This window comes from Camelina sativa, chromosome 15 (assembly GCF_030686135.1).
Source record: "Camelina sativa cultivar CO46 ecotype springtype chromosome 15, ASM3068613v1".
Taxonomy (NCBI): Eukaryota; Viridiplantae; Streptophyta; class Magnoliopsida; order Brassicales; family Brassicaceae; genus Camelina; species Camelina sativa.
Window position 1 is genome coordinate 17599676 of NC_141894.1, and position 68948 is coordinate 17668623.

A 68948-nucleotide genomic window follows, 5' to 3' on the forward strand; every position below is an offset into this window, starting at 1 on the left:
TCGAATTGTGACCGTGTCAACTTCAACTTTTTTTTAAAAATAAAAAAAGAAACTTTTGGATTGATTTATTAAGAAATAAAAATGCAATTTTTAATAACAATTTTTTGTAACAATTGATAATGAGGACAATATTTCACTCTTACATATAAGTTTAAGACATTTAAACTAATTATTTTTCATCAAAACAAATTTTCCTAAAATTTTATACATTTACCACCATTTAATATATTTGATATGCCTTTAAATAGCTAAGATCAAATTTTAAGTTATTTTTATTAATTGATTAGTATTCAAAAAATATCTCTCATGCAGTATTGACAACTTTTCTAAAAAGAAAAATATTTTCTTAATAAACGATAGCTAAGCAATGATAAACTTCTAGAATTCATCAGAAATAATCAAACAAATAAATAAATAAATAAATAAATAAATAAAATAATAATTTGGTTTGAATGCTTCATAAGAGAACATAAAAAGACACACATCCACTAATCTATAAAAAGAGAGTTCTCCCAAATTTGTTTCTCATTCACCATTCTTTTTCTCAATTCAAAGGGGAGAGACAGAGCGCAAGAGAGATACAGAAAGAGAGAGAGAGGAGATGGAATCTCAAAAACAAGAAAGAAGCGTGAAGGAGATGAAAATAGTCACTAAGATCATAGCATTGGCATCCATTTTCTCTTTTATACTATCTTACTCTTCCTTAGTCTCTTCTCTTCAACAAAGACTTCAGTTGCTGTCCATGTATAGCAACCTTGTGGACAAGAAGTACATGTTTTTGCTATGCAATGGGATTGTGGGCTTTATCGTGGGGAATTTCCGAGGGAATTCTGAAACTCTTTTGCACGATAAAACCATTAACATCGTTGACAGAACAAAAGAAGTAAGGATCAATGACTTAAAAGAAACAGAAGTCAAGAAAGTAGTGGCACTACTTGAAGAAAAGAGTGTTTCTAAAGAAGAAGACAGAGTTGTTTTGTTTAGAGGAGGCGAAGAAGAACAAGAATTAGCATTGGTTGTTGAGGACGATGAGGATGTATTAGTACAAGACCTCGCTATCACTAAAGTAGATGATCATAATGATGACAATGAGATAAATGATAGTTTGTTAAGTTCGGAAGAATTGAACAAGAAATGTGAGGAGTTCATCAGGAAGATGAAGGCAGAGATTCGATTCGGCAAGAGAAGCAAATAATTATCTAGTCCCGGATAGATGACTTTTCTAGAGTATAGATAGTTTAGCTATCTTTAGTTTTCATGTTCAGCATGAGAAGTTTATAATTTTCTCTCTTTCGAGTTTTGACGAATAGTTTTGTACTTTTTTCCTCCCTTTTCTTAATTCCCAAATATCAATTAGACGTCCTGCATATTGGCTACCACTGATAAGATTCAAACCTCCACAATACACCAACTGCGCAATAACTCATCTTAATCTTTAAATTTTTGTCATGTCTCATAGTCTCATGTATAAATGTGAATGCGATTCATATAGCCAATCCTCGCATATTCTGTATTGGCTACCACTATCTAATCTTGGGGACACAACACAATATGGATGTACAAAATATTTAATGAGGATGTACAAGTCATTTGAAGCTCACGGTAGGTCAACACATTAGATCTCTACATGTAACAGAGAAGGATCACAGTATAAAATAAGAAAGAAATCAATTCTGTTCTTGCTGTTGATGATTCAAGATGCATAAAGGCTTCTCTTACTCTGTTTTACTATGGCTGAGAAACTGAATTCACTTTCAGCTGTAGCATAGGCATAACCATATAAAATCAGCTTCCTTCAAGAGCTCAGAAGCAACAGGGACACACATATAACTTTTTGAATGGAATGTGAAGAAAAATGAAATTATGCAACAACACCCAGCGAACCAGCAATAGAGAAATTGGAAAACAAAATACAAAATAGTATTAAGTATCTTGCAACAACAACAGTAATGTTTTATCACCATACACTTCTGTAAACTCAGAAGTCCATACGTCTCAAATTGAAAATACAAGCCGGAAAGAAAGAAAACACAAACAAAGCCTTAGATCCTATCGATATCCTCATCCTCAAACTCAACATAGTCATCGACCACATTTAGATCATCATCCTCAAAATCACCAACAATTCCTTCGTTGAGACGGGTATTATCCGGAAGCTCACCATAAGCCTTGAGAAGCCTAGCCTCATCAGACATGTACTTGAGGATAACATCGGCTTTGTCATCTTGGTAATCCCTCAAACCAACAAGTACAATGTCACCTGCTGCAATCCAAACCTTCTTATGCATCTTACCACGGATATGGCAGAGACGTTTGGTACCATCGATACACATAGCTTCACATCTCCCATTACCAAGCATACGTTGGACTTGCGCGTACTCCTGTCCATCTTCCTTGAATATAAGCTCTCTCTTCTCGTCATCAGCTTCGTTCTTTCCTCTCTTCCTGTTCTTTCCTCCCTTTCCCTTGTTCTTCGGCATGGTATCTGCAACAACAATACATTATCCTCAGTTCAATGTTCAGTCTTTAAACATGCAGAACAAAACACTCCTCTCTCGTTCACAACACAAGACTCTAAAAACTATAACCAAAGCAAGAAAGGACCCTGAAACAAATCTTCAAGACTAACGAAGATACCAATCTAGGGTTTTCAAAACTTTGGATTCAGATTGAGCAATAACCCACAAGAAAAAAAAAAAAAAAAAATCAAAACTTTTCAAGAATCAAACAATTTCTGATAACGGAGAGGATCGATAGGCGATAAAGAACTTCGCCGCCGACTCAAAATTACTGAAAACCCTAAAATCTAAAGCTCACGAATCGAAGAACTAGGATTAAGAGACGAACTGAATTGAAATAGATCGCGAAGGCTCACCACTAAGGAACGATTCAAATCTGAGATTAAGCTAGAGAAGCTTCTTTCTTGGAAGCGAGATAGATTGACAAATTTGGGGATTAAAGTTTGTAGCTTGCGGCTGCGAAAACTATTCTCTCGATATTTCCAGAAAAGTGTTTATAATATAGTACACGTGTTTTGATTGCCCTTAGTTTTTAGGTTTTATTACGGAACCATACCACTCTCAATACAATCTGACATTCGGTTTGGTTTAAATTTTGAATTTTCTAACTATTTGGTATTGGAAAATAATTTTTTTTCCAACTTCTCTATAATCTATCAAAATTCCAAATTTCCTAAATATCATAAAATCCTCCAGAATCATGATTTCAGTATATTCCCCTAAGTTTTATTTGTGATAGTATAAAAAAAATGTACTAATGATATGTCATAAGAAGATACTAATAATATGAACTTTTTGGTAAATGATTTTGTGTCGCCGTGTTTCTGTTTTCTTGAGGAAAAGGAAACTGTTGATTTTTGCTTTTTTTTTTTCCTTCGAAGGTTTTTGTTTTCCTGTTTATTTTTTGAGTTTTATTTAAATAAACCTCTTTAGTCTTTGATAATCACTTTTATCATCAAGGTCGATCGGTTTGCTCTCAACAATGACAAAAATGTCAAAAAAACAACGCTGCTCGAGTATATTGGAACAGCTGCCCCCAAGATGTCGTAGAGCGTATCCTAGAGAGATTTGATGTGGATTCTCTGATGAGATTCAAAGGGTGTACCGGAACAATAGAAATCAAGGATCGACTCTCCATTCTTCCAACGAAGATAGCTGAGTAGCTGACATATCATCACCATTCAGGTAATCAAGACGTTCTCATGGTCTCTTTATATCCGGATGATGTATTCATTACCCAGTTGTAGAATCTCTAAGTACACTGGTGTTGGGTTCATCATCATCGGTCAATATCCCTACTTCTTGGGAGACGGATAACACTCGATTCTTTGTTCCCTATAATAGTTGTGACGGTCTCGCTTTTCTCTACCGTCACAGCAAACCCGGTTTTGTGGTCAACCCAATGATAAGACTGAAAACAGAAATCTCTTAGTATCTAGCTCAATCGATATACAAGTATGTGATTAGATCATCATCTTATCTAAATCACTTACCCTTAAATCCCGTGCAGGAGAAATTGTACATCAATCTTGCGTAAGAAGCCATATACAAATATACAATGTATTCTTCCTTAAATAAGCATGTGCAGGCTGCAGATATTTTAACATCATTTTTTGGGTCTGCGCCACCCCTTCATTGCCACGGATGTTGCTCACAAGTTCATTTAAGAGGTGGTGCGTCTACATGGATTCCCAGCTGCGATTGTTTCTGACAAAGACCGCATCTTTTTGAGCAACTTCTGGTGCGATTGTTTCAAACAGGCCGATACCTCTATCAAGTATAGTCAGTACCTCTCTATGTTGGCTCATATCGACTGAAAACAGAAATCTCTTAGTATTTAGCTCAATCGATATACAAGTATATGATTAGATCATCATCTTATCTTAATCACTTACCCTCAAATACTAGGCAGGAGAAGTTGTACATAAATCTTGCATAAGAAGCCAGATACAATGTATTCTTCCTTAAATAAGCATATGCAGGCTGTAGATATTTGGATAAAGCTTACACGTGTTCCCATCATCCTTCTCTTCACAAAATATCTGCATCTGACGGCTGACTCCAAATATTCTTCTCACGCGCCTTTAACCAATTCTGCATGTGCAGCCTTCCTCCTCACGTAAACCTAGTATGGTTTATCACCCAACCACTAGATGCTATTGGCCTCTCCCTCTCTGTAGCTTACAACAACTCATTCTCGACTTAGGAGTAGTTTCGACGAGCTTGATTACATGGTCTCTAATCCTGGATTTGGTAAAGACAAAATCATGGGAACATACAAGCCCGTTTGGTTATACAAATCTTCAAAGATTGGCCTAGACAACGCTACTACCTGCGAGGTTTTCTATTTTAGCACCAACGCTTGAAGGTATGTTTCTCCCACTGCTCCTCATCGGATTGTTGCTTGCCCCAAGCATGTCTATGTAGATTGGTCGCTTCATTGGTTCACCGATGCGAGGAAACCAAAATTTTATCTTTTTATCTTCCAATGTTGATGATTTCGATATCGTTATGTGCGACCTTGACAACCGCTTGTGCATTTCTGAGATGAAGTGGCCCAATCAAGTGATATGGTCACTAAATTCAGCCAATAAGACATGGCACAAAATGTGTTCTATTGATCTGGCTACAACTTCTTCTCAATGGTTTGGTCATCACATATGTGCGCCCTTGCCACTAGCAGTTTTTGATGGGAAGAAGAAGAAGAAGAAGTTGTTGTTTTACTCTCGTGAGCAAAGGGAAGCACTGGTGGAACTAGATCTCGAAACCAAAACATATGATGTTGTTTTTAATGATATCTCCATCGGTTATCCTGTTTGTTATTTCTAGAGGTTAATCTCTATTGCATAAATCTTTGTTATTTTGTCACCGTTTAATCTCTATATCATAAGTCTTATGATTAATCTCTATATAACACTTTATTGTTCTAATACATCCAATAGTAATCCTATAACACAAATTATGTAAATATATCTGGATTCGATTACCTCACAACTAAAAGGTGATGCAACATGGCCAAACAAAACCTTTTAAATACCTTTTGAAATTTTTAAAAAAATTATAGATGATGGCCTTGTTCTTTTTTCTTGTCGTGCGACTCCACCCGGCGACGGTTTTCTAGACAACTATATATTGTAAATATGAGCATTTTCAAGGATAAAAATATAAATTTTGCAAATTTCTAATTAATTTTTTTTATGTTGATAATTATTCTTTAAACGTCTTCTTCGTAGATCTGAATCAATGGATTCAAAACCAGCGACGATCGCTACTTCTAATTTAAGGCATGGGTGGTGTCATAAATAAATTTGGCAACTCTAAAATCCTAAGATTTAAGTCGCAGCGACTAGAAAAAAGAAGAGATGGAGAATAATGATATCCCAAATTGCAGATATTATAACAGATGAATTAGACACAAGACAAACTCAAAAAAAAAAAAAAAACCTCTTTAAGCCTGAATTGAATTTGCAAGCATCCATTGAAATTGGACAAGGGAAACATAAAAAAATTGAAATTTCTTAATTTAGGACCGACAACAATACTTAGAACCAACAATACTTGCCAACGAAAAAAAAAGAATAAACTACAAATGAAGCAAAAATCTTGAAACCAATGACACACCATAGCCGCCTTCGTGGCCACAACAGTCAAGTCCACACAAGCACAGCAGGAACAAGACACTAAATCGCATATCTACATATCGGTTTGTCGATTTTAAAAGCTAACAACAATGATATTTTTTTCGATTATCCATGATATTAAATTTCTATTTGCTAAGGTGCTGATTCAAACAACATTCAAACGTGATTCAGAATCTAATTTGTAACTAAAGTCAACAATTAACTGGTGATGTTGAATTCTTGAGTTCCGCGTCTCCGGCGTCTCTATATGAATCATCTATACTATTAAAAGGGAAGTACTATTTGAAGACAAAAATGAAACATAAGAATATATGACATAAAATGACCCTGAATAAATTAAAAAGCACACAAGATAAAAAGGACATAGAAGTAAATTTATAAGTCAAAACACGCGGATCGTATTGTCACTCTGTTTTTGTTAGTTCGGATTGTGTTTTGTGTGTTCAGAGTAACAATACTTATTTCCGTCACCAAACAAGATATCATTCAATCGAAAAACATCTGGCCCATAAATAAGACATAAAAAATGGTAAACGAGCGGCCCATCAAAATCAATATCCAATATGCAAATATTAAGTGGCCTAATTACATTAAATACAATATTCCAAAAACAGCATTCTTTAAATAACAAATATTGACTACTATAATTCCTATAATTTCTACGAATAGCAACAATAATGAGAAACATACAATACTTATGCCCCTATAATCACGCGAATTACCAATTTGCATATCTCCAATTTATTACAAAATCAATAAAGAGAATCATCTACCGAAATCATTTAAAATTAAAGCTTTCCTAAATATATAAAATTAAATAAAACAATGACACAATGTAAGAAACTATACCAAACTTTAAAAATTACCAACAATATCGTTCAAATCATGTTACCTAAACTAACAAAAGAAAATTACGCGAAATCTTTGCTACTTACCATATTCTCATATAATCATTTACTCGCCAAATATATGCTAGGTATATTCTAAATACCTAGGTCTTCAACTATAAATATATGAGTCATCTAAAGCAATGTAGCTTACAATAATATACTCGATATCCAGTTAATATATTCTAGAAGAAAAAAAGGCTGCAAAACAATGGAATCACGAGCCTTGCTAATATTAAGCCATTCAAGCCGACTATGAAGATTCAAGTGCGGATCGTTCACTCATGTCGACAATAGACGAGTTTCACTGGATAAACCTTAGAAGTGATCTTAGCAGATGTCGAAGTGGGCTTATATTTGTAAATATAAATCTTTTATCTATGTACTTATATTTGTTTAAAACATAGATGATTACGATTAATTCTAATAATTTACTATGTGATTGTATGAAATTGCAATGTTTTCTACATGGACAGCTTTATGTTCTTATATCAAGAGTGACTTTCAAATAATGGCTAAGGTGCTAATCTTTGGTAAAGAAGTTTTTCAAAACATATAAGCAATTTATGGACTTCGAGTCTCTTACATTACTTAGGTATACATTTTTTTTAACTATTACAATATGTATAGAACACATGAGTTTACTTTCTATTGCTTTAGTTTATTCTCGCTTATCTTATTTATAGATAACTACTGTTCAAGGCGTCAATGATGATTAATGGTGGATTATGCCTCTTACATGAAACCAGTTTGTCTAAGTTTATATGATTTGCGAGAGGCAGTCATGTAACATTATACATTCTTTAAATCTTTATTTATTTCGACTAACATTATATTATCTTTCATAATCTATGTTGGGAGCTAAAATTTCTTGAGATTTTTCTAAAACAGGTTGGCCATAGATTTAATAAGGAAATTATCTAGAGTTAGAAATTGAATGTTGAAAGTGTAGAGTATTTATTTTCAAGATATATATTTAGGTGTTAAGTAAGTATGAAGAAAATTATATAATCGGATGACGAGGTTCCGATTTAGATTTCGGGGTTTTGATCATATTATCAATTTTTAAAAATAAATTACATCTCCTAGAAAAACCAGATAATATGAAAACTTACTTAACTTGATCAACGATGGTGACCCTTGCTTTTGGGTACATTGATTATTTCCAAGAAAAATGGATTTATAAAACAAGAATTAACACCCAATATAAAACCCAAAACCACATTAAATAAAAACAAAAAATTAAGATTGCTTACCTTGGAACATAGTGTTATATACTCACTGGATTCTGTAAATTATTGATGTCTCTGTTGGATTTGATAATGTGGAAGACGAAGGTTAAAGAAATTGCCTCTTCAATACACACTAATTTTTCCTTTTCTGTTTTTGGTCAGAGTCACAGAAGGTGATTTTTTTCAATTTTTTTCTTTCAATGAGTTTATAGAAAAAAAAATAAAAATGCCTTTTGTTAAATTTATCGGCATGGTAAAGTATGTTACTTTGAAGGTGGAATTAATAACCAATAAATTGAAACTATAAGATTGATCAGTGTTATTTCTCCATGGATGGCCATTGTTAACCGTACCCTATGTTTTATAATGTTCTACACTAACTTGGAGGAGGATCGAGAATACAACGTGCAAGTAGTTTTCGAGTTGCACCGACGCGAACATAGTATGGAACTATAGACTGATAAAAGTCAACTATTTTAAGTATATACATCAAGTAGAAAGTTATGATTTTATTGTTAAACACGAACATAAATTGATTACGTTGTAAAATTCTTTTTATGAACAAATTAGTTTAAATTATATAATACTATATATTTTACTATAAAAATTTATGGAAGTACTTCGACACCTTATTATGGACTGGAGATAAAACAGTTTAACAATACATTATACATGAAGACTCTTCCGAGTAATGGGTCATCTAAAATTAACGTAAGCTTTAGTGTATAGAATTGTCATTACAAATTATTATATATACTATTGTTTACTAATATTAATTAATACAATTACAACTATCATACCACACATTTTCTACTCGCCTTTATTATCCATAAACGAATTATAAAAAAAAATTACAGTTTTATTCTTTAAAATTACAGTTTCACTAAACAATAAACTTAATTTTTGAAAGCAATCTCGCACGTATGTGCAGGTCAGAATCTAGTCTCTGATATTTTAGCGACAATTCTTCTTCTTAAGATAATGGTAGTTAAGTCAATTACTTATTTATAGAGAGTATTTTAATAGATAGACACTATGAGAGAGTATTTTTTTTTAAATAAGCACACCATAAGTGAAATGACCCTTTATTAAATTAATAATAAAACAAATATATATTGTATTAAATATATGTATAGCTCTATCCATGTTAATTTAAAAACACCAAAAAAATATAAAACTAATATATTGTTTTCAAAATTGCAATAAAATTCAGAAAAACATAGTTTTAAGATAAAATTCATGATTTTATTAAAAATTTGTACATTATTTATTGTAGAACATCACAAACTTTCAATTTAAATGTTTAAAGAATAATTTACATGCCTCTAAAAATAATTGTGATAAGCAAAATCAGGTAGAGAGTAATTGGTTTAGACGGGAAGTAATCAGATTACACTGAGAGAGTAATCGCATGGCTAATTTTTTAAAGGGATTAGTCAATAGTCATTAAACAAGGCTGACATAATGGAACTAGCGATTTCACCCAGTAATCATAACTAAGAAGAGAACTTTAGAACTAAGGTTGCAGCATTCAAGATTATATAATATTGTTATTTTTTGCATCAATAAAAGCATCATTATACTTTCATTAAATATTACATGTGTCTACAATGTAATATCTAAATAGCGTTATTATGCATAGCAACCACATGCTTTTTCAGGGGCACCGGGTGCTTCTTGAAAACAACTTCCGTGATGGAAGCCCATTTCCATGCATTTTTTGTTGCAGTCTGGAATTTTTGAGCAAGAACCTATCACCATATGTCCATGATTTTGCGAATCGTCAGCTTCCACAGCATCTGTGATATTAAACAAATTATTTCCAAAACACAATATATATAATATAGAAATGAGCATATCATATAGGTTTAAATTGAAAATGTAGATTTTTTTTGTTGCGTACATGGAATCAAGCTAACAACCAAACATAAGAACACAAAACAGAAACATTTGCATGATGAAACCATTTTTCTTTTCGGGTGAATATAATCGAAACACTTACAGAGTTATATACATAGAAATAAGATTCCTTCATTCATGTAATATCCTATTATATTTGGTATTATTTTTATTTGTATAACAATTTGGTCAACCTTTAATTTATATTATTTATATAATACATGATGGTTGACTAAATAACTTCCAACATATTTGGCTACACATTTATGTTCTCTTTTGTATGGTACTAAAAGACTGGAAAAACATGACCATCATTTTTAAAATCAATTGAGTGGTCACATAGAAATGTTATATATACAAATAAATTAATTAATTCATGTATATTCAACATTTGTTCAACCTTTAATTTATTACATATAAAAATATATTAAGGTATATACGTAAATAGTTTGGATGAGTCTCAATTGATTGGATGAATTAAGGAGACTGTAAAACGGCCAAAACTTACATTAATCAACCAAAAAATATAGGAAAAACAATTACCAATTACCAAGTTTTGTTTGTCTTTTTTTTGCAATTACATATATTATATATATTTAAGATAGTGTAAATTTAAAATCATGGAATTTTCTATATAAAATTTTCTTAATTTTCTTAATCATGGTCATTTATGAAATTTGATTGATACATTTTGCACTTATCTGTTGAGTCTGATGTATAAATATTTTTGTGTTCCATTTTCTGTTCATATTTTTTTTAAATGTTTTTTTTTCTAAAATTGTGAAAGATCATACAGTATTAGGGTTACATTGTGGTATAATGTTCTTCTTGTCTTCATAATTTATTGCAAATGGTAGAAAACAATATGATTTAAAGGTAAAGTTCAGAGATCTTTATCTAGCCAAGTGTATAGTTAGAGGTGTCAAAATGGGTCAAGTTTCATGGATCAATTCAATTCAATCCAACCCATGAACCCTAATGAGTTATCGATTATCGATTCTACGTTGGTTTATGTCGGGATTGTGACATGTGTTTGAGATATAATTGAACCGATTCAAGAGAACTTTTTTTTCTTTTGTGTGTAAAACATCATTGATAATGTAATTTGTTGAGTTAACCATTTAACCATTTAACTCATTAGATTAATGAGTTCATAGGTTGACCCAACTCATTTAGATTAATAAGTTGGGTCAACCTATGAACTCATTTAATCTAAACTCATTAGGTAATAAAACTGAGTTGAGTTAATCATTTTGACACCTCTATGTATAGTGCATATCATTCATGAAAAATATCTTGAATGTAGCTCGATCTTTAAATGTGCCAATATCAGTTTCGATAAGAGTATTGAAGTGATGATGTTACAATGGCTGTTTTACTTGCGAAAACAAGTCCTTCATGAAAAATATTCTTATGAGACTCTTGCTAGTAAAGTGCCTATCAACATTTTTTCTTAGAGGTTTTGGTAGCTATTGTTACTATTCTTCTTCTCCTAAACAAAACATTAATCTCAACCTAGAGCAAAGGCTTGTGTGAAATCACGGTTATACAAGATACACGGTATATTTCTTTGTGCATCTTCTAAACACCACAGTAGATACAAAAGACTCGTCTTTAGTCTCCTGCACCCTTTGATGATCATATGCATTCTTATGACAGAGAAACAATTTCCCAAAATCTTATTAGTTTACTCTATTAATTATTGTTCTTAACTAATTTGCATCCTTTTTGTCCTCTCTTCTTCTTCTTTATTGTATTTTACATTAATGTTTTGAGCTTTTACAGGTTTCTTTTGTCACCAGGCATAAGAGATGTGTTGAACTTCTGCTGTAAATCACTCTTGTAAATCAATTTTCTTGTTCTTATAAATTTTTAATATTAGTATTCTTGTAATTGAATACGTTTCTTGAATGTTCAATTACAATAAAGTGTCTCAAGATTCTCAAGAGCATGATATGATGTCGCTCAATAAACGTGGATTTCCAAGGCAACAGCTAGTCCGCATCTTCACAGAGACGTTTCGACTTGATAGAGGAAACAATTTCATTTTTCTTCAATAAACAAAAAAACTCAAGAAAAAGAAACAGAAACATGTTATGACGAGAGTTTTCTCAGAGAGAGGTGGAAGTTGAGGCTTCGTCACACGTCTTGCTCATGAGGTTGGCGGAATGATCGGCACTGCAGTAAAGGCTCTCCTTCAATGATTTTGTAGTGTGGACATTGTGGAAACCCATGTACTCCTTCTTCGACCTCTTTAAGCAGATGTTAGCTATTAACTTAAACATCTCTTTCCCCTCCTCGGCGTGAAAGGGTTGGTTTACGTATTCCTCAACCGGCATCCACTGAGAAGCACACAAGAAGTAGAGCTGAGCCATCAAGAGATCTGCAGTAACTAAAATATACTGTAAATAACATATTTACCTTAGCAGCAGAGAGCTCAGATTCTTGTCTCTTGATTTCAAAAGTGCTTGCTTCCAACTCACACACGAAAAATATATCCGTTTTTCTTTGCCAGACTGCTTGGTGGCTTTCCCTGTGAGACACAATCAATAAGTATGATGTCAAAATGAACAGTGGGTACCTAATATATAAGGGAGGGTTGAAGAGATCTTTTGTTACTTGAAAGCCAAGACTTCTACAAATTTTGTATCAATCTGAAGCAAAAGACCAAAAGAAAACACAAAATTTGATTACATTTTAAATACATAACTCAAAAACTAGAACTACGTGTTGGGGTCTAGAGCCGGATACGTACATCAGTTTCTTCTTTTACTTCCCTAATTGCTCCAGCCCATATACTCTCACCCTGTGGATTTGAAATTTTCAGTTCGCCTAGATATCAGAGGAAAGTGCAAAAACATATGCAAAAACAAGGGATCTTGTAGTTGTGTAAGTGCTAATAACTTGCAGTTGATATCTTCATAGTCTATATACCAAGCTGACAAAGATGAGATATTAATTACTAATCTTGAACTCTTTTTAGCATTCTAAATATTAATGTAGGGAAACAAAGATAAGATTACACACACATACAAAGATGTGACAAGATCCCATAAACTCACCTCTTTAATAGTACCGGTAGGCACCTTCCACACATTTCTATCTTTGAGATATCCACTATTCTCTTGAACCACGAGCATCTGGAAATGGAAAATAGTAAATCAAGGTTGAATCAAAAAATGAAATTTTAAGCTCTTATTGTACCAGAGAAGAACGCAGGAGTCCGCTATAAAAGAAACATCATGTAATGTAGAGAAAAAATATAAACTCAAACAGACTATATCTAAAGCCAAAAAATGTTTTATGTTCTCTCCCTTTTGAGCAATTTGATGACTCTTTTTACAGTCCATTTAGATTCAAAGTGATGGGCCATTAGGAAAATTTAAATAAAATATCTTTGTTACCTCTCCGTTCTTGTTTAGGACAAAAGCACCGATCCCAATACGATGAGAAGCATTAGCAGGAAGAGTGCTAGGTTCCTCCCCGAGCCAAGAGGTAAGCATCACGTATTCATGCTCGGCATGATGGTATGTAAACCCTTTCTAACAAATCACCAAACAGAATTTAATCACCAAAGCCCAAAGCTGAACAAAATAATCAAATACAAAACAAAGTTCTCATCGAAATCATAACGTAACCATCTTCTAACCTTGATTGCCGTGTCAACAAGACTCGAACGCTCACGAGACAGCTTTATCCAAATCCCATTCTTCCCCTAACAAATCCATCTCCCAAAAAAGTCAGTCATTGGCATATATAATTATTCAAGTAAATGGAGCAAAACAAAAACCAATAATAGTTTTGACACCAAACATGGGATGTTTTGGTCTAAATCCAGAGGTCCATCATAACATTGGAAAGATTAAATCTTTTTATACCTGATCCTTCCATGCCTTAAGTGAAAGATCAAGCTTCGCATCAAAATCATCAACAGTCATGGATTCCACTTCCATCAAATTCACCACAACACCACCAAATTTGTCTTCTTTTCCATCAAGTAATGAGATTTGGTGAGCTTCATCACCGTCCATGCTGCAGTATCCAAGTAATATGATATATCTGTGACACAACAAAACACCAAAAAGGCAAGAAAAGCAATGTTTTTTTGTCAAACCCATGTCGACAATCCAATTTGAGATTCCAAAATAATTCAAAATACAAAATACCCCAAAATTGAATGCTACTAGTAAAAGAGAAGAACAACCTTGTTAGAAAACTGAGAGACAATTTAGCTTTTTTTTATACATATCCAAGAAGACGACTTTGATAGGTTTTGAATGTCAATGGTCTCAGAAGCAAGTTCATATTTGATTAAATGATTAATGTGAATGTTCTTTCGTGGAACGAAGAAATCGAAAAAAGAAAGGGTTTTTTTTTTCTAATTGAGAAAATGATTAGGTGGTTGGACAATCTTGCTCCGTCAACAGAACAGTCAAAAGGGGCGAGGATTGAAGAAGACATTGGTTCGGTTCGGTCCGTTTCGGTCTTTTCCTTCCAATCTGATTTGGTTTAATACCAAATGATGATGAAACGCGCAGACGCGCACGCGTAAATTCCTTCCAATCTGCCCTTTTAGTAAATTTATACTGACCAATGGTTATTCACCTAATTTTATTTATTAGTTGGTTATTTACTACATACCTTTTTTTGTTTTGGTTACCACACTAATTCACCCTTTTTTTTTCTTTTTTTTTTTCCAAACGCGACTCATGCTATGTGAAATTGTGAAGGATTTTCTATGACTTTTAATAATTGAACTATTAAAAATTTATTATACTAAATTTTCAAGAAAAAATTGATGATTTTATTTTCTAAATATGTTTAGTTAATTTTTCTTAATTATTTTAATAATAATTAAGATAAGAATTTTGATATAGTGCATTTTTTTTTATATAAATTTGTTTTGTTTTTCTCGATTAGGATTAAGTGCATAAAATTAAAATCTAATTTAGATGGTTCAACTGTATTGCAAAATGTGTGAAGTTAAAACCCAGATTTTTTAAAAAGTTAACAAATATTTCTTTTAAGTGTGGGTTATTATTATGTACAGGCACTAATCTAGTTTAAGTATAAAATTAAAAATATGCTATAAAGTTTCATGATTAATATGTTAATAATTTTAAGAATTTATTATTGAATCTTTTTGTAGATTTTCACTATATATGAAAGTGGGAAATTTTATCTAAATATTCAGTATGGACAAATTTGCACTTTTCAAGCGGAAGTGTTTGAATCGTTTCATTCTCTCGTTAGTTTCTGGGCTGAACGGAAGGTTTACGATATTAAAATTGTTGTATACTTTGTATGCATGGAGTGAATCATATTTGGATTTTTTTTTTTGTCAACAATTGGATTAACTCAATCGCTACATTCTTTTTATTTAAGGGGGAATTTGCGTGGTAGCCAAAATGGCAAATGATATTAAGAATATAGCCCACTAATCCACGAAATTAAGTGTATAACCAAAAGGCATAGTAAAATTACCATTATACTCTTCAATTGTCAATACATATAGTTTAGTAGCTGTAATTTTTTACTGTATTTAATGCCAAATTAACTCAAAACCCACACAATCATATGACTTTAGTGTTACATTACACATAAATGGAAATTAGTTTCGTTATCAATGCTAAAAAAATGGAATAGAATTTGCAAAATCCCAATACATAACATACTGAATCTATATATACATTTTCCAAGTACATTTAGCAAATAAATCCTGAAGTTGCCACCTATTTACAAAACTGCCATTGGCATTAATTATTAATTTATTTTTTATTTAATTAATTAATATTAAGTTTCTATTTTTTAAAACAAGATTTCCCATCCTAAATAACTTTCCAAAACAATTGGAACCACTCCCTTTAACATTAAGTATTAAGTTTATAATTGATTTAATTAATATTAAGTTTTCAATTTTACAAAACAATATTTTCTCCATACACAAATTTCCTAAACAATCGGCCTAACCAAGAAACGAATTGATTTTCGATCATGGAGGAGGATCTGTGGCCGTCGAGATTTTTGATCTCAACATATTTACCATTCAATTTGATATCTTATTCAAAGAATAATAATAAAATATAAAAGATATTGCTTGCTCACAGATTTATTTTTATTTTGTATTACGTATTTAAAAATAATTTTTATTTTCACAAGTTTCATATAATGAGTTTTTCCGGATTAAAAATCTTTGAATATGTTGTCTGACCCGCCTAGCATGGCGGGTTTGGAATATAGAACCAACACTAAAACTATTAGTTTATTTCATATATACTATAGATTTGTAATCATAGTTTTGAAAATTAAATTATAAAGTATTAAGTATATGAACTACAAAATATTACACATACTATAACACATTCTTAATATTCCAAAAAAAAATACACATAAAAATATACACTAACATACTTTTTTTTTTCAACAACAGATCAGCTCAAACGAGCCAATTGGTAGGAAAATCGTTTACAAACAATACTTGGTGCGGAGATGTACGCGCTTGGCGTGCCAAAGAATCCGCCCTTACATTAGCATTTCTAGGAATTAAAGATAAAGAAAAGGAAGAGAATTCCTCCCTATCAGTCTTGATGTCATCAAGGTACGCCGAGAACGCTGGCCGGTCGGAAGGAGAAGACACCATCTTCACCAAGTCTGAACAGTCAGTATAGAAAGCCACCTCTCTGAAGTCATGGTCGATCATGCAGCGCATCGCCCACAGGAACACTTCAACTTCAGTATGTAATGGAGATAGACTTCGCCGGAAATTCTTGGTTCCCAAAAACGGCAACGTTGTCTGGATCGAGGTACAGCACCAACCAGCACCTGCATACAAATCCCCTGCTTTCCAAGATCCATCTATGAAGCATCGATATCCCGAAAAGACTATACACTAACATACTATAGGTATATACCTCTGTTTAATTCTAGAGAACAAAAAAAATCTAGAATTTTATATGCTATCTAATAACAAATTTAATGTAATTAGGTTATAAACTTTATAAAACGTAAGAAGAAGAAAAAAATTCTAAACAAAATTCTAAATTAATTAGACAAAAAAGTTAATTAATTGAAAATTTGAAAACTAAATAAATTAAAAATTATTATTTAAAATACAATAATTTATAACTTAGTCCGGCGGTGTACCGCGGGTGAAATCCTAGGGGGGGTGTATTGAAACCATGATTGTGGAAGATTTGATGGGATTTAGAAAATTTGGAATTTTGAAAGATTTTAGGGAAGCTGATATGATTTATTGTAAAATTCTTTCAAATCCCACATAAAACCATGAGATTTAGATTTCTCTATTTTTAACTAAACAAATCCCACCTAAATCCTCCAGAATCTCAAAAATCATTAAAATCCAAATCCACAAACTATTTTGAATAACAGTGGATTTTAAAGTAGATTTTTAAATCATCAGTTCAATAACAGTTGATTTTAATAGACTTTTTAAAATACATGATTGAATAACATAGGATTTGTAAGTTTCACACAAATCACTTAAAATGTCAAGTTGAATACACCCCCCTAGTTTATTAACATTCTTTTAAAAGGCCGTCGTATATAGACACCTCTCTTCACAGTTTTTACCAATATAACACTATATCCTAGAAAACAAAACTTGGTAAATCCAAACTAACAAGTAAATATGTCTGTTTCATCTTAAACATTACTTTTTGTATAATGGTAAATATTTGTTTTGAAAAACTAAACCCTAAAAGATAGAATTTTGTAAACCCAAACTGACAAATAAATATTTATGTTTTATTTTAAACCCCTAAACTAATGTTAACGAGATTTTTTAAACAGTTGTAAACCCTACAAGATAAAACTTTCTCAATTATACTAAATTTGCATATATTTGTTCTTCCTAGAACACACCACGATATTAAATGCATGTTTTAATTTATTAAATCTAAATCCCACAAGATAGAACTTTATGAACCCAAACAAATAAGTTAAATATGTAGTAATATGTGTTTACTGAAAAAACTATACCCTAGAATATAGTAATTTGTAAAACTCAAACTAACAAATAAACAAGGGAAAATTATAAATAAAGGATATTTTTCCAAAAATTTGGCCATCTATACTTTTTTTTGAAAAGTTTGGTCAAATAGGTTTTAGGGGTTAAAAAAAAGTCAATAATACCCTAAATAATATTTTCAGATATAATTTGTTGATTTTTATTAACTGAAATTAAGAAAACAGTTTGAACAAACTATTTGCTTTTGTTGGGTCTTATTTTGAAATCGAGTGAGCCTTATTTGGGTCTAAACTTACAATTGAGAATACAAAAAATTGACGAAGAGTTAAAAAAAATTTTAATCGAAACAAAACCTTGTTTCGCCTTCCGCCGTCTCTCTCCGTCATCTGGTTCTCACCATCGTTTCGCCGTCCGCCGTCTCACCATCTCTCCATCTTCACCATATCTTTTTCTTTTGTTGTCCGTGGTCTTTCTCTGTTGTCTGGTTCTCACCATCGTCTCTCACCGCCTCTCCATCTTACCTTCTCTCCGTCTTCACCATCGGTTCATCTCTCCATGTATTGGGTATGTAGAATTCTTTTTTTTTTTGCATGTCGATTATTTTGATGTATTAGTTTCTTGAGATTATGTAAATTTTATTACTTGATTTCAACCCAGATTTGTGTAAATATAAGTTTAGATCCGTTTTGCATTTTAACCAAATAATTCTTGATTTTTTTGCATGTTGATTATTATGATGTCTTAGTTTCATTAGCTTATGTCATTATTTTAAAAATCGATTTCAGTCCAGATTTGTGTAAATATAAGTTTTATACAAAAATTTTCAATGATTTTACTTAATAATGTGAATATGATGAAGTTGAAGCTCTTCGTTTGTTTTATTTTTAGTATTCTATTGACTTTAAAGTAAAAATTGTGTACCAGGGTTGATGAAACAAGATCGATAAAGCTAGTTAACAAGAACAAGAGTGATGATCGAAACATCTGTGAACACTTTTTTTGAATGATAAGGTTAGTGAAAACGTTTGCATAAATCTCTTTTTCATATAAAGTTCTTCGTTTTTTCTTTTTCTTAGTTTGTTTGATTCTAAGTAGGGTGATATGAGCTTAGATATGAGTGATTACGGTGTTGATTGAAGCGTATCCACACTTGTAGCAGCAACAGATTGTAACGTTGTTTTGTGAACGTACCATGATTCGCTTCTTGTAGCATGTGCAAATATTTTGGAATCTTAGCATAACTTTTCTCAGGAATTCCTCTAACTTCGTTAACTGCATACTCCCGAGACTCCCAAGCTTGGTGATATGTTAGCTCGCAGCCATACCTTGAACGAATAATATTAACTATATCATTCGGTTTAGGACCTTCCTTCACACCCTCATAGCTTTGCTTAATGAGATGTCCAATTGTTCTTGCAGATGGAGTCCTACAAAATGAGTTTTTTTTTGAAGGGGCACATGTATGGTTACCCACAAACTTGTTGATTTTGAAATATGTAGACGCTTGTAAACACTCAGCCCGGAGACGCCAGTTACAAACACTATCAATGCAGCGTATAGACCACCATCTCTTATCAAATTTTGTAATCCTGTAGTCGCAGTTATATTTCATTGCATACATTTCCATAGTAGCCTGTAAAGCTTCCTTACTGCTGAAATATTCACCTTTTTTACCATTGAATCTTCCAACTTAAAACCAGCAGCATCAACAAGATTAGCATCAGTACGCTTTTCTAATACATCATTAGTCGGCTTTGGTGAATTCCTTGAAATAATACCTACTGATTTTCCCACATCAACTTCCACATTACAACCATCGCTACTATCAACTGGGAACTTATTCAGATCGAACTGGACTTTACTCCTATCACCTTCATCAACTACTCTTTTGAAAGTAACACACAACCGAATCATGTTTATCTTTTTCAGATATGCAAGAAATTTTTTCATACCTCTATCATTTGTCACAACAACAGGAGGACAATCAACTTTAACCTCTGTGGGTAGATAACTGAATTCCACATCAAACATATTTTGCTCTATTTCGTAGTCTTCTGAAACCATAACCTTCAACTCTTCAAGAGATGTAGTGGGTTGCAAAGTCAGTAATCTAGCACGTTTTTCTTCATCATCAATAAATCTCCACTTCTTCTTGGCATCCAGTGTCCATACACCACAAGTAACATAGATTTGCATCATAAACAGGTAAGTGAAAGCTTTTATGGAAGGTGGAAGAGATGGTGATCGATCACGTTAAGGTATAATGTCGATTTTCTTAATTTGTTTATCTTCTAGATAATTTAGAATACGCATTCTAAAATGTATTAGAACAAATCTAAACAATAATTACGAAATCTTAACCATAAATTAAGAATATTTAAAAAATATTTAAAATTATTCACTTTCCTTATTTAATTTATTTTCTTTATATTTTAGGGTATTCTAAGGTTTACAGATTACAAATTCTAAAAATTTCTATGATATATCTTCTACTTCTTTTAGTATATAGGGTAAAACGTAGAAAACGAATTCTGAATTGATGTAGAATGAAGAAAAATGTAGAATACATATTCTTAATTTTGTAGAACATACAAAATTCAGGTTCTGAAATTTTTAGAACAAATTTTCCGTCTAAACTTCTTAGAACATGTACAAAATGTAGAATGAACAATCTAAATGTTTCAGAAAGAGAAAAAATCGTAAAAAGTCTATTCTAAACAATTTAGACCAGAAATCAGCAATTTACAAACTGATTTTTGACACCCAAAACATTTTTTTCAAATTTTTTTTTTAACAGTTGTATACAAACATGGGTTTTCTGTTTGTTTATTGGTTCAAATTTTTCAAAACTTCACTATTTCTATTAGTAGGGGCATTTTCGTCACAATTGACAATCTTGAAAAAAAGTGTAGATAGCCAAATTTTTGGAAAAAGCTCCTTTATTTATAATTTTTCCAATAAACAATACTGTTTCATTTTAAACGTTACTCTTTCTATAATGATAAAGGTTTTTTTAAGAAAAATCTAAACCGATACAAGAGAAATTTGTAATCCTTAACTGATACGTAAACACTTATGTTTCATTACTAATACTGATTACCAATGCTAATGAGTTTGGGGATGTTAATGTATCACTAATCAGAAAATAGAAATCACAGTTTCCATAATATGGAATAGTAAATGACGAGGAGCAAAATAGTATCATCCATTACATACTATATTAGAGCACCGAAGATTTGTCATATACAAAGTAGGCAAGTCTGAACCGTGTTTCAGCATCTCTGGATTTTCCCCCAACAATAATCTAATTTGCAGAATCAAATGAAAACTACATAATCTAATGAAAATGTTTCATCTTGCTTACTAGTATTGATGCAAAGCATGCTTCCTCATCTTCAATCCCTTTTGATCCTTTTACATCGACAAATGGTACGAAAATTAGATAAAGTGATGGATAGAATCTGAAAATATGAACTTGGTAAGAGAGATAAGGGGTTTACGGTTCTTATTCCTCTTCAACAACACCAAGTACGAATTAGATAATCGATTTCATCTTTAATCATTAGATAAAAAAAAATTGATTATAACAGAGTCTCTGTTACAGAGACACCCAAATCCTCAGCAGAATTAATAATTTATAACAAAAATAAGCTAATCACCATTCATGGAAATGGCGGCAACAATTTGGACCAAAACCACCATCACGCAATCTAAAATAAAAAAGGTAAGGGATGAGGAGAGTTTTTTTTAAACTAACACAATAGAAACATAATAGGCAACTGTTGATAGTGCAACAGGGTTAATTATATAAATATTATTGAAAATATAGTCAGTATAAGGTTTTAATAGTTACTATGGTCACACAGTTAATTATTAATTTTTTTTGGGTTATACAATGCAATTCCCCTTTATTTTATTTGACTTTTTGTTTTTTTGTTTTTTGTTAATCTTTATCAATATGGATGGTGATGATAATGTTGCTTTTGAGACTCAAACCGCGCAAATAACTGAAGTATAAACCTTTTTTTTTTTAAACACATACCATATTATATCATTATGCCAAGGAATTGGCTATCTGTCCCAGTACAAAGTGCCTTCTGGATGAGTAACACCTACACAGAACCAAAATGAAGGAGTACAAACAGAGCATAATAATTGATCCAAACAACGAGAAACAATCGACATTGAGGCGAGCACAACTACGACTACAACTACGACTACGACTGGAAGTAGAAACTATTGATGTCAATGCATCTTGAAAAGAATCAACAGATGCTTGAAGGAAGAAATAAATATTTTGGTTATGTAGGCTTTTGGAGGAGTCATAGCCAAAGTGTTTGTTGAGTTAATGATCCCATACACTCTCATTCTAATATAAGAGAATTGTGCGTTCACTTCTCTTCCTGACTTTAGAGTTTGAAAGCAATATGGAGGATTGCAAGTTCTTATCTTGTATTCTTTGTATACATTTTTTTTTCTTCCAATTTTTTTTTTAATAATTCCTGATTGTTCATTTTTTTTTCCACAAATAGAAGCTTTATTTCCTTTAAGAAAACTCAATACAGAGAGATTGGCTTACAAGACTAGAAGCAGAATAGAAAGGATTGTTCAAACAGCCAAATTTTGCTAAGTTATGAGCAGCACTATTACATTCTCTCCTTACAAATAGAGAAGGAAATTGATTCAAACTTTGATGTCCAATACTGTATATCATGTAAGAAATTTCCTAGAAACCTATTCCTTTGAACCCCATTGATAGTATTGATTAGGTTTACGCAGTCTCCTTCAAAAATAATGTTGGCATAACCATAGGTCCATGATTGTTGAAGTCCAACCAGCAAGGCTTTTGTTTCTGCTTCAAGAGGAGTTGCAGCATATCCTAGAGTCGAAGATCCCCAAGTGAGAGGTAGGCCAAGGTGATTACGAATTATCCATCCTCCTTTTGCTTGAGAAGTGTCCCTGTCAAAAGCTACATCGAAATTACATTTTACCAATGGTTGTGGTGGTGTCTTCCATTGGATTTGTTGTTGACATTGTTTAGGAGGTTTCTTGCGGAGTAGTTTAATAGAAATCCATTCTTTTGTTTTAGCATGTGCCTGTAGAACAGTTTGAGTTGCACTTTCTCTATAGTTATTGAAAACAGTATTGTTTCTTGCTTTCCAAATTCTCCACAAAAGCCAAAGTGGTTGTAAAGCATCTTGAAGAGGAATATCTTGACGTGATGAGAATTCCAGTAAGGATGAGATGTTGTCCTCTGTATTATCCGATAGATTATCAAGATTTAGAGCCGAAGTATTGGATAGACGCCAGGTTGACAGAGCAAAGGGGTATGTGAACAGAGCATGGTTTATGGTTTCATCTTCTTGTCTACACCTGGAACATTTGGGGTTAATATTCATGCCTCTCGATCTCAGTCTAGTTGTTGTAGGCAAAGCTCGTGAAATGGTCAGCCAGATAAAATGTTTAACTTTAGGCATGATATTTGAGCGCCATACTTTATTTTTAAGATCTACAGACCCATGTGGAATAGCAGCAGGAAAATCATTAGGATCGTGTGTAAGTAACCGGTACCCTGATCTCACCGTATAGTCCCCTGTAGCAGTATAGTTCCAAATCAGCTGGTCAGGTCTATCATTCTTAGCCAAATAGGTATTTTTGATGAAGTCATGGTCTTCTCGTGCAATCAAAGATTCAATTTTCTAACTATCCCATGAATGAGTTGAGTTTTCACGAATGATTAAATCTTTTAGAAAAATGTTTTCCTGAGATACGCCGGTAGATATTGGACGTGGTGGATGAGAGTTAATAAAGTTATCAACCCCAGTTCGTATTGAGTGTCCATCTCCAATGATAAAACGAGATCCTTTTTTAATCAGGTCAATACCTATGAGTAAAGATGACCAACCACTTGTTAAAATCGAAACTAATTTCAATATGATCAAATATAGGCTGTAGGCATAATCAAATGTGCTACTTGGAAAAAAAAAACACGATATTCAAAGATATTAATAATAATTTTGTACTCTTTCTGTTTCACAAAAAGTGTCATTCTGGAGAAAAAATTTTGTTTCACAAAGAATGTTATTTTACATTTCTAATGAGTGTTTTAATGTTAAATTTTCTTTTTTACCCCTAAATCCAAAGCTATTTTCATTGAATTTTGATAATTAATCAGTTAATAAAGAGAGGCAAATATGTATAATTCAATCTTTTCTTAATTTGTGTGAAATGTGTCAAAATGACACTTTTTGTGAAACAAAGGGAATATTTAACTTCCAATTGGTTCATATGAGCTAATCTTTTGTTGAATAAAAGATAGAAAATAATAATAATAATAATTTTGTAAACTTAGGTATATTTTTCATGCACTTTTAACAATAAACCTTGGTATGGTATTCAATTTATTGGGTTACAAATAATTTGGTAGATAAATTTTAAAACCGGATCGGTTCAATATTGGTCTAACTCGATTCTCAATAAGGCTGTTCTTTGCATTCTCCTATCGTTTACTTTCATGTCTAAAACCTCACACTCTCGCGTCTCGTGAAGAAGAAAGGAGGAAACCCCAAAAACCTCTGTAAAACCCTATTTATCAAACAAAAAAATGCAGCTTTCTTCGTTATCAATCTCGTTTTCCAAAATCTTCCCTTTCACCAAACACCATGGCCCTCCTCCAGTGGTCATTCACCAGCTCGCCGCGCAGATACAGAGCAACCGTAGCAATTTCGTGAGTCCGGTCAAAGTCTCCGGCTACTTCTCATCGATAAGCCGCGCAATCGAGGAAGAAGAAGAGTACAGGAAAGCACGCGCCGCCGTGAACCGTAAAGGCGTCGAATTGGAGAGTTATGCGATTGAGGGCATATCCGTAGGTGGGCACGAGACTTGCGTCATCGTCCCTGAGCTCAAATGTGTCTTTGATATTGGGAGGTGCCCTTCTCGTGCTATTCAGCAGAAGTTTCTTTTTATCACTCACGCGCATCTTGATCATATTGTGAGTTGTTTCAAAAAAATCGAGTCTTTGGTTCTGTGATTTGAATGGATAAGGATTAATTTTTTCTTGAACCCTCCTTAGATTTCGTTTTGTTGTGACTGCTTTGTGATTGAATTATGAGTTTTTGGATGAATCTTAGTGTTGAATCGACATTGTTCAGTGATTTGAATGGATAAGGATGAGTTTTTCTTAAAAGCATTTTCTTGAATTCTTGATGTTTGTGATTTTTAATTGAGTTATGGATGAATCTTGAGGCTAATCTAAGTGTTTCCTGCAGGGAGGTCTACCGATGTATGTAGCGAGCCGTGGTTTATACAATCTTGAGCCACCGAAAATATTTGTGCCACCATCTATTAAAGAAGATGTTGAGAAACTTCTTGAGATTCACAGGACTATGGGTCAAGTAGAGTTGAATGTAGAACTGATTCCACTTGATGTAGGTAATGACATATAGCGAAAACCCTTTACTAGTTTTATCTGTTTACAGTTAAGAAATCAATCTTGTTTAGGTAGCAAATCTTGATGAGCGTTATGTTTGTGGCAGGTGAGACATATGAGTTGCGGAATGACATTGTTGTTAGACCGTTTGCAACTCACCACGTCATACCGAGCCAGGTACTACACATGTCGTGAATTGGTCATGAGAGTGTTTGTTTTTAACTGATCTTTGAGTTCTGGATTATGGCTTCTCTCAGGGTTATGTCATCTACTCTGTCAGGAAGAAGTTGCAGAAGCAATATTCTCACCTTAAAGGCAAACAGATAGAAAAGATTAAAAAATCTGGCGTCGAGGTGTGTTTTGCTTATTGCCAAGTGATGTGAAAAGGGGAATTGTTTTTAGTGTTGAGGTTTGATAAATCAAAACTTATAATGTTGAACTTAATTACAGATTACAGACACAATATTATCCCCTGAGATAGCCTTCACTGGAGATACAACTGCAGAGTATATGCTTGACCCTCGTAACGCTGATGCATTGAGGGCAAAAGTTCTTATAACCGAGGTACTTATTTGAGTCCTAGTGGCGGAACTGTATATCATATTAAAACTCCACTGGATTAGATTATAGTTTCTGAGCTTAACCGATCTGGCAGGCAACATTCTTGGATGAAAGTTTTAGCACTGAGCATGCGCAAGAACTCGGTCATACTCATATATCTCAGGTATGCTATTTATGTTCAAACACTCGTAGAACTACACTGTTAATGGAACTGCACTGTAAAAGGAAATTTCTGCAAACAAATTGCAGATTATTGAGAACGCAAAATGGATCCGGAGCAAAACTGTATTATTGACGCATTTCTCATCTCGTTACCATGTAGAGGTGAGAGTCTCAATTTGACTTCATGTTCTTAGTAAAATTTTTAGTCCCTTGTGATGTATTTCATCTTATACTTAGTGTGGTTTCAATGGCAGGAAATTCGCGAAGCTGTGCTTAAGTTGCAGTCAAAAGTATCCGCAAAAGTCATTCCTCTTACAGAAGGTTTCAGGTCAAGATATTCTTAAAAAGATCTCGAAGGAGAGATATTGCAAGCAAAAAAGTAGGGTTTTGAAACATCTTTTGTCTGTAATTTTCATAGGGTACTCGCTAATGTAAGTTAACATGGAATGAAAATGAATAAAATGTTATAACTTGCTATAAAGGTAAAATTCTTACTATGCAACCTCCAAAGCTCTCTCTCTCTCTCTCTCTCTAGCTTGGATAAAAAAGAAAGGATCAATTATTTTATGATGTTCTTGTATAGGAAACAGAAAACACAACCCTTACGATGAATACAAATTGAAAGCAACAATTATAAAAGAGAATCATCTATATGCTGCAATTCTAATTTCTAAACATAGTCATCTCCAACAGTTACCAATGCGCTTGTTTTTTCTCAATGAAACATTCATTGATGGTGGCTTTGTTAAGTCATCATCAGTTTTAACTCTTAAGCTGCCTCCCTAGAATCATGTACGTACACTCAAAATATCAGAGTCGTCGGAGCAAAAGAGATGCTCCAGTTTTGTTAAGAAACAAACAATAGATATACATGGACATTAGACATAGAATACTGGTGCAAAATCCAAAAAGTAAAAGAAGAGGATTGGATTTATCACAAATCAAGGTCGCCGTGCGCAAACTTGTCTTCTGGATAGTACTGAGCTGTCAGTTAAATCCTGATTCGGCCCTTGATGCACCATTCAAATCCTCATACTCAAAGAAAGCTTTTCCAACTCCAGGTGTTAGACGACCAAGATGATCCGGAACGGGTCGCGGGATCACAACGTTCACCAAGTTACCAAATCTTAGACCTGCTAGTGTTATATCCTCCATTAAGTCTTTGTAATCTTCATCGTATTCGAGATCATATTCTACGTGAATCGCATCACTCATGCTGTCATGCATATAATCCTGCTGCAGCAGTTGTCATATCGTTTGAGAATATGCATCTGTTTCTTCAGACCCTCAAGCCCAACACTAGACCCTGAAGACAATCCGACACTAGGGTTAGGCTGCCTTACTTCTTCTACTACAGGGACTCCCTGAGACATTACCTTCTTCCTCTGCTCCTCGTCGATAAGGTAATGTTTTCCAATCGCTGCGGTGCTCATATTGGAGATCGTGCGGCGGTGAAAACTAATCCCTATTTTGTTTAGGTAAAGTGGTAAACGAACACAGGACCGGTCCGACCGGTCTAACCGAAATCGCTCTATTTTAATATTATTGCTTTCTGAGCTCAACGATCTGGCAGACAAAGTTCTTCCATGAAAGTTTTAGCACTGAGCATGCGCAAGCACTCGGTAGTCACACTCATATCTCAGGCTTGATCCTAATTAATGTTCAGAACACTCGTAAATGAAACTTCCCGAGAAAACACATTGCCGATTATTGAGAATGCAAAGTGGATCCGGAGCAAAACTGATTTATTGACGCATTTCTCATCGCAGTTACCACGTCGAGGTTATAGTTTTTTCATGTTTGTAAATTTGGAAAATTATGGCATGCAACCAAAGAAAGATAAGTTCCTATCACAACTTTTAGATAGAGGCAAATAGCAAAGATGCATTTGTTCCTCCAAAGCCAAACGAATTCGACATTGCTGTCCTAACGAGCATCTCTTTCGAAGTGGTTAAAGGCATGAAACTCTGGTCGAAGATGGGATCTGGATTCTTGACATTCAGAGTCAGTGGAGCAACACCCTACAAAGTTTTTTGCATGTTCCAGTTAGGTTTTTACAAAACCTTAACCATCAGAGACAAGAACACATCACTAAGAAATGAGAATGCTTACCTGATGTATAGCAAGGATACTGAAAATAGCTTCCACTGCTCCAGCTGCTCCAAGAAGATGACCAGTTGCCCCCTTCAGTCAAAATAAGTATTAACGACAAGAGTTTGACTCAAAATTTAGCATGTCACGTCTCTTATTTATTTGCAGACACAGTTACTACTTACGACTATAAGTCAAACATTTTGGTAACATCATCTGACTAAGAAAAATCAGGCATTTACTTTGGTGGAGGAGAATGCCAAGGTGCCTGAAGTAGCATGTTCAGAGAAAACGGTTTTGATAGCTCTTGCTTCCACGGCATCGCCTAGAAATTTGGATTTGATAACAGAATCATGAATTCAGTTTTTGTAAAACCAAAGCCAACCAACACGAAATTTCAATTTTTTTTTACCTATTGGGGTTGATGTTGCATGCGCGTTTATATAATCAACTTGGTTTGGACAAAGGCCAGACTGCAAAGTCATGGGCATTCAACCAAATAATTAGAATCCAAACTGCTAAAAGCAAAAACATAAAAGATCATCAACAGAAACCATTCTAGGAGCACCATAGCAACAACTATGCAGCTAACCATAGCTTACTTGTCTTAACGCACGTGTCATGGCCAAAACAGCCCCCTTTCCATCTTCAGGAGGTTGAGTAATATGGTGTGCATCGCCTAAATATCAAGAAAACTCACTCTTAGCTAATTCAAAATTTATATATCCACGCAAATTGTTTTTTACTATAATCTATGAGCCTAACCTGACATCCCATATCCAGAAAGCTCAGCATAAATTTTTGCTCCACGTCTTTTTGCATGTTCATATTCCTTTTGTTATAACCATAAATCAAAAAAAAATTCTTAGATTAAGACCAAAAACAGTTGAGGGGATGACTTTCAAGACTCCAGATTTTAGATGAAGGACATATCGTCTTCCATAAAATCTCACCTCCAATACTATAACCCCTGAACCTTCCCCTATCCTGCAACCAAATCAAATGGAGATGGAATCAACATCACCAAATCAGGTTCTTTTACATTAAGAATGAAGAATGTCACTCACACAAAACCATCCCGGTCACCATCAAAAGGCCGTGAAGCTTCTTGCGGAGAAGAGTTGAATTTAGTTGACAAAGCTCTTGATCTGGACATCAAAATAATCAAAACCTCTATGTTTGTTATATCTGTCCAAGAATAATATGTATAAATTCTACTGCTACAGAATCATTTTACGCATGAAAGCATTAACAAGGGCATTGCTAATCAGCTGACGCTGGGAGCCTGTTTATACATGAGAAATTTATGATACAGGACTTCTGTCTCCCAAAAGAAGAGACTTTGATTTGAAAACACATGAAGTGTGGGAGAACGAGCATTAGTTACCTAGAGAATCCAGCAACGGACAAAGCATCAATGCTGGACTCAGTTCCACCAGCCACCATAACATCTGCATCTCCAAATTGAATCATCCTAGTGGCATCACCTATAGAGTGTGCACCAGTTGCGCAAGCTGTCACAGCAGCATGGTTGGGCCCCTATATCCAAAAGCATGGCAATGGTAAGAAAACAGTTTTCTACTTAAGAACGTCAGAGGACCATTCTAGACATGTTATGGACTATAAAAGTATGTGGAAATCCATATGACCCCATTATCACAAAAGATAGGCTAAGGAAGAGTTGCTAAATTAAAACTCCTGTTATAAAACGATAAGCCAACCTCCATTAAACAACCAAAGATGTTGATATTATTTTGCATAAAAGAAAAGTGAAAAATTCAACACACCTGGAATCCATACTTCATGCTCACATGACCAGATGCCATGTTTACTAATATTTTTGGGATGAAAAATGGACTAAGCCGCCGCAGTCTCTGCATTACCATAGTTTGTTAAGTCTTACAAGCGGCTGAGATGCACAATTAGTTCAGGAAGCAATAATACAATCCTTAAAATATGTAATTCCTAAGAAAATGATTCAAAGACAACAATGACTAACCTTTTCACAAATCAGCTGCGCTGCTTCCACAATGTCACTTATACTTCCGATTCCACCACCAATTGAGACTCCCTGGTATTCCAAAAATTAGAGAAAACAAACTACAAAAGCAGAATTCATCATCATTTTGATGTACAGATGAGGAATACTTAACTGTTCTTTCTTTTTCTTCCTCCTCAGTTGGCAACCACTCTGCATCCCTCAAGGCTTCATCAGCAGCACATAAAGCATATCCGATAAAATTCGCAACTGCCTCCAGGAATCAAAAAGAACAATAACAAAACCTTAACTTTATGCATATCTGATAAAGCATATCATACTAGAGAAGAAAGAGATTGAGCTTTTTAAGAATACCTTGGAGTTTAGCCAAAGGGCTTCATCAAATTCACCTGGGTTTGATCCATAAGGCACAAAGGCCGCAACTTTAGAAGAGAGCTGATCAAAAGTATACAACTTTGTCTCTTCATCAAAAGACTTCATCTTGAGATCATCAAGAGTCAATCCTCTAATCCCACATTCTCCACCAATTAAACGCCTCCATGTTGTTTCAACGCCTCGTCCAAGTGGAGTCACCAAGCCTAGGCCTAGAGTCACAGTCTCTCATATCAGAGAAATTGCAGTGATAAGCATATGTAGAAGACATGGAAATGGAGTAAGAAAGAGACCAGTGACAACAACACGGCGAGGTGAAGGATAAGAAGAAGAAGAAGAAGTAGAAGTAGAGATGAAGCGTTTCAAGCGGAGGCGACTTGAGCTCAAGTGTCTACGGAGATAAGAGGTCGCCATTTCACTGCGACCGCGACGGAGACGACGGCGAAAGAAAGAGAGGAGTTTTGAGAACCGATCAGGGATTTAGTGGTTTTGATTGTTTAGTGAACCGATGGTTTAGCCAATTTATCGGTTTTACCGGAAATTAATTGTTAAATCCGTGCAAAAGAATCGTAAGCCAGACTGAAATTAATCATCAAACCGTGTTCTGTACTAGGGAGCGAGCTCACACAACTTCTGAAGGTGTCAATCCGATCCGGAAACAGAATTTTTTTTATAAATATTTTATTATAATTTAGATAATATATTACTAAATCGATGATACAAACACAGTTATTTTTTCTGTCTATCGAATAAAAGATTATGTAGATCACTGAATACTTGGACATAGGGGTGTCAATTGGGCTTTAGGCCCGCGGGCATAGCCCGTTATGTAGCTTAGCGGATCGGGCATGGGCTCTTAATTTGATGCCCAAAAAGTAGCGGGTCACGCGGACTCAGCCCGTTTGGTTTGCGGGTCAAGCAGATTGTGACCGCTGATGACCGCGGGGTAAACGGGCGGTCTGCAATTGTCACAGTTCCATCACTGATTCACTTCTATGCCAGTTCACAAGCGATGGTGCGGCACAGGGGAGGAGATTCGGGCTAGATTCGGGGTCAAATCCGAAGAAGACGAAAAAGGTACAAACACTTTCTCTCTCGCTGATCGTGTTTGTCTCTCAATTTCAATCTTCTGGGCTCATTTCTGATTTGTCTCTTCCCTAAATCCCTTGTTAGTTGTTACAACAACTACTACAAAATTAGGGCTTTAACGAGGAAGAACATCACTTTGAATCTTAAGGTTGTTTCAAGGTGAATGCTTTTTTTTATTTTATGAGTTCTGGGTTTTGTTAAGAATCTGCTTTTATATCTTCTTAGCTTTCCATCTGCTCAAAAGTCTTGAAATTTCCAAGCAAGTTATTTACTTTGTCAAAGTGTTGTTGATCTTCTGCAGATCAAAAGTATGGATCTTAATTTAGATGAGAATGAGATTCTAAAGGCTCGAATCAAACAACTTGAACTTGGTACGTTTTCTCAATTTCTCAACTGTAGTTTCTTTTTGTGTATTTCTCTTGGTGGTACTAGTTATTTAGACCTTGGACATGTTTCTAGGCTTGTAGAAATGGTTTTTTAGTCTTACGTTTTTGCTTCTCTGCAGCCTTCTTCAAGTGTATTCTGCTGCATTTTGCCTTCTCTGATGCAAAAGATTATTTTTCTCTTTTAGTTATTTACTTGTGTTTTCTTCTAATAAACTTGATATTGAGTTAGTTTATAGCAAATGGTGTATGACGACATCATCACTTGTTACACTTTCAGAAATTCTTCCCTTTCTCTTTTGGGTTATGCACTTAATTTGACCTTGGCTACTCTGTGCGTTATGCTTTTGTGAAGATATTATCTATCATGGTTTTTTGAGACTCCATTTTACTTCTGCATCTTGATTACCTGATATATGTTGAGTCTGACCACTAGTATTTCTTATAACTAGAGCGTAGTGAACTATAGAAAGATATTGAACAGTTGTGCATGCAACAAGGTGGACCTAGAATTCTTGGTGTGGCTACTCGGATGCATTTCCAGAGGTGTCTTATTTTCTATCCCACTTCCTTATTAGATTTAAGTTCCTTATTCAGCAATTGAATGCTACCTTATTTTTCCCTTCACCTCATAGATATTGTTGGATATGGCTCTAATAGGACAGCTAGCTTGGAGCAGGAGTTAGAGAGCTTAAAACTGAAGTTGGCTGCTTGCACAAGAGAGAAAAACAATATTTAAGAGGAACTTGCAGAATCTTATCGTATGAAAGTGATTATCTTTCTAAAGAAGAGATGCCCGCGGGCATGCCCGTTAGTCCGCAAAGCTAGGCGGAGCGGGCATGGGCAGTGATACTTTGCCCGCCGCCCGTGGCGGACCTGTCCGCAGCGGATCACTGAAAATACGGGACCGTCACGGTCAGCCCGTTCGGGCGCGGGCATGCCCGTTTGACACCCCTACTTGGACATTAAGGGTCCGAATGGTAACTGCGGTTTTGGTTGTGCGAGGAAAGCGGTATTGTAGTGCGGTACGGTTCAACTGCAGTTCGTGCGGGAGAAATCTATTTGCGGAACAAGTGCGGTTTGTATAAAATGAGCGGTACAGAATAATGTTTGATTGGTGAAAAAACTATTAGCAGTATTGTTAATAAAATTTTTTTTCAGTTGTTCATAAGAAATATATTTAAACATATGTTTTTCTTTAAATTTAAAAATTTATGTTTTAAACAAAAGTAATTGAATTGAAAATATTTTTTTTTACTGTATATGTTTCTTTTATACTTAAAAGTGGATTACAAAATCTTTATTTATGTTTTTCTTTATTTGATTACAAATTATTTACATGTATAATTTTTGTTTCTTAGTATAACTGTTTTTTCAAAATTAAAATAATAAAGAAATGTAACTTATTTGTAATAAATTTGCTGCAACTAAATCTATATTTTTTAATTGTAGATATAGTTGTAGATACATTTTGTATGAAATCAATTAATCATACTTTAATAAAATAGTTGAATTTAGTTTATTTAATTTCTATAAATCTGTTTTCAATTAGTAAAATATTTTATGTTGACAAAAAAAACTAGTTATATTGTAACTTGAGAAGAAATAATGAAATAAGGTTTACAAAAAAAATCAAAATACAAATATAAAAATATGTCATTTATAAGAATTATTAACAATATAAATTAAAAAGACATCTAGAGTTTTTGTGAAAAAAAAAATGAAAAAAGACATCTAGTGTTTTTTTAACAAAAAAGACATCTAAAGTTATTTATTAAAACATGTGCTGGTTTTAAATTTGTTTTATTAGTCATAAATTGAATAAAAAAGAAAAATCAATTTATCCTTTAACCAGTGCGGAATTCATTGTACCGCTAAGTAATTGGTAGTTAGATAAGTGAGTGCGGTCCATTGGTTAACAGGTTGTTTCAAAAAACACAACAGTGTTTTTTTTTCTTTTTTGAAAAACGCAAAAATTACAAAATTGACTTGAATGGTAACAAAACACGGATTTCAAAAAAAAAACTTAAAAACCGCACTTATACGTGTCGCCATTCATGGCCTAAATAAAACTCCAATTTATCCCCTTGCCTCAAGAGACAAGTCCATGCTGTCCTTCCACTTCTATTGGAAACATCCGCAAATTCAATAGAGAAAAGAAGAGTCAAAGCCATGAAAGATAAAGAGTATGATTCGTAACACATGGTTGTGGTTTTCTGATAAGTGTAGTAACAGTTCTGAAATGGCTTCTTCGAGGCACTGTTTGGAGGTCAGAACATTATATGATTGGGCTAAAACTTAATGAAATGCTTCATGTTACTACTGATTTAAGATTCCACTCTGGGATTGAGATCGTTATGGTTAGTTTATAATACATTCGAGTTTCTTCAACTTGTCCTGAGCAGTGTTTATATGGAGTTTCAAATCTGACCAGTACCGATGGAGACATCAAACGGACGACCAAACTGAACCGGAATAAGCTGGAAAGTGACTGAAGTATTCATGACTCGTGGAACTAGATCCTGGTTGAAGGGCATCATATTCAGAGTCGGAAAACCTAATTAAATGACAATGTTTTGGAGTCGTGTTATATTAGATGGTTCTAAAGCTTTGTTGTCATTTTATAGTTTTGTTGAAAAGGAATACGCTTGGGTTCATGTTCAATGTGGAGCTTGTGGACAGTTAGGACATAAAGCTTCCCGTTGCATGAACCAAAAGTTGCCACATCAAAAAGCCACCCAAATAGTTTCTAATGAGGTCAATGCTCCAGCCAATGTTAGCTTATCTACTGCCCCAGTTCTAGTCTCTCCAATCACTCTTTAACATGAATCCATCGATGTAGTCATTCAAGAAGGCTCCAAAGTTCAAGTCGATTCAGCCCCACCCATTGAGGCTGCCCCAATCCAGGTCACAAATCTATGCACCAAAGTGGCAGATTGCCATACAAATTTGGAAGTTCAAGTTGTATCTAAGGCTGTTTGCACAACTGAAATAGCTAATGAAGTTGCAGTCACAAAAGATAGTGATGTTCTTAGTGACCGAGAGGTAAGAAATGTCCTTGCTAAGAATAAGTTTAGCCGTTTGGGCTCTTCTTTTTCAGATGGGGATTCACTTCCCTCAGATGGAGATTCAGGTGATGCAGAGGATTCTGAAAGTGATTCTGAAATAATGGATCATATGACTCCTTCTGGACAAAGATTATTGCGAGAGAGATCGGTTCAACCTTCCATCAAAGCTAAAGAGACACAAGAGTCTTTTATTGCTCGAGGGAGAGGAAGCAGTGGACGTAGATCACGTGGTCGTGGGTACCGTGGCCGCGGGAATCAAGGACGTGGCTAGATGTCTCTTTGATGTTTATCAAAGCCAACCGGAGCGGAAGATTCGGTTAACTATCTATTTGGTCTACTTGTAGTATTGGCCTATTTCTATTATGCTTTTCCAGCTTTTAAAATTCTGTGATTTGTTTCACAAAGAACTGCGGGACTTTTGTCATAGCTTTTGTAATGTTCAGATTCTATAATTATTATAAAAAAATATATTTAAAAAAAAATAGAAAAAAGAACTATTATTGTTTTGAGTCTTTTGACTAATACTGAAGTTCGAAGATTATAAGGGGGTGTATTCAAATTGACATTTTAAATGATTTATGTAAAAGTTACAAATCCTATGTTATTCAATCATGAATTTTAAAAAATCTCCTGAAATCCACTGTTATTGAATTGATGATTTAAAAATCTACTTTAAAATCCACTGTTATTCGGGAGGATTTGAGAGGATTTGTTTAGTTAAAAATACAGAAATCCAAATCTCATGGTTTTAGGTAGGATTTGAAAGAATTTTCCTATAAATCATATCAACTTCTCTAAAATCTATCAAAATTCCAAATTTCCTAAATCTCATAAAATCTTCTAAAATCATGGTTCCAATACACCCCACTAAATGTGTAAAGTCATAAAGCTTTCATTTCTCATAAATATTCATAACTCAGAATTTACATACCAGAACACTTGCTATAGAAAACACATCAAAACTATCTTCAACTATAATATGACGTATAATATTATCTTCAAGATACTATTATTTTTTTTAAATATAACTTTATTAGTTTAACTTTACCCATTTTGTTGATCAAATAACCCTGTTTAAACCTAGTAAACACTAATATAAATGAGTTATATATTTAAAGCTAGACATAAAACAAAATTTTGTGAATAGTAATTTTGTTTTGCAATTTTAACAAAATCAAATCCATAAAAGGACTATCCTTTTTTTTTTTGACATTAGAAATAGAAAGCAAACAAAATAAAAAAGGACTATACTTAAAACTGAAAAAGAAGGAAAAAGTCATTAACAAAAAGAAAAAGAAAATTACTCTTTATTCTTTTTTTTTTGGTAAATTGAGAAAAAATAAGAAAAGTGAGTAAATCTGCAATGAATGTGTAAGTTAACAAATTTTGACTCAGTTAGATCGTATCTTACAGAACTGAAACACACAAGTGTTTAAAGTAAGAAATTTACACCAATCAAACTCCACGTGGCACGTATCTATCCGAATCGTATTAAGCCCTCATCGACGAAGACGAAAAGCCAATTCCTTCATAAACTTTTTTTTTCTTTTTCTCTTCTTACATAAACAAACAAAAAAAACTCTCTCCTTCCCCGATTCTTCCGTTCAAAAAACATAAAAAGTTCCAATCTTTCTCCAAACCCAAACCCTAATTCTCTCCCCCTCTGATCTGGGTTATGATCTGAAATCGGATCTAGGTTTTTCAAAGAATTTAAGATTATGAGGAAGAGAGAGAGAGAGAACCCTTGTTCGATTTGTGGGCATTACCATAAGTACGAGGAAGGTGAAGTTTGTGGGATATGTGGTCACTGTATGCCTGTTTCTTCCGATACGGCGGCGTCTCCTCCACAAGTCGTCCACGTCAGTGCTTTTCCCTCGGAGATCCTCCCTGAGTTTCTTTACCTCGGGAGTTACGACAACGCTTCTCGCTCTGAGCTTCTCAAGACTCAGGGGATCTCTCGTGTTCTTAATGTAAGTTTTTTCAAGAATTGGTGTTTTGTGTTATGACTTTGATTTGAATTCTTGAATTGGTTTTGTTTAAACAATTTGATTTGATCTTTTCGATTGTTCTTGAAGTTAGCAATGAATTGGTTTGAGTCTTTGAATTGAATTAGATTTTTGCCTATTCTTTGTGGTTTGTCTATAGTATTGATGATTATCATATATGGTTTCTGTTAAATTTCTTGTTTTGGTAATTGAGAGGGAATGTGTTTTTTTTTTTTTTTTTTTTTTTTTTTTGACTCTGTTTTTGTTCTCTGTTTCAGACGGTTCCTATGTGCCAGAATCTATACAAGAACTCATTCACTTATCATGGTCTTGATAATGAAAAAGTTTTACAGTTTGATGATGCTATCAAGTTTTTAGGTTTGATGATTCTATCCTCAATTCTCATAATCCTTTTTTTTTTTTTAATAGTTAATTTGATATTTTTTTTTGGTTTTTAATCCATTCTCTTATCGTTCTGCTTGTTTTGTACTGTTTAGATCAATGTGAGAAGGACAAGGCACGTGTTCTTGTTCACTGTATGTCTGGGAAAAGTAGGTAAGTACATTTATCATTCTCTGACCTTCTATCTAAAACTGCGGCTGCTTTCTTAAGATTGTCATGTCATGTTTTTTTTCTTTTTCTTTGGGAGAGTCGTAATCTTGTTTAAGTACATTTTAGTCTTAATTCCTCTTGTGTTTGATTACGAACAGATCACCAGCGGTTGTTATAGGGTACTTGATGAAACGTAAAGGGTGGAGACTTGCTGAGAGTCACCAGTGGGTTAAACAAAGGAGACCTACCACTGACATAAGTCCAGGCAAGTACTTACTAGGATTAGAAACTTATCATTGTTCTTGATGAAGCTGTTGTAGTGTTTGCTCATTGCTTTTTTTTTTTCCTTTCTGTACAGAGTTCTACCAACAACTGCAGGAGTTTGAGCAGGCGATATTTGGATCTGGGATGATGTCGGCAATGAATATCAATGATGCGCCAACGTTTGGGTATGGTTTCCCTAAAATTGATAACCAAGCACAAGGCCCTGTGTTCAACAGTGGTACTACTTCTTCTATATTTTCATCTCCTGCTTCAAGTATCCCTCCTCAAGAGTTCACTTTTGGAGCAACTCCACCAAAGCCAACAACAGGTGGTGATATTACCATGGATGGCTCTTAGAACCAAATCATCATACTCTGCAAAAATATTCACCAACAAACATACTGTTGTGAGAATGTTTCTTTTTCTCTTTTTTTTTTTCCTGTACATGGAGATTGGTGCATTGCTTGAGAGATACATGAGATGAATCTTTATGGTTTCGGTGTTTTGCATCTATCTCTATGTTTAAGGAAACATCTTTGTCTCCTTTAATCCTTATTCTCCAATAGTTATGTATTCTATCTTGACAACATAATCTACCATTACACTAGTTAGACCAAAGCCTGCAAAGAAAAGCTGAGTAAAAGAAACTCTTTATAAAAAGATTGCACAGAAAAAGAAACATCAAATCTATCTTGACAACATAATCTACCATTACACTAGTTAGACCAAAGCCTGCAAAGAAAAGCTGAGTAAAAGAAACTCTTTCTAAAAAGATTGCACAGAAAAGAAACATCAAATCTCGTCTCTCTGTTTGAGACATTCAATACTTGCTGTTCCAACTATGTCCAATGTTAAAATGTCTTATCAGACACAATCCAATCTTAGATTATAGCAATAATAGTAATGACAGAGCTGGCTTGAACTAAGCCTACACTAGTACAGTAGTACTATTAAACAAGGGAGAGGTACTTCTAGTCATGACAATGTATAACCCTAAAAAAATGCAAACAATGTAATATGAAACTTCATGAGAGATCTCAACGCTTGGCATAACTAAGAATGGTCGAAGCTGCGAGAATGCTTGGTGTATATCGACGAGATTCCAAATCACCACAATGAATCATGTTGCTCAGTTCGCTTTCTGACGGATGCAAGAGCTGCATCAACTTTTCAGCAGCAACAACTTGTCTTTCTCTCATCTTTTCATCCAAGAGCAGTCTCCTACAAATTTCACACAACATCTCACATCATCATCATCATGCCATGTTCTTGTTAGTTGGATAACAAAATATACGGTGAAAGTGGGCGACAAGAAATAAATATACTCTAGTGTCGAGGCGAGATTCGAAGGGTTGCAGGCTTGAAACAAAGCTTCAGGAATGATTGGTGAGTTTAGGAGAATGTTTGGGAGAGAAATATAAGGTATCTTGGCTTTGTAACGGATAATTAACTCTGTAAAAAAATGTGCTCGGTAAGCGACAAGGGTAGGCAGACGAGCAAGCTGCAACTCAACAGCAACTGTTCCTGAAGTGCATAACGCAGCCTGACTCGCCTGTTATTATTGGAACACTGTTCAATGAGAGGAGCAAGACAGAAGTGACACAGATAGAGCGTAAGAGAAAGAGGGTTTGGAGACTTACGCCAAAGGCATCATATTTAAGCTGAGTGGATCCACTCGGGACTAGTATTGCTCGAACTGGCCACTCATGGAGGGATTCTCCAATGTATTGATCAACTTGACTATTGGAAGCGACATGGATGAGCGTTAATAGTTTTGGAAATGGCTCTTTGAGTAGCTTCATTGCTTTGGAAAATATAGGTAGCATTCTTTCAACTTCTTGTAATCTGCTCCCAGGTAGCACCGAAATGACTGTGGAGTCTTCTTTCATGAATTTTTTTAGCAATGAAACAAGAGAACAATGAGAATCAAGAAAAGTAAATTATCCAATCTGTAAGTTAAACATTTAGATAAACTTCACATTACCAGAAGGTAGTGAGTATGTGCTTAAACTCAAGCCTTCAAGCTTCGATTCTTCTGGCTTGGACGTCCTTGTCTGCAGCAGCAAAAAGAACCATTGCACTAAGAAATCTGAGATAGTAACATAGAAACTGAAGTAATCCAAGAAGAAGAAGAAAATGCATACAAGGTTGAACTCAGTAGCATCCTCAAGAACAGGATGTCCAACAAAGGTTGCTTCGACACCATGTTCCCTACAAACCCTCTCCTCATTTGGAAGAATGCAGAAAAGATGATCAACGAATTCAGAGAGACCTCCGAGTCTTGACTCTCCTCCTTTCCAAGCCCAGAACGACGGTGCCACATAGTGAAAATGCACCGGACAATTTTCCAAACGCTGCTGATTGTATCTAGCTGCAAAGCCAAAAAGCATTCCTCCATTGTCCTACATGATATATAGTGAAATTTATTCAAGTATTGTTGGCTCTGTCAAGCCATTTATAACGTTCCCATTTCTTAAGCTTTTCAATAGACTATAGTTACATAAAGCTCACTTATTCCTAAGCATTGATCCTTTCTTAAAAGTGTGAAGAAACAAGTATGTGTTGTTGTACCTCGTAACTCCTTAAGTAGACGAAAAGAGAAGCCTTTTGAATCAACAGTCACAACAACATGTGGATTAAACTTAACCGCAGCATCAATGGTCTCCTTCAACTTCACCTGGAACCTCAAAAAAACTAGAGTAATCAATCAAAAAGGATCTACAGTAGCTTTATTATATCAAACCATTCGGGTTCTCTAAGTAAATTACTCACACGGAATTTATACAGATGTGGCAAAAGCTCCCACATACCCATTACAGCCAAATCCTCCATTGGAAACAATGGAGTCAACCCTTGCTTGCACATCAAGGATCTTACCACCGTATAAAAACATCAATTCGTTAGACATTAATGTTCCAAATTTTATGATTTTTTTTTCAATTGGGATATCAAAAATTAAAAACGGGAATCTTTAGAATTGGGACAAACCCAAGTGCTTACCCTCCAACTCCATTGAAACGGAGGGGTAAAGGAGAGAGCTTCTTGAGCGAGGACATAAGACGAGAGCCGATGTTATCGCCGGAAACTTCGCCGGAGACGATGAAAACTCTAAGCTCCCCATCGATTGAAGCCTTATCGATCACTGATTTAGTAGGTTGAAACGAGGAGTATTTCTTGATGGATATACTAGAGAGTGGGAAACAGAGTTTGATCTTTGAAAACTGAAACATCTTCCTCCGACAAGATACAGACAGAACACAAAACCCTGACGTTGTTGTTGAAAGGGCGAGCTGAGATGAGAGATGTATCAGGTTTTCCCGGTGGACTCTTATGGGCCTCTTAAGCCCATTTCTTACTTTATCCCCATGGCCCGTCTATGATATTTGATACAGATAGTCAGATATCAGTGATAGTGTGATACTGAACTGAAGAGCGAAGATGACAGCGATAGTAGTATGATCTTATATATGATCTCATCTCACATAAATAATGTTAGCCAAATTTTAACCATATATAAAGTTACCAACAAAAGATTTTTGACGGATTTTTGGCAATATGAAAATGCCTCTTTTCGGATGTTTTACCAGTTTGGCTGTGAAAAAAATAACAACTTTCTTTGAGTGAAAAAAAAAAAAAACTCAATCTTGCTATTGGCTACATACTTTCTAACACTCTTCGTAGAAGATAGAAAGACTGACTTCCACTTGCAATTAGATGGCACAATATATAAATAAAAGAGAGGTAAAGCATTTGGGTTTTATCACAACCCACAGATCTCATACGATACGCATTATGCAATTGATTCTCTTACAATATTGAACAAAACGATAAATAAACTTTAATTTTTAACAAAAAAAAAGAAAAAACTCTAATATGACGTTGGAATTCTACAGAACATTTTGAACTCGTCTCCATTGACCATTATTTGACTTAACTTCATAAGGTAATGGAGAGGATAAGCTGACGAATTAGATACATATATGGATTATAGTTTTGATCCTCAGCTTTTTCAATCTTTGACACGAATGTAACTGGATTTTTTCATGTACGTTTGGTAGAACTGGCAAGCCATCAACACAAAACATCACATTCGAGCCCAATGTGAAGCATAGACTGTTTGGAGTTCGGACAATATAGGCCGATTGCCATGAGCACGATAAAGATCAATTCCGGCCCAAAATGAAATTTGTTTAGGAGTGTTAGAAAGGGCTTTAATCATCTACTATCTTATATATATATATATAATAATAAGAGCAGGTTTTTCTCATCTTCTGGTTAGAGCATGACATCTGGTTTATTATCTAACTGACACATGTCCTCTCTTATTCTTAAAGGCCATTGTTTTTACATTTTCATATTGAGCCTAACAAAATAGTACTAATTACAGGCCCAGCAAATATAATTGACAGCCCTTACACCCATCAAGAGGATACGAACCAAACGCTATCGAATTCACCTGTACTCACCTTCTCACAACCATCTCCGATGTACATTCACAAAAATCTCCTGATCTTTGGGTTTCTTTGGTTTAATTCTCCTACTCCACCACCAAATTCTAAATCATTTTCGGTTTAATGTCTGTGTCAAGATCCCAAACACCTATTCGAAGTTCCGAACTATATGTAACATTAATCCTGTCCAAAATCGTTTTCAAATTGTTTGGAATCAAATTTAAAATTTAAAAAGGAGTTTAGATATGCACTACCAATTAGAATCATATGAACCATTATTATGATTACGTTATTTGTATTACTTATTACAATCTTTAAGGTAATTAAAGAATTCCATTGAAGTATATCCTTCATTTTCATCTTTACGTTTACCACCCAATTATAACGTAATCAAAATAATACCAAACACCTATGATTTTATGGTCATTAACATTTCATTTCAATCCTATATTACTCTCCCTCAACCATTGCATTAAGTTTTCTTCTTAAATAACAACTTTTGATGACACTCACCTTCTATCTCTCACACCATGGGTAAACCTAACACAATACTCTACCCTTGATTCAACCTCCAACAAGACACATAACACTGGTATCAATAGGATTGTTGTTCGGGTCATCCATATTTGGGAAGTTCGAGACTTTCGAAGAAACAATATCTTACTTATTGTCTCTGGTGAAAATATCTCCTTCTTAATGAAAATGTATATTATCTCTATTATTGTTCCTCTTGACCCCTGATTTACCTCCATTTTAACACATTCATTTCGCTTTTGTTTCAGGATTGTGCTATACAAGCTTCAGTCCTTCCTAATCGTGTGCCTAAGTTTCAAGATCAATTGGTTAAAGTCTAGTTATACAACATCAATGATTTCGATGTTGTTGCATTCTCCAACCGTTATTGTCGCACCAACCACAAGTGGAGAATTGTTTTCACAGAGAAAACGTCTTTGCAGACTGTTAAAAAACGACAATGCTCTATTGGTTTTGATTATTTTAGGTTCTCTGCTTTTTCAGACTTGCGTGATATGGTAGACAAGGGTGAGGAGCTTCCATGTAACAACCTATTTTGCATTGTTCGTATTTCTGGTCTCTTAGCTTCCACTTTGTTCTTCAGTATATGATTTATATCTACATTTACCCACTCACTAGATGTTGTTGGCCAAATATTCTTGTCTCGAACATTTGAAAACAAAGATCAGAACCACCTTTCGAAGACAACTTGACTTGCATTTTAGAAAGGTATTGGTATTTTTTTTTTTAGATTCGTTCTACTCTTTGTAAGTCTGTAATTGTGCAACATTTCTGGTGTTTGTTGTAGTGGTGACAACGTATACATATGCACCATACATTTTACATCGTTTCGTATATCTGACACATGTATTCATTTGTTGTTTGGACCTAATTAAATTAAATTATTTGTAGTTTGGATTTTAGTAACTACAGGCCTACAAAAAAAAAAAAAAAATCCTAGATTTCCTTCTTATATAGATATTTTCAGTTTTGCACAAAAATAAATAAATATATATATATATATATTCAGCAAAATATATATTTTAGATTTTTATCGTTATGAAGATGCATCAAACAAATGATCGATTTATCCGCTATTCTTATCAAGTGAAAATGGTTTACGATCATTTTTTGTTTCTTATTTGCTTGTGCTCTTCGTAATTTCTCACTAATCTGTTTTAAATATGAGCATGATTATGAGACCAATGACGGGGGTTCTGATTCGATAGTATTTTTATCATAATCGATTGTATGTATTTAAATGTATTTGGATCTATGTGGAGTTGCTCTTTTTATTATTACTTATACCAATTAAGTGGCTCATAAGTATCTGGTAAATAATTGTGTTATGTTTTTTTTTCCTTAATTTATCCAATTGAAAGTTAAAAGATGTAGTTAATAAATACAAAAGATAAAACAATGAATGAAGAAACTCTGTTAAAAAGCATCTTTAATTTTTGATGGATTTTCTCTTCACTACATAAGGAAGTGGATCACTTATTTGGAGACACTACTACTGGAGCTACAAAATTATGAAGAAAAAAAACTGAGGAAACTTAAATTAGACATAAATTAGAGATAAAATTAAATTGCCAAAATTTCAAGAGATAGATTAAGAAAATTGAAGATGTAATTTGTGAGAATCTTAAAAAATTATGTAATTTGAAATTAATTATTAGATTTCAAAAAATAAATTAGCAAATTGAAATGTGTGAGAATAAATTAAGGTAATCAAATTATGAAAAAGGGGGGAAACAGACAAATATTAAGAGATATATTAGGAAAAAATATTGATGTGTTTTGTGGGAAATTTAAAATATATCAGAGAGAAAAACTATAGAAAATGGGGGTTTTATTTGGGTTTTGGGGTGTTTGATTAAAGAACAATAGTGTATGTCATTTTTGTTAGAGATGGGTCTCAACTGGGGAAAATGGTGTTAACATCAAAAAAGAGACCTGCGTTTTTGACTTATTTGGAGGAAATAAAGAGAGTAAGAAAACATTTTCCTTTGTATCCTATATAGTTGATTTCTAGATAAACTAATGTTAAAATAAGCACACAATATTTGTGTTCAGCTACATTTTTTTTGTATATGTAAACAACTATATTTTCCTCAGTCTTGATGCTATGAATTAATATTAATTTTAAGTTAATCTTTCATTATTGTAATATAAATTTGTGTCAAGTATTTAATATGATTTTTGGAGAGACGACACAAAAATTTTAAAAACCTGCAAATATTTAAGGAAAAAGTAAGCAACATTGCATAAGTATCGACTGTATTGAACAAGAGAAAGAAGATGGCATGTGCATAAACTTGAAGTAGATTTGTGTAAATTACAAGCATGAACAAGTTGTTAGCAGTGATTTAAGACGATAAATCTTACTCTTACTATATCATTTTGTTAATTTTAATTGATGATTAAAGTTGTCGCATAAAAATTAAAATATTATATTAGTTGAGCAAAAATAATCGATTCGTTTAGAGACTACGAAACAAGAAATAGATGTTGAATAGTCGTTTTTATTGATCAAATATCGAGCTCAAATACAAGAGTTTAAGGCACAACGAGTCAATTTAGGAACCCTAGCAATGCTTTGGAATTGAGTCGTGTGGCTGTGTTTTTGGTCTCTTGTTTTGGCTTCGATTTCCCCCCCATCATGTCGAAATCGCTCCCTATTTATAGGAAAGTCCCTTTACCCTAATCTTCATAGGATTTGGTTTTGAGTAACCGCCTCTTCATGAGATAAGATCGTTCCGAATATTCTCTCCACGAGATTGAGTCAAATATTTTCTTGATAATGTTGTAGCAAATCAGAGTCGGTCACAAAGTCCAATGACAGCCCGTATTGACTCGTTGTTTGTCGTTACAGCCCGTATTGGCTCGTTAATTATTGTGTCGGTGCTTGTCGCTACGGCCCGTATTGGCTTGATGCTTACCGTTATGGCCGGTATTTACTCAATGTTTACCGTTACGGTCGGTATTAACTCAATGTTCACCGTTACGGCCGATATTGACTCAATGTTCTAGAGAATGCATAATTCTCTATTCTTTATTGAATATATCATAAATATAATAGAATTTATCTATTATATAATTTATATGATTAAAATTATGTCCAACATATATAAATTTTGTTTTCCTAGATTAAAGTATTATTAATTATCTATTTTTAAAAATATACTCTCTAGATAAAAATCTGCATAATACAAATGATGATAAAACACATATAATTAATTATGTATTAAAATTTAGAAACATCAAATAAATTTTGTATGAGATAATGAATAATAAACAACTACTTAATTACTTCAACTAAATTTTTTTACCGAGATGTCGTATTTATTTTATTTTGTGTCAAAACATGAAGAACACATATTAAACTAGGAGATATCCCGTGCTTAAAGCACGGGTCAACATTTTTTAAAAAAACTTATAATATAATAATAAAAGTTTTTGTTATATTTTTTAAAAAAAGTTATTTTGTTTGAGATAATATTGTTCTGTAAATCTATTAGTCTATTTGAATACTAATTATTTTAGAATATTAGAGTATTTTATTTTTGACGTATTATTACAGTTTTATATTGTTTGTTTGTTGTATTTGCATTATTATTTTATGAAATATAAAATTGTAATTTTAATATTATAATTGTGAGCAAATAAAAATTATTAATTTATCTTCTGTATAAATTTAGTTTTACCAACCCGCCAATGTGAAATTAAAACACATGTTTTCATAGATTGAGTGATATATATTCGTTTTTAAAAATTCAAATCACAACATATGTAGAAAAAATTCTGCATTTTATTAATCATAAGTATTATATGAAAATTCCAAACAATTTGTAAATAAAATAAAATAAAGATGATAGGAGAATCATAATTTGAAATCTTAACAAAATCTTCGAATTTAGTTATTAAAAATAATTATATTTTATACTTTGATATAAAATCTTAGTTTTTAAAATTCTGATTGGTTTATATTTCTTTTAAAAAATATAGTTATTAATTTCGTCCATAATTTGTTAGAGCCAGAAAATATATTTTTTTTTATTTTTTAGATTTTTTTAATATTTGATATGTGAGTGTTTTTATTTTTAGTTAATTATGTTTATTTTAAATTAATTAATTAAGCTTAATTAAAATTTTCTAATGGCAATTGAATGTAATTTTTTACACAATTTAAGGTTAATTTCATATTTGTACTTCCCAATTAATATAGTAGGATATTTGTTTTTTTAAATTGAACATTACAATTTTAAAATTATATATAAGAATCAATAAAACTATAAATGAAATATATCTCGCGCATTGCGCGAGCCTACTTCTAGTATTTTATACGAAGGACATGAATTATTCAACACATAGCTAAATGATTTTAAATTCGAAACTCATTTAGTTTTAAAGTCATAGAGATTTCAGATTAACAATAACTTTGTACCTAATCTGTCATTAGGTAACGAATTATAAATATCAATCACATTAGTGTCAAATGATTTTGGATTAAAATGAAACCATAAGACAGACTAATATTGTTGAAACGGTCTACTCAAGATGAATTATACAAGCAAGATGTGGGACAACAATAATGTTAAGAGAAGGATAATTGTGGTCCTATATATATGGTAATTTGAATTTCCTGGTTTTGGTAAGCCATCCTTATCCTATCTGATTATGCTAACGACAATTTGTAGTTATTTTGTAGTGACTTTTCAAACTCACATTTAAGACAGACAATTTCGAATGATTTAGACTTTTGTTTTGGTTAGCCATCATTATCTTATCTGATTGAGCTGACGATAATTTATATCTTTCAGCTTCCATGTTTCTTTGTCACTAACATATAAAGATCAGTGTTTGACATACAAAGGAGAAAATAAAGACCATAAACTGAAATCAAAGCCTGATTGTTAAGTAGGCTACATAATCCTTTGAACATACAGATATGATAGATTTGGAGGAAACTTTAGTAATGAAATAGTTTCTCTCATTTTATTCATTAGCTTTTATGCTTATATTTATACAAGAGATATAACTTGTCTAACTAGTTCTTTACATATTCAATAATGGTAAATATACTTATTTAACAATAAAAGAATATTACACAAATATTAACTTTCCATTTAACTCGATCTCGTAATCTCCAAGATCTCCTAATACTTTCCCGCAAGCTCATACGTGGTAACACGTATGAGATTGGACGATCATCATCACATCATTCACGGTCTTCATACTCACTATAGAGTCATCAATGGCGTTATACCTCGCCATACGGTCATCGATTCGGTGGAGATTGTGTATCTCCATTGATTTCAACATCACAAATTTAAATCATTCTTTGAACTTCTTGTTCATGAAGAAATTTGTGTAGTGGTCATGGTCAGATTCAGATTTGTCATCCTTGGATCAGCATCGTATCCGTCGGATTTGTCACTTGCCAGTTATCTTCGTGGCCCATCTTCTTTCATAGTAAAAGGTGATACCACATGAAGACTCATACGGAAAACACAATCATGTGCTATTGTGCTCATATCTCTCATGAAAGAGACGGACACATCTTCTTCTTTTGTTTTGTTTTTTTTTTTTTTTTTTTAAAACAGTCGAACAAAACCTTTTTTCTTTTTTTTTTTTCTTTTTAGTTTTTGAAAAAACAAAGCAAAAGAACGAAAAGAACTATATTAAAGAAGATTTTTTTTTTTAAATATAGAAAAAGAAATCAAGGAAGTATGTTTGATTCCCCAAAACAAAGAAAACAAGTACGAACGAAGAAACAAAATTAAAACTTTTTTTTTTTAAAAACTGTGGAAGCAAAAGAAAACCCTAATCCACATGCATAAGATCAAGGCTCTGATACCATGATAAATTTGGAGGAAACTTTAGTAATGAAATAGTTTCTCTCATTTTATTCATTAGCTTTTATGCTTATATTTATACAAGAGATATAACTTGTCTAACAAGTTCTTTACATATTTAATAATGGTAAATATACTTATTTAACAATAGAAGAATATTACACAAATATTAACTTTCCATTTAACTCTATCTCGTAATCTCCGAAATCTCCTAATTATATATGAGGAGAGAGAAACAATTGGTTTTATTAAACAGAGATCTTTACCATTTTCAACAAGTTCTGTTACATTGTTGAAGAGAAAGATAAACAAACTTCATACATAAAATTAAATAAAAGCAGAGAAAGATAAACAAACTTTAACATAAACTTTAAAAATAAACAGAACATTTGGAAAGCACGACTCCATCATATAACTGACATTAGCTCCAGTAGACGAATTACGAGTCTCGACTATTTGTTTGAGTCATCTTCTGGTTTCTCCACCTTCGTCATGAATGTAACCGGTTTCTTTGGGTGCTCATTTACGGTCAGGTTAAACACATCTGGCTTTGCATAATGTCCAACCACATCGAAGTATAATTTGGCTCTTGCTATATCACCAAGATCTGGATGAGGAACGTCATCAATATGATTAGCTCAAACTATTTAATATTTTCTAGATGTAACGTAAGATGAACAACGATAAGTGTATATATGTATACCAAGATCTGCTGTGAGGAGACCCTCTGATTCATAGTTTGGTCCGGCAAGAACTTGTCCCAAAGGTGAAATAATGACACTTCCGCCTCCAGAGACAGTAGGATCAGGATGTTTCTCGTCTATAACGTCATCAAACAAGTAACCAGGATGTTCAGGGAAATCTCCGCGCTTGCAGAACTGGTGCGCTGACAACACGAAACATCCACCTTCTACCGCAATGTGAATCATCGACGCTTGCCATTCCAACGAATAATCAGCAGTAGGTGCACAATAAATCTCAATCCCTGCGCCGTAATACATGGAAAATTGTTAGGAATGTTACATTATAAGCTAGGTGGGACTCAAAATGTGTCACATTATAGTAAAAGTGTGACACATCTTGAACTCTAATTAGTTTTCAGCCTTAATAATGCTTGCAAGCCTGGTTCTCCTCTAGATCTTGACTTCAAATTACTTTCAACTATACGACGCACTAGTTATTAAAACGTTATTTTTCTTTTGAATATAACGTAACATTAAATACAAAAAAAAAAAAAAAAAAACCTGACCTTTGGCGTACAATGCAGTTCTGTAGAGAGGCATTCTATTTTCCCAGCAAATAGCAGCACCGAGTTTGCCAATGGGAGTGTCGTAAACGGGGATGGTTGATCCATCCCCTTGACCCCAGATGCAACGTTCCAAAGATGTGGGCATGACTTTACGGTGCTTACCCATGAAGCGACCTTCAGGACTAAAGAAAAGGGCAGTGCAATAGAGTGTATACCCATCCTTCTCTATCGCCCCCATTACCAAGTGCACATTGTGTTTCCCGGCCAGTTTAGCCAGTCTTTCTACTTCTGGGCCTGTAGTTTTATCACAAGAACCAAAAAAAAAAAAGGTTCAAGAAATAGTCATTTTGTGAGAGTGCTCATTTCAAATGCTTGTTCCAATTAATTTCCAATCTAATAGTGACAAAAACAGAGCACTCGAAGAATCCAACCATAGCCAACAACATACCAAATAAAAATCATAAGCAACCATATAAAAGATAAATCAAAGAAACTTTAGAAGTGACGATAGTTTTATTTTGAGTATCATAAAAGTTGCCAAAAAAAAAAAACATTAAAACCATACAATTTTGTAACAACGTAACCTTAAAATACATCATATTAAAAATTTGTTGACAAAACAAAAAATTAATGAGATAATTAGAACACATCTATCATATGTTGCCAAAAAGAGAAAAAATATTAACAACAGAGATACTGAAGAGTACTTTATACACTGAAACCATATGGATCCGATCTTCAAGGATCCTGAACTAATATATGTATATTCGAATTCTTGGACCCGAAAAAGATTGGATCCTTTGGTGGTGTGTTGTATTTTTTGTCGACATGGTGTGTTGTATTTATTTGGTGTCCTTGGTACTCGGATAAGCACAAAATAATTAAGCACTTTTTGTTGGGAGTTATGTTATTGATTGGTAAAATACAAAAATGTATAAAAATTTAATTTTAGCGATAAAGACATGATAAGAAAATGATACAAAAAAATAGTCAACGAAGAATTCATAAGATAGAAGTCATACCGGGAACTTGAATAGCAGAAGCATGGTACTTGCGGAACTCATCACGGCCATCTACGTTGTGCACTCCAACCGCTAAACCAAACCTAAACCCTCGAGGATAGCCTCCGATAAAAGCTTCCGGGAACAATACTAGCTTGGCTCCCTTGCTCGCCGCCTCGGAAATATACTTTGTCTACAAATTTCAAGTATATAACGATTTATGTCCGTAAGATTAGTCGGGTTCGTCTGGAAATACCCGATCGAACCCAAGTAGTGGACGAAAAAAATAAAGGGAAACAATAGTTGTTAGTTACCTAAAGTGGCGGGTGTATCGTTATACACGGTGGAGGATTGGACGATGGTAGCTCGGACAGTGGAGGATGGGGAAACGCCGACAACGGGAGTTATGTTTTTGACCGTGGAGGATGGGACAACGCCGTCAACCGAAGTTGGGTTGTTGACTATCGAAATTTCTTCTTTGCTAGACATATTAACTTATGTATTGGTGTTTACGATTTGATGACATTGAGAGAGACTTGTGAGACAAATATATAGACTTTTTGGTTTCCCTTTTTGTCAATTTTAAATTCCTACGTGAGATGGTAACGACGCTCGAACTTTGAATACGTGGTGGAAATACAATTATGTAGGCCACACTGTCTACGTGTTCTTTTCCTTACCAATGGTTAATTTATGTAGAAGAGACGTAAATGAGATCCTCCGCTTGATCTGTTATAAAACTATACCCCTTGGTTTTAATTAAAACTAGGTTAGTACCGCGGGTTGTTTTTAGATATTTTTTTTTGTATAATATTTTTGTTTCATATTTATTGAAATCAAAGTTTAATATAAATTGTTTGGAATTAGAATTTACTATTAAGTTATTTAGAATTTTATATAATCTTCTCAAGTGTATGCACGGCCTATTCAAAGTCCAATTCCATAATATAAATATTAATGTAAAACATTACCAAACAACAACAACAAACATAAATTTACAAAGAGATATATAATACCAATGTACCTCAAATACTTTATGAACAGTCTTGCAAATAATTAATATTTGTTAGTGCATCTGCTGTTTTTTTAGATCCATGAATAAAGAGTATGCATTTAGATCATCTCTATTGGTGGTATTTAGATGGAGATGGCAAAGTTGCTTAACCATAAAAGGAAATAATTATATGCAAATGTGAGTTAAATAATGGTCGATGCATTACAGAACGATTTTTTGAACCGTTTAGGACTCTGTACGTGTCACTTTCTGATTGGGTGAGGGAAACATAATTTTTTTTTTTGCACTCTCTTTCTATTTTCCCGACTTTCATTCTTGTCTCTCTCTATTTGGGGAAGAGTGAACTCGAAACCATCGGATGATCAAATCGTACTCCACCGGCAGAATCGGTTCATCAAATCCGTCGTTATCAAGTTCGGTACTCTCATGGTCACCGTCGATGAACGCCCCATCAAATTTCAAATTTGGGACACCGTACGCTTATGCTCTCTCTTTCTCTCTCTCTCTCGTCCTTTATCCTTTCTTCGTCTAATTAGGTCCACTTAAGAACTTAATCACGTTTTTATCGATTAGGATTGTTTTTGAGCCTTTTTGACCTAAGCTAGATTTTGATTATTATGAAGATTAATTGTCATGATCAGTAACAATTTTTCTCATTCTTTAAACAATGCCTTACTATAATTTGCTAACAAGTAACAATTATATTTTAAAATCGTTGCCAGAGACTCAAAGTTGGGTTTCTTGATTAAGTTTCATCATAGGCTTCTTATTGAAATAGAAGCTGAGTTCACATGTCTCCTTGTTTCTCGTCAATAGTCTTTGATTCGTTTTTTTCACTCAGCTGTATGACTTGTTAATCTTTTCCGTTGGATGATGTATGGGCTGAACTTGTTTTATGTCTTTTTTTTGGTGCCTTCTGGTTCTAGTTTGCTATGATACGTTTATGATTTAACCAATTGTATGATGTTTAGGCTGGATAAGAGTCTTTTAGATCCATCACCAGATCATATTAAAGAGGAGCAGCTGGAGCTTTACTGGTTTATGACATCACCAGGTTAGTATTTCCTTGCAACAGTATATGATCAGCTCCAATTTTCTGAATTCCTCCATCAGCAAAGGTATTGGCAAGTTATTGGTTCTTTATTTCGTGAACTAATAAGTTTAGAACTGCTGTTAAGGTTTTGGAAATTGGTACTTTCATCATAAATACAGGTTCTGGGAATTTACGTTTGATCTTGCATAAAGTTTTGGCTATATGATTGATACTGGCAATGCTCTTTTGGGAGTTTGTTAAGTTAACCATACATCTTAGCATTGTACTTAAAATGATCTTCTTACTCTGTTTTTTTTTTCTGGAATTTTTTACAAGTATGAACGATATATATGAGAAGGATTGCAAGAGTTTTATCATGTGTTGATCTTTCTGCCCTCAAAGCTCAAAAGTCTGGTTCTTTTGGTTGCAGGAGAGAGACATTTAACCATCTGGCAAGTTGGTTGGAGGATGCTCGGCAACATGCAAATCCTAATATGAGTATTATGCTAATTGGGAACAAATGCGATCTTGCTCACAAGAGAGCTGTGAGCAAATAGGAAGGAGAACAGTTTGCCAAGGAACACGGCCTGCTATTCTTAGAAGCATCTGCATTTAACCATCTGTGTTACAATGTGATCTAATTCCCTTAATCTCTCTGGATTTTGCAGTCATCGGGCATTAAGGTTGGCTACATGCATACTCAAGGTGCAGCAGGAGGCAGGGATGGTGCAATTTCTCAGAGAGGTGGCTGTTGTGGTTAAAAGTCCTTAGGACACATATCTGCTATAATCTGGTGATCCAGAAACTACTATTGTTTTTATACCATAGTGTCTTGAGCAATCTTTATTCCATTCTCGGTGTATAATGTCATAGCCCCCTCTATAAGTGTATGTACAAGCAAAAAGAAACATATTGACATCTTTAGCATATACAGGTCGCATACATATGTTGAACCAAGTATCTTTAGCATATAAAGATCGCATAGAATCATAATTCTGTTTGCCTACTGGATCAATTGATAAATTATTATACTATTTCCAAAATAAAATTTTTAAATTTGAGCTGCGAGAGTTTCTCGGTTGCGGCGGCCATGGATAAATTTTCTGATGAGAGATATACAACAAAAAAACAAAGATTCATCTTAAGAAAATGAACACTCTCTGTTTCATAAAAACTACGACGATGAAGCAGAAGAAATCCAGGAGAAGATAAAACACTCTCTCCTTCGGTTCTCTTCTATTTAGTCCACATAGGAATAAAATCAGTGAGCTGTATAAACGTTATAATTTGATAGGGTAGAGATTTTTACTGAAGTGTGAACACCTGCTTCAATATTGAAAAAATGTTTCGCAGCTACGTGAAGTAAGCTCCAACACATGCTCACACATACAGACAAATTATATGTCCTCTTAGCTACGTAAAGTATCAATATTACATAAGGACATGGGTAAACTTATAGAGGTTATGTGTAGAACACCATAATCATTGCTTCCGGTACCGTTCCCGTGTTAGTTGCGGCGGAATCCGATCACCGGTGATTTAGTCCGTTATGACCCAATTACAATTTTTGACCCGATTTGTTTTTTATTAAACCGGACCCAATTAATTAAGACCAAACCGTTCCAATTAAAAAAAATAATCTCGGTGTAAAAATGTTAAACACCCTAACCCGATACTTCATTTCCATTTCACGATTTAACCAAAAAAAAAAATTCACTCTTTACCTAGGGTTCTTCGTTCGGAGTAGAAGAAGGAACCACTCGAATTGGTTGTGAATCAAAGTCGAATCTCGTTACAATAAGGTATGATATCTTGATTTCGAGTTTAATCTGGTGTCTGATCCGAAATCGCGAGATTAGGGTTTCGAATCTAAAATCGCGAGATGAGAGTTTCTGCAGTTTGGTACTTTTTTGGGGATTTTTTCTGGGTTTTTCTTGGGGATTTATGCTGGGTTTTTGTTGGGGATATATAGTGTGAATAATTGACTTCCGCTTTTCACATAGGACAAATCGTGGTTTTTCGAGATTATTGGTTACTGTTTTTTTCTCTTGGTTACTGTTGTTTTTTCGAGTTGTTAAAGATTAATGTTTTCCTTTGTAACAAGTTGTGGGGTCGATTTCAAGGTGTTAGATAGAAAACAAAGATGACTTTGTCCTTGTCGGGTTCATGTAGAATATTGTTGTCGGTTATTTGTATTTTGATAGTATTTTTATTTTTTTATTTTTAGCCATTGTTTAATATAACTTGTTCAACTGATAAATGTTATTTTATGTGTTTTGCAGTAACGAGGAACTTGTGAAAGTGAATTGCCATCATTCTGGGCAATTCAAAGAAGCAAATGGTGTTTGTGATTACATTGATGGAGTGGTTGATGTGTTTGAAATGCATCCTGATGATATCTTCAAAACTGTGATAGCCCTGAAGTTGCTTGACAAGAATATCGAGCTTGGGAGTATGTGGTACAAGCTACCATTTGAAGATTTAGCAGATAAGCATTCTCTTGAGGGTGAAGCAATAAGTAACAAGATGCAATCAGCAGGGCGTTGGATGAGAGAGCTGGACGTGTATGTTGAGAAACCAGTTTCTTATTCGCTAATAGGGAATGACGAAGCAATTCCTGATGAGAATCTGAGTGATGGAGAAGGCGATCCAGAGTACGAACCTGAAGGTGAGACGGACGATGAGGCTAATGATGACGAAGACGGTTTGTCTGAAAATCCAGAATCTGATGAAGAAGATGAGGTTGGTGAAGCGGATATAGAAGTCTTTAACCATGACAGTTATGAAGAACAAATTCCAGATGAAGATGAAGTCTACCCTGCAACTGATGACTCTTCTGGTGATGAAGAAGAACAAGCAGAGAGGTTGGTAAAAAGAAATTTACCTGATGGTGTGTTCAGCTTGAGGCAAGTTTTTGCTACTGGTCAGGACTTTAAGGACAATGTGATCCGGTATGTACTGAAGACAAGGCGCAATGTAGTGTTTGATAGATGGGAGAGAATTGCACTTGGTGCAAGGTGTAAGGGAAAAGGCTGCGGATGGCAAATATATTGCTCAATAGAAAAGCCGATACAAAAATGGATGGTTAAAACGTATTATGATGAGCATACATGTCATCCTGTTGGGCGATGTGAGATAATAAGGAGTCCTGTGGTTGCTGACTTGTTTCTTGAAGACATAAGAAGAGATCCTGAGATGAGTGCTCCTGAAATCAAAGATGAGATGAAAAGGAGGTACAACATCATCATTACACCTTCACAGTCACAATCCGCAAGAAGGAGGGCATTTAGCAAGCTGCAAGATGAATGCAATGCCCAATTTTCAAGACTTCGAGACTATCAGTACCAACTAACCAAGTAAGTAAATACTTTGTGGAATTTAAATAGAAGGTTTAGATGAATGGTTATTAACGATTGCCTTTTACGTATAGGACAATGCCTGGTTCAACAGTGGAGATCAATACAAGAACTAGAGATGATGGTTTAGATGAATTTTATCAGATTTACATATGTTTCGAGCCGCTGAGGACGTCATGGAAGAAGAACTGTAGACCAATTATTGGGTTGGATGGGACATTCTTGAAGCACAATATCCAAGGAACATTGCTTACCGCTGTTGGAAGGGATCCTAACAATCAGATCTATCCTATAGCTTGGGCGGTAGTATCAGGGGAGAACCATGACAACTGGGAGTGGTTTATTCACAAGCTTAAGGTGGACTTGGATTTGGGGGATGGTGAAAACATTACCATGATTTCTGACATGCACACAAGCATAATTCATGGTATGGCATTGGAGTTACCAAAGGCAGAACACCGAGCTTGTGCTAGGCACATCTACGCCAATCTTAAAAAGGATCACAAATCAGACACCCTGAAGCCACTTTTCTGGAGAGTAGCTAGCAGTTACAATGAAGCTGACTTTCGGACTAACTTGGCTGCATTCAGGGAGATGGATCCGAGAGCTTGTGATGATCTGCTGAAGAAAGATCATCGGAAATGGTGTAGGGCTTTCTTCAGGGTTGGTTCTAGCTGTGGTGATACACACAACAATCACACAGAGTCATACAATAGGACATTGAAGAAGGCAAGGAAGAAACCTTTTGTGGAGATGTTGGAGCTGGTAAGAAGAGATGCGATGCAAAGGATTGCGAAAAGGTTTCAGATAGCTGAGAAGGAGACTGCAAAGTACACAAAGAAAGCAAGGAAAGAGGTGGAGAATTCATGTGATGAGGCTCAGAACTGTTACTCTCTTTCAAGTACAGGAGGAAAATATGAGATTCTGGAGTTTGGTACTCGATTTTGTGTGATATTGTCTAAGAGGGAGTGTGCATGTAGAAAGTGGGATTTAACCGGAATTCCTTGCCGCCATGCTGTTTGTGCAATCAGAGAGAACTGTCAAGAAGTTGAGGACTACATTTCTGATTATTATTTGACCGAAAAATGGAAGGATACTTATCGTAGAGGTTTAGCTCCGGTTAATGGAACTAAATTTTGGGAGGAGAGAGGAGGGAGAAAAATTTATGGACCGCCTTACAAGCGCCCTCCAGGAAGACCTAAGGGAAAAGCAAGGATCAAAGGTTTGCATGAATCACCAACTAAAAATAAGAAGAAGTTCAAAGTTGGTAGAAAAGGAAGAATAGCTCATTGTGGTTTATGTGGTGGGGCTGGACATAATTCAAGAAAATGTCCTAAAGAGGTATTTCCAATCAGTCCGGTCTTTACATGGCTGTATCATATATGTTTCATTTAGGTTTTAACTCTTTTTTTGACTTTCTTGGTAGTCTGACGAGAGCCGGGCAAAGAGAAGGAAGCTTAATGAAGAAGCTCGAAATGCAGCTCAACTTCAAGCTCAAGATGAAGCAGAAATGGAACTTGCAATGATCGCTCAAGAGGAAGCTGCACTAATGGGTCAAGAAGTTCAAGATGTTACTTCGACTGCACCATAAGGATCTCAACGCCATTGCTGTGTTTTGCTGATGAAAACAATGCGGTTAAAACTCTATCCTGTGTCACTTGTTGTTTTGTCCCTTTTTGAAGGTTTGTGACAAAGGATAGAGTATTCGGTTATGTATTATGGTCGATGCTTTTTGTGAAAATACTAATTCGATGTGGCTATGTCTTTTGTATTTGGTTCATGTTTCTGTGACAGTATGCATTGGGCTGTATTTGAATGATGTTTCTTTTAACTATGTATTTGGTTGAAGCAGGAATGACTAAGAAAAACTTTGATTCCACATCAAAGTTTGAACCATACCAACAAGGTCTTACAATCTTACAAAGCTTACAAACATAGACATAGTCAATATACCCAAATTCTGACAATTACTCTAACCAAACACACATGTTAATTTCACATCAGCCAAATATATAGGCTCCAACGACACATACAAGCAATCCAGCTAACAATGTGATGATCAAACGTTGCCTATAGATGACCTTTCCCGAATCTTCTAAATGCTTCTCCAGATCACTACGAAGTTCCACAATTGTTATCTGGAGTTGCTCTATCACTCTTTCCTTTTCACGATTTTCAGCTACAGCTTGAATTAAAGCATTTCGCGGCCACTCTTTCACCTCTTCTTGATCGACCCACTTAAAGTATTTGCAGTGGTCAGTTCCACCATCCTACAGAGATTGCAAAACACTAAAAACTTGCCAATTTCTAATCAATCGCCATAAAACACACACATACCTTGTACAATTGACATCCGAAAAACCTTCTGCCAGGATTTTTTTCAGTCTTTGATGTGAAGATCTTTGCTGGCAATCCACAATCACACTTCTTCACAATTCCAGAAGATCTACTCATACTAGATGAACCCGTGCTTAAATCCATCTCTATCCTGAAATCGACCTTGATGATGAAGACGATGTACTCCGAAGAACCCTTTAGGTAAAGGGTTAATTTTTTTTTTTTTAGGTTAAATCGTGAATGGAAATGAAGAATCGGGTATCGGGTTTGTTAGATTTTTAATTGAATCGGTTTGATCTAAATAAATTGGGTCCGATTTAATAAAAAAAATAACCGGGTCAAAATTTTTAATTGGGTCATAACGGAAGAATCGCCGCTTACCGGATTCCGCCGTACCGTACACCGGAACGGCACCGGAAGCAATGGTTATGGTGTTCTACACATAACCTCTATAAGTTTACCCATGTCCTTATGTAATATCGATAGTTTACGTAGCTAAGAGAACATATAATTTGTCTGTATGTGTGAGCATGTGTTGGAGCTTACTTCACGTAGCTGCGAAACATTTTTCCTTCAATATTAAGGCTGAAGTGTCATGCTCTGGAGAGAATCACCTTCTTCTTTTATTGTATTGATTTGATTATAAATATTTTATTGGGCAAAAGTTGACAAATTTTTTAACAGTTTTAAACCAAAAGAGAGTATTCAATTTTTAAAGTTTATAATTTACTAATTTTAATTCACCCGCGGAATTTTAATTTTTTTTTTCTATTAATTTAAATTCTTGAGCTTGAATATAATCATTCAAAATTTTTAGGGTAAATCTTTATAAATATATGTCATGTGATAATATTAAGAAAAATAAACGACATTGATGACTACTTCAAGATCTTTTATCATTAAGAGAGTTTATTTTTATTCATATTTCATTAAAACATTTTTAAAAAGCTTTGATGTTGATTGATTGTTGAGCTAATTGTATATATTATTTATGATTAGATGTTGATAATAACATAACATTATTCCGTATAAATTGGAATATACTAAATCTCATGAATATTGTTTAGTGTAAAGGTAAAATATAATATCATATCGTTATAACATCTTTACCGAGCTTGCTTTATTCATCGAAGTAATTGCAATGTACCATAAACGACCAATTCATGAATGTGCCTATCTTATCCCACTTTCCATGATTATATGGCAAAACGGTTAAACCCGACTTGGAATCTAATAATCTAATTTAATAATGTATGTCATTTATTTTTCTACAAACTCATTCGTTTCACACAATTAATGAGATATAAGAGATTTTAATTTAGTCATGTGTAATTGTGTATTATTATTTTTTCAAGTTTTACTAATTTATTTTCAAACAATTTTAACTATAATTCTTTCGTTATTATTGATGATGCACTCCTTTTGATATCTACTTTTTTACACCTTTTAATTTTATTTTTTCCTGTTTAAAATTTTATAAATACAATTACATAATTTTTTAAAATTCTACCATAATTTTAAATTTTACTTCCATTCTAAAACTCAGTAATACAAAATTACATAAAAAAAATATTCTACCATAAATTTAAATTTTATTTCCATTCTAAAACTCAATAATGTGTGAAGGTGAAACATCCTTTGTACTGCCGTCGCAAAACTTATCAGGTTGAATCCATAAGATTTAAAAATAGTGTTGGGCCTAGAGAATTTGGATGAAATAGTGCTTGGCTACAGACTTTAGATGAAATCTAGTAGACCAATTTCTCATTTGTATGACTGTTTAAAGGGCTTATTAGAATCTACAAGACCCACAAAATTAAAGAAGAAGTGGCTGATGTGGCAGCACCAGGAGTAAGGAAATGTAACTTTATATATATAGATTATCATTAATTAACTAGGAAAATTACAAAATATGTTTTTTCGTTTTTCTTTTAAAGCATAACTCGTTGTAAAATTATAATTTTTTTTCCTATTGAATAACTAAGTAATATTCTGCGCATATTTACACGCAGATTGTTATATAAATTAATTTAAATTTAGTTAATAATCATTAAAATATAACAAATTAACTTAAATGTCATTAACATTTTTTTACACTTTTATTTATTTAAATCATACAATATCAAAGTATATAACTTATTTGAATATAATCATATATATATATATTTCTTGAATTTATTTGTTTTGTTATTGTTCAACTATGATAATAATTTTCATTAGTACTTTTGAGCATTTGAGGTAAAAAGAAATTACTAATGATAGAAACAAATTTTACTTTGAGATTTAAATATCTAATTTAATTTATTCATATAAACGAACTAGAGAATTTTTTAGAAATATCCTTTATGAGATACTCTTTTTCAAAAATACGCATTTTTTTGAACATTTTAATTTTTGCTTTCTTTTACATAATTATAATATGTTAAATTAATTTCTAGAAATTTTGTTTTAGTTTTGGATTCTCTATTTTATATTTAGAGTATAGTTTTAAGGGGGTAGGGTTTAGTATTTGGGGTTTAGGTTTTAAAATTTAGTCGTCTTGTATATTAAAAGAGGATATTTTTAAATATGGTCAACTTGATGGGGTATTTTTGAAAAGTGACATAAAAAATGGATATTTTTAAAAAGTGACATGGAAAAACGGTATTTTTTAAAATGAACTAACACATAATCTAAAGTATTTAATAATTAAAAACTAAATTATTTTGAAAGTAAAAAATTTACATGTTTACTATAAAATCATATGAAGTGCAATCAAAGCTTTAAAGTACAGTTCTCAAAGATCACTTTTTAAAATATTTTTTTTTATATTCCCCTTAATTTAAGTTATATTACTAGGTTTAGTTATATTTTTTCATCATTGTGGTAAAGGCTAGATAGAAAATAAAATATCATATAAAAAAAAAATTTGTGAGAACATTGCATATTTTTAAGAATTAAATAAATATACATGAAGGTATACAAACTAATAAAACATCTAGAGTAAAGAATAAAGATGATTTCTATAGCTTGATTATGTTACTGTGAGATGGTTAGAACCAAAATTTTACTATAGTTGTCAAAATTTTATTATACATATTAGAATACATATTTATTTTAAATCAAAATAATATTAAAAACATAGAAGAAAAGAAAACATACATAAAACAAAGAAAAAAATAAAATTAAAAAAAATGTAAAATATTTATCAAAAAATATAATCAAAATCCTACAAGAATATCTTAATTGAGTTTTCAATCCCTACAACAACATTGAAAAAGAACAAAAAAAAAATATTTAGGATATGAGATATGGTGTAGGAGGATGTGATAATGGTTATTTATAGGATAAAAAGTTATGGAAGTTACATAGGTTTTAGAAAACTCTTAATTTATTATAAAGATATAAAGATATTTTAAGGGATAAGTACTAAAAGAGGACATAAAAGTGACTTATTGACTAAAACAGGAATTAAGAGTTTTGGGTTACTATAATAGCACACATTTTAAGTAAAAAGACGTTGGAGCATTTAGAATTAATTAAAATTACTAAACATGCCATTAAGAATTTTTAACCTAACGAAAATAAAATTAAGTAAATGAGATGGTTAAATAAAAGGAACAAAATCGAAGAAAGAAACTAAAAAGTCGATCTCTTGTTTGTGTATAGAGAGTGTGAGTGTCGATCTCTTGTTTGTGTATAGAGAGTGTCGATCTCTTGTTTGTAGGGGGTTGTCTACTGGTTGGGTAAGTAGGTGTGAATTTGGTTTTGCAAATCGAGAGTTTGTGAAGTAAGTAACGAACTTTGTTATTTGTAGGACTGTAATCAAGGGCCGGCGACGGGTAGGAGAACGGGGAGGAGGCGAAAATTGGCAAGCAACAGCGGCAACTTGTAGAATTAACCTGGGTTTGGAAGGCGGATTACGCGAGGGATTCAGATCTGGGCCGATATAAATTTACGGTTGCGATTCTGTGGTCGGGAGAAGTTACAACGATTTCGATAAGGTATGGTCATAGATCTGTCGGCTTGATATTGTTTATAAGTTGTGTGAAGAAGATATTGTTGGGTTGAAAGGTAAGTAAGTTTAAAAGTAGGGAAGTCCTCTATCCCCAATAGATGAAACCGTAATGTGGCGTAATCTGTTATAATGAGCTGTGATACGGAGAAGAAGTAATCCTCGCGTTTGATTTTGTGAGCCAAGTAGAAGATGTGGGGAGATGAAATTTAATAAAAAGTTTGAAAATGGCGGGGATATGATTGTTTGGTAGACTTGTTGAGTTTATGATGTATGTAATGGTAGAGTTGTGGTTAGTAAATAAAGGAGGAGTATATAGAAAATAGTGTTTTATATGTGTGCCCTAGCTGAATGAAAGTTTGACTTTTCCAGGAATGGGATCAAGTAATGAGGAGAAGAGGTACCCACCAAGACTTTATAAGGAAGGAAAATCTCCATTACAGAGAAGGAGCATGCATCATAACTGCATATTGAGCAGTTTTGTTTTTATGAAGGAGTGCATTGGGGAGAACGTGTACAATGACATTTGTGATAATTCTCAAGTAGGAGTCATCTTGAAGCTAGCAGATAGTGATTATGTTTGGTGGGCGAAGCTTGTGCATCACATATTAACACGACAGTTGGCTATAGACCGGAGATATGAGATGTGGGCATTGATAGAAAGGAGTCCAATTAGGTTTTCCCTATATGAATATGAAGACATTACAGGCCTCAATTGTGAAACAATAGATGAGGAGGATAAGGTAGTGGTTGATCACAGAGCATTTTGGGAAGAGCTAAAGGTCGATGGGGGGGGGTGGGACCAAACTGGTATGAGTTGGATGAAGCGCTGAAGGTTTGCAGGACTTGGGATCCAGAGAAGAGAAAGATGACTGGATTGTTGTTTGTGTTGCATGTTGGTATTTTGGGAATCGCGAGGTCAAGTAGGATTCCTTTGGAATATGCAAAAAGAGTTGTGGATGGAAATGCATTTGAACGATTTCCGTGGGGGCGGGTTGGGTTTTGGGAGCTAATTCAGTCTATCAAAATTGTTTCTTTTGAGAACAATGGTTATGCAATCCATGGATGTGTGCATGTGTTAATGATTTGGGCTTTGGATTGTTTGGTTAACCTTGGGAAAAACATGGTAATAAAAGAGAAAGTGGTGATGATGAAGGGGAAGTCCCCCTTCTTAGCTGGGGTGGTGGCCGACCAAGGATTTCAGTTGCTGAGTTTCTAGCTAGAGAGAAACAGTTACATAAAAAGGTGTGTGTAGGAATGTGAATGTTTTTTATAATTTGGTGGTAGTTAATGTTTTTTGTGATCTAATAGTCGTTTTCACTGGCTTTGCAGGTGCAAGTACATCATTTATCTATAAGACGGAAAGAGGAAATATATCCAATTTGGGCAGGGGAGAATGCGGTGTTTGGGGAAGGAGTAGGTGGAAACAAGTTGCTTGACAACCTGCTGCATGATATAATTGAGGGTTGTGTTGATGAAAAACACTGGCATGAGGATAATGAAACGGTGGTTGTTGAGAAGAAGAGGATGGAGAAGAGGAAGCAACTTGCGTCTTCTTCAGATGATTTTGTGGACCCACCGCAACAGAAAGTTGGAAAAGTGAGTAAGGGCGGTAATAGGCAGTTTGAGCGGAAATCAAAAGGTGCGGCATTATCACCGATGGATAATCTGGCTGAGGATAGGGATGGAGAAAGTGAAACTTCAAGAAGTGGGAAAGGATCGATTTCGGATGTAATAAAACTGCTGTGTAGGTTGACAGCAAAAGTGGATACCATTGCTGAGCAACAAACCAATTTAGAAAAGAAAGTTGTAGACCTTGAGAGGGAAGTTGTCCAGCTGAAGGAGAGTAAGATTGGAAATAATGGGAAGGATGTCTTTAATAGCAATTATGGGAATAATGAGAGAAAGGTAGTGAATGATTGGGAGGTTGGTAATGAAGCGAACGATGGTTTTCAAGGGGAGGAATTGGCTAGAAGGACTAGAGATACTGGTGAGAATAAGGATGCTGTAGATACTGAGTCTACAACAGATGCTGGTAATCTATCTGGTGGCAAAGATGAGGTATGATGTCAAACGGTTTACAAAAAATAGTGGTTTAGCGTTGTTTTCAAATATTTTGTTTTTGTCTCTATTTTATTTTGTGTTTGTTTTATTTTTTTTGTCAAAGGTCTCAGTTTGGTTTCATAGGGTTTTGTTTTCTATGCAGACGTATGCTTAGTTGGTGGAGAAGTATGACAATTTGGAAGCTTGATTCATTTTCTTCGCAATAGGGGTTCCTTAATATTGTGTAGTTTCTGTTTTTATGTGTGAAAGCAGATTGTTAAGACTGAATATTATAACAATAAAGTTTACAATTTATGGTGCTACAAATTTTAGTCATAGTTTTTAAATCCCTTGGCGATAACACACATTCATGTCATAAATGTGTTGAAAATTGTTTGTTTTTAGTCAGGGCTTGTGCAGATGAAGCAAACCTCTCAGGATGAATATCCGATTACAAGTTGCGTGAGGAATCCAATGAAAAGGAAATCAAGACTATCGTTGACGAACATACGGCGGGAGGTAGCGCTAAGGCAACAAGAGGAGGAGCTCGATCAGAAAAAGTTAATGACTAGTTTGAAAGATCCTGCAGAGTTGTTGACGAAACATGTAGACACTGACGGAGATTCTCCTGTTGGTAGGCCAATGATTAAGAAAGTGGCATCTGTTTCAGAGAAGAAGAAAGTTGATTTTACTGGTTCAGGGCATGAAAAGGAAAAATACACTACAAACACAAGGAAGAAGGTCCAGATGCCATCAATGGACTCTCAGTTTTCTGATCCTATTGAGGTGCAAGCTAGGAAGAATATTGGACCAGCGATAAACCAATTTTATGTACTGTCTAAGCAGGGTGTATCAAATCCACCACTTTGTCCTCCTGAGAAATGTCGGCAGAGGAAACTGGCCTCAACACAACTACACCTGTATGTTGGCAGCTCTGTTGTAAAGCGTATTCTAAAAGGTAAAGTTTTGTCACCAGCACACTATGATCCCTTTGAGAAGGTAAGCGCATTGAAGGTTCAGAACTTAATGGAGTTCATTGACAAAGATTTGTAAGTATCCATTATTACTTCACATTTTTATGAACTTCTACATAACATTTCAGTAGAGTGGCTAACGATCGAACTACAAATGCAGGGAAGACATATTTGATTCATCAAACTCATCAGCCAACTTCTACCTGCCTATAATGACGCCAAAGGAGATGTGGCCTCCAAAAGATAAGCAGTACGGCTGGTTGAAGGATGCTGTAAGTGATCCCCAATTGATTATAAAGTGATTACAGCGTATTTATGTTTTCTAGTGTACTAATCTCTATAATATAATGTACTTTTCCCAGCATTTGTGCCCAATTATGCAGATGCTGAGAAAACGGTCGATGCAACCTATTTCGCCATTCTTATCAGATAGGATAACTTTCCTTGATCCTTGGTTTGTTAACCAATGGGCGCAAGATTACAAGCGGTTTGATACAGAGAAGAAATGGTTATGGCCTGACTGGTTTATAAAGGTCTACAATGGCCAATTTCCAAGTTATACACCCACTAACAAGCGATGGGTGGAGGATGTTGATATTATATACTTGGCACACAACATGAACAATGACCATTGGATGGCAGTTGAGGTTCATTTAATTAAGCGTCGGGTAAAGGTCTATGATAGCATTTGTAGTAAGTATAAAGACGAGGAAGTTGCTGAATCTTGCAAGCAGTACACACGTATGATTCCAGCGTTGATTCAAGCACTAGCCCCGCCAGATACGAAAAAACAATTAGGTGCTGCAGCCTTTTCATTCTACAGGATAAAAACGACACCTCAAAACTTTCAGACAGGGGATTGTGGTGTTTATGCTATTAAATTTATTGAGTGTCTAGCCATTGGTATAACTTTTGAAGAGTTATCGGATGCGGCGATGCCTGCAATTCGGTTAAAGCTTGCAGCAGAGGTTTATGATGAAGTCCCCGACGTAGATTGCTTCATACAGAAGTCTGATCCTAACCCACGTGGTTCCGAGACTGGGTGTGCGGAGTTCATCTCACAAACCAGGTTTCGTTGAAGGTTACTAATGGTTTCATATTTTTTGGGATACTATTAGGTGTCCAATTTTTTAATATAAAATTGTAAAATGCTAAGTTGCATCCAATTTTTACTCGTTTAGGTGATGGTCTTTAATTTACGTAGGTGAGTTGAGTAAATTCTCAGTGGAGCAAATCTCGACCTCCTTAATTTGATTAGACTTATATTGTAGCATTTGGTTTTACTTGGATATTGATATTGTGACATATTTACTACGTAATTAATTTTAAAGGTCAAAATCTACCCCCCCCCCCCCCCGCCCACCTACTTGGCAGTCAAGCATAGAAAACACAAAATAGCAACAATGTTCAATATGAGATAAATATCTATTACTGAAAGAGATAAATCTCTATTACTGAAAGAGATAAAAACTTTGTGAAACGGTTTACATATTTAAGTTAAAGTCTAGATGGATTGTTTAGTACATGCTAAATATTTAATTACAAAATACATGTCGTTCGATTGTGACCAACATGTCCACAATTTGAACAAGCATGTGGCTTTCTTGGATGTTTCCATTGCATCGCAACTTCAAACGGCCCTTTAATTCTACATAACTTCGGCCTTCCTGACTGAGTCCGAACATATGGTGGTTTAACTGCTTTCTCTTTCACACTTTCAGGCAGCTGGCAAGATGTGTCTTTTGGCATTATAGACTTCGCATAACCAGGCCGTAGGTAATCAACGCGGAAGTAAGGATCACACTTGGAAATCCTTGAAACATTTGCTTTTTCTGCCGCTGCGATCGCGTGAAAGATTGACAACATTTACGGACGTCCCACTTCTAACTTCGTAGTGATGAGAATCTATCTCTTGAACTTGTAAAAAACTTGCCCGTCTAACCCGTTCCTTGAACCAGTAAGAGAAACATTTGCATTAGTTACTATAACGGACTCGAGTTATTGTGGCATTGTATATTCTGATTTATAAAACCCAAAACTGTAATAGCTTCTCAACTCCTTTAGTAAGAACTGTACTCATTTGGGCAGCTTCTACTCGGCATCTTGCAAACCATCTTGTCAGCATCGACCGTATCTCGTCTAGCAGTTGAACAATAGGAAACGATCTTGCTGGTCTTAAGACTTTATTCAGGGATTCTGCAATGTTCGTCGTTGTAATGTTATATCTATCACCAGGGAAGTGAACTCGGGACCACTTACTCACATCAGCACGCTGCAAATAGGCATATAGTTTTGGATTCATTTCTTCTATCTGTCCTAATAAAACATTGAAATCGGATAGCCTATACGCAGTTGCTGCCTTTTTCACCAACCCAAACGTTTCACTACCTCTGAATCTAAGCATTATATTTTTGTGGAGATGGTAGGTGCAAATCCCTCGGTTTGCTAGTGGATAATTTATGTCTACTGCTTTCCCGATTGATTTATGTCTATCCGATATAATGACAATTCCCTCATCATCAGGAATTACACAAGATAGTTGTGTAAAAAACCAGTCCCAAGAGTCATCGTTCTCAGTATCTACAATGGCAAAAGCTAATGGAAAAATGTTATAGTTGCCATCTTGGGTTGTCGCTAATAATAACGTTCCCAAATATTTCCCCTTCAAAAATGTTCCATCAACAACTATGACTTTACTCATAAATTAAACCCATCTATGCTTGCACCAAAGGCAATGAAAACAGATTTGAACCTATCATTTTCATCCACTTTTAACCTAGTCATTGTCCCCGGATTTGATCTCCTAATCCTATATAAATAAGCTGGTAATTCTGCATATCCATTTTCATAGCTCCCCCTCACTAATTCCCTGGCGCGCTTAAGTGTACGATGCCCTTTCCAATAGTCAACCTATATAGAGATTCAAGACACCGATGTCAAGACCATTTATGTTTTGCCTCCATATGTGACAACCTACTAAATAAATTACCATAAGTGACGACCT

General features: G+C 34.2%; 10 protein-coding genes and 3 pseudogenes across 22 annotated transcripts; 7 read left to right on the forward strand and 6 right to left on the reverse strand.

Moving 5' to 3' along the window:
* Positions 1–518: 518 nt before the first annotated feature.
* LOC104747128 (uncharacterized) lies at positions 519–1379 on the forward strand. The gene has a single exon (XM_010468699.3). The coding sequence runs from the start codon at positions 602–604 to the stop codon at positions 1193–1195; it is 594 nt and encodes a 197-aa protein (XP_010467001.2). The 5' UTR covers positions 519–601; the 3' UTR covers positions 1196–1379.
* Positions 1380–1898: 519 nt separating this feature from the next.
* LOC104747129 (eukaryotic translation initiation factor 1A) lies at positions 1899–4456 on the reverse strand. Its single transcript, XM_010468700.3, has 3 exons — positions 4013–4456; positions 2876–3930; positions 1899–2485 (listed from the first exon to the last, which is right to left on the reverse strand). Exon 3 carries the CDS (start codon positions 2478–2480, stop codon positions 2043–2045), a length of 438 nt encoding a protein of 145 aa, XP_010467002.2. The 5' UTR covers positions 2481–2485; positions 2876–3930; positions 4013–4456; the 3' UTR covers positions 1899–2042.
* Positions 3511–5369, forward strand: LOC147926779 (F-box/LRR-repeat/kelch-repeat protein At1g09650-like; annotated as a pseudogene).
* A 4419-nt stretch (positions 5370–9788) lies between these two features.
* Positions 9789–14679, reverse strand: LOC104747130 (nudix hydrolase 5). 6 transcript variants are annotated; one of them, XM_010468701.3, is made up of 9 exons: positions 14383–14679; positions 14057–14237; positions 13828–13893; positions 13583–13720; positions 13241–13318; positions 12934–12984; positions 12798–12832; positions 12600–12711; positions 12030–12520 (listed from the first exon to the last, which is right to left on the reverse strand). In XM_010468701.3, the coding sequence occupies exons 2-9, from the start codon at positions 14207–14209 to the stop codon at positions 12290–12292; spliced, it is 864 nt and encodes a 287-aa protein (XP_010467003.1). In that variant the 5' UTR covers positions 14210–14237; positions 14383–14679; the 3' UTR covers positions 12030–12289. The 6 variants fall into 6 exon arrangements, 4 of the variants coding, with proteins under 4 accessions (XP_087345002.1, XP_010467003.1, XP_010467004.1 ...); XM_010468702.3 differs by having other exon boundaries at positions 14345–14523; XR_015582445.1 differs by lacking the exon at positions 12798–12832 and having other exon boundaries at positions 14383–14603.
* Positions 14680–24628: 9949 nt separating this feature from the next.
* Positions 24629–26798, forward strand: LOC104747131 (tRNase Z TRZ2, chloroplastic). Its single transcript, XM_010468703.3, has 8 exons — positions 24629–25156; positions 25434–25596; positions 25701–25771; positions 25852–25947; positions 26045–26158; positions 26250–26318; positions 26405–26479; positions 26572–26798. The coding sequence occupies exons 1-8, from the start codon at positions 24770–24772 to the stop codon at positions 26659–26661; spliced, it is 1065 nt and encodes a 354-aa protein (XP_010467005.1). The 5' UTR covers positions 24629–24769; the 3' UTR covers positions 26662–26798.
* A 1247-nt stretch (positions 26799–28045) lies between these two features.
* Positions 28046–31423, reverse strand: LOC104747132 (3-oxoacyl-[acyl-carrier-protein] synthase, mitochondrial). 5 transcript variants are annotated; one of them, XR_015582360.1, is made up of 14 exons: positions 31073–31287; positions 30762–30991; positions 30562–30660; positions 30408–30479; positions 30196–30282; positions 29796–29947; positions 29476–29556; positions 29362–29395; positions 29174–29240; positions 29011–29087; positions 28821–28926; positions 28651–28733; positions 28430–28501; positions 28046–28338 (listed from the first exon to the last, which is right to left on the reverse strand). XR_015582360.1 is itself a non-coding variant. In XM_010468705.3 (14 exons), the coding sequence occupies exons 1-14, from the start codon at positions 31191–31193 to the stop codon at positions 28177–28179; spliced, it is 1398 nt and encodes a 465-aa protein (XP_010467007.1). In that variant the 5' UTR covers positions 31194–31423; the 3' UTR covers positions 28046–28176. The 5 variants fall into 5 exon arrangements, 1 of the variants encoding a protein (XP_010467007.1); XR_015582359.1 differs by having other exon boundaries at positions 28594–28733; positions 28821–28881; positions 31073–31286; XR_015582361.1 differs by having other exon boundaries at positions 28821–28923; positions 31073–31286.
* Positions 31424–36707: 5284 nt separating this feature from the next.
* Positions 36708–38669, forward strand: LOC104747134 (protein-tyrosine-phosphatase IBR5). Its single transcript, XM_010468707.2, has 5 exons — positions 36708–37289; positions 37583–37682; positions 37802–37859; positions 38015–38121; positions 38215–38669. Exons 1-5 carry the CDS (start codon positions 37038–37040, stop codon positions 38475–38477), a joined length of 780 nt encoding a protein of 259 aa, XP_010467009.2. The 5' UTR covers positions 36708–37037; the 3' UTR covers positions 38478–38669.
* A 238-nt stretch (positions 38670–38907) lies between these two features.
* LOC104747133 (putative lipid-A-disaccharide synthase, mitochondrial) lies at positions 38908–41407 on the reverse strand. Of its 2 annotated transcripts, none has more exons than XM_087488897.1 (8): positions 41121–41407; positions 40893–40992; positions 40692–40797; positions 40265–40522; positions 40105–40174; positions 39761–39999; positions 39446–39672; positions 38908–39341 (listed from the first exon to the last, which is right to left on the reverse strand). In XM_087488897.1, exons 4-8 carry the CDS (start codon positions 40508–40510, stop codon positions 39158–39160), a joined length of 966 nt encoding a protein of 321 aa, XP_087345023.1. In that variant the 5' UTR covers positions 40511–40522; positions 40692–40797; positions 40893–40992; positions 41121–41407; the 3' UTR covers positions 38908–39157. The 2 variants fall into 2 exon arrangements, with proteins under 2 accessions (XP_087345023.1, XP_010467008.1); XM_010468706.3 differs by having other exon boundaries at positions 40265–40491; positions 41121–41401.
* Positions 41408–49185: 7778 nt separating this feature from the next.
* Positions 49186–51399, reverse strand: LOC104747136 (nitrilase 3-like). Of its 2 annotated transcripts, none has more exons than XM_087488729.1 (4): positions 51214–51399; positions 50192–50485; positions 49646–49927; positions 49186–49549 (listed from the first exon to the last, which is right to left on the reverse strand). In XM_087488729.1, the coding sequence occupies exons 2-4, from the start codon at positions 50427–50429 to the stop codon at positions 49395–49397; spliced, it is 675 nt and encodes a 224-aa protein (XP_087344855.1). In that variant the 5' UTR covers positions 50430–50485; positions 51214–51399; the 3' UTR covers positions 49186–49394. The 2 variants fall into 2 exon arrangements, with proteins under 2 accessions (XP_087344855.1, XP_087344853.1); XM_087488727.1 differs by lacking the exon at positions 51214–51399 and adding an exon at positions 50899–51065.
* A 1097-nt stretch (positions 51400–52496) lies between these two features.
* Positions 52497–54197, forward strand: LOC147926780 (ras-related protein RABB1b-like; annotated as a pseudogene). The gene is made up of 3 exons (XR_015582363.1): positions 52497–52681; positions 53179–53261; positions 53671–54197. The product of XR_015582363.1 is annotated as a ras-related protein RABB1b-like (transcript).
* A 925-nt stretch (positions 54198–55122) lies between these two features.
* LOC104748590 (uncharacterized) lies at positions 55123–58373 on the forward strand. The gene is made up of 4 exons (XM_087487208.1): positions 55123–55142; positions 55523–56596; positions 56671–57937; positions 58023–58373. The coding sequence occupies exons 1-4, from the start codon at positions 55123–55125 to the stop codon at positions 58185–58187; spliced, it is 2526 nt and encodes an 841-aa protein (XP_087343334.1). The 3' UTR covers positions 58188–58373.
* Positions 58374–63358: 4985 nt separating this feature from the next.
* LOC147926781 (uncharacterized) lies at positions 63359–67023 on the forward strand (annotated as a pseudogene).
* Positions 67024–67967: 944 nt separating this feature from the next.
* Positions 67968–68645, reverse strand: LOC104748592 (uncharacterized). Its single transcript, XM_010470207.2, has one exon. It carries the CDS (start codon positions 68643–68645, stop codon positions 67968–67970), a length of 678 nt encoding a protein of 225 aa, XP_010468509.2.
* Positions 68646–68948: the final 303 nt, after the last annotated feature.

Coding starts and splice junctions, on each gene's coding strand:
- LOC104747136 (XM_087488729.1), bottom strand. CDS start 50,429: ATGGGGGCGATAGAGAAGGATGGGTATACACTCTATTGCACTGCCCTT. Junction 49,928..50,191: donor AACTGCATTGTACGCCAAAG/GTCAGGTTTTTT, acceptor ATTACGGCGCAG/GGATTGAGATTTATTGTGCA. Junction 49,550..49,645: donor TCTCCTCACAGCAGATCTTG/GTATACATATAT, acceptor TTCCTCATCCAG/ATCTTGGTGATATAGCAAGA.
- LOC104747133 (XM_010468706.3), bottom strand. CDS start 41,350: ATGTTTCAGTTTTCAAAGATCAAACTCTGTTTCCCACTCTCTAGTATA. Junction 40,492..40,691: donor TCTACTTAAGGAGTTACGAG/GTACAACAACAC, acceptor TTGGCTTTGCAG/CTAGATACAATCAGCAGCGT. Junction 39,673..39,760: donor TTAAATATGATGCCTTTGGC/GTAAGTCTCCAA, acceptor CAATAATAACAG/GCGAGTCAGGCTGCGTTATG.
- LOC104748592 (XM_010470207.2), bottom strand. CDS start 68,645: ATGAGTAAAGTCATAGTTGTTGATGGAACATTTTTGAAGGGGAAATAT.
- LOC104747129 (XM_010468700.3), bottom strand. CDS start 2,480: ATGCCGAAGAACAAGGGAAAGGGAGGAAAGAACAGGAAGAGAGGAAAG.
- LOC104748590 (XM_087487208.1), top strand. CDS start 55,123: ATGAGAGTTTCTGCAGTTTG. Junction 55,143..55,522: donor ATGAGAGTTTCTGCAGTTTG/GTACTTTTTTGG, acceptor TGTGTTTTGCAG/TAACGAGGAACTTGTGAAAG. Junction 56,597..56,670: donor TATCAGTACCAACTAACCAA/GTAAGTAAATAC, acceptor TTTTACGTATAG/GACAATGCCTGGTTCAACAG.
- LOC104747132 (XM_010468705.3), bottom strand. CDS start 31,193: ATGGCGACCTCTTATCTCCGTAGACACTTGAGCTCAAGTCGCCTCCGC. Junction 30,992..31,072: donor TCGCCGTGTTGTTGTCACTG/GTCTCTTTCTTA, acceptor CTGTGACTCTAG/GCCTAGGCTTGGTGACTCCA. Junction 29,557..29,795: donor TCCGTTGCTGGATTCTCTAG/GTAACTAATGCT, acceptor TTTGATGTCCAG/ATCAAGAGCTTTGTCAACTA.
- LOC104747128 (XM_010468699.3), top strand. CDS start 602: ATGGAATCTCAAAAACAAGAAAGAAGCGTGAAGGAGATGAAAATAGTC.
- LOC104747130 (XM_087488875.1), bottom strand. CDS start 14,296: ATGGGTTTGACAAAAAAACATTGCTTTTCTTGCCTTTTTGGTGTTTTG. Junction 13,721..13,827: donor TTGTTGACACGGCAATCAAG/GTTAGAAGATGG, acceptor GTGATTTGTTAG/AAAGGGTTTACATACCATCA. Junction 12,985..13,240: donor CTACCGGTACTATTAAAGAG/GTGAGTTTATGG, acceptor TCAAATCCACAG/GGTGAGAGTATATGGGCTGG.
- LOC104747131 (XM_010468703.3), top strand. CDS start 24,770: ATGCAGCTTTCTTCGTTATCAATCTCGTTTTCCAAAATCTTCCCTTTC. Junction 25,772..25,851: donor ACCACGTCATACCGAGCCAG/GTACTACACATG, acceptor GGCTTCTCTCAG/GGTTATGTCATCTACTCTGT. Junction 25,948..26,044: donor TTAAAAAATCTGGCGTCGAG/GTGTGTTTTGCT, acceptor ACTTAATTACAG/ATTACAGACACAATATTATC.
- LOC104747134 (XM_010468707.2), top strand. CDS start 37,038: ATGAGGAAGAGAGAGAGAGAGAACCCTTGTTCGATTTGTGGGCATTAC. Junction 37,860..38,014: donor TGTATGTCTGGGAAAAGTAG/GTAAGTACATTT, acceptor GATTACGAACAG/ATCACCAGCGGTTGTTATAG. Junction 38,122..38,214: donor TACCACTGACATAAGTCCAG/GCAAGTACTTAC, acceptor CTTTCTGTACAG/AGTTCTACCAACAACTGCAG.